Source organism: Quercus robur, chromosome 10 (assembly GCF_932294415.1).
Source record: "Quercus robur chromosome 10, dhQueRobu3.1, whole genome shotgun sequence".
Classification (NCBI taxonomy): Eukaryota; Viridiplantae; Streptophyta; class Magnoliopsida; order Fagales; family Fagaceae; genus Quercus; species Quercus robur.
The window spans coordinates 11,154,670-11,221,087 of NC_065543.1; the positions used below are offsets into that span (position 1 = coordinate 11,154,670).

Consider the following 66,418-nt stretch of genomic DNA (forward strand, 5'->3'; position numbering starts at 1 on the left):
ACGTCTAGCTTTAGACACAGCAATGAGAACCTTCCATAAAAAAGCTGTCACCACCACAACTCGTGAAGGTTGGTGTTTTGATAATGATTCAGAATCACTATCACCACCTTTGGCAATTTGTTTTAGGCTTGATATTGCTGCCCCATTGAACACAAACCTTCTTGTGATGATTGGAACTCCAAATTTCATAGGTTGCATTGCAGGTACATTCTCTCTTGGTGGGAAATAAGAAGCCAAGTCAAATCTTGGCTGAACAACTCCATTAATCCCTTCTGCTCGGCATGCTTTAGCCCATGCATTGAGGAACGAAGTTGCTGCAATTCCATCAGCTATATTATGCGAAATGAGAAGTACCATGGCTAGCCCACCACACTCAAACATGTTAACTTGAACAAGTGCCACAGGAGTAGATGTTGATTGAATAGGACGGGGAAGAAGATGATTCAACTCCTCGAGTTTTTCTCCTTGGATAAGTTGAGCAAGTTGACCACTTACTTGGGCTTCCAAGAATTCCACCCCTTCATCATTACAATCAATCATTTGCTTGTCTCTGATGTATCTCCCAGCTACTGGGTAATACAGGGTTAGGATTTCTGAAAGCGATTTCTCCAAACGCTTGCTCCTGTGATCACCATTTTCATCCCCATTGGCAAGGTAGTACAGAATAAAGGCCGCATGTATTGGAGGCTGGAGTTGATCTATTGATGATACTTTCAAACTTCTAAGGTGAGGTGGAGTTGGAGTTGCTGGTTTTACAAACTTTCTGGACAGAATTTGAACCTTCATCTTCAACTCAAATTTGGGACCTCTCCTGCTTAATTTGCTCCGGGTTGGCTTGAATGTACTCTTTGCAGACGATTGAGGCTATATATAATCAAATAAAAGTGGTTAGTCACATAAATAAATAACTAAATAGAAAGTGATTGCTGATATATCCTAATCCTAATACATAATGATATTTTGTTGCTTAAAATATGTGCTTTCAATTAAATGACAAGTGATGCTGAGAATATTACAAGTATTATTGTATAAAGTCTACAAACTGAAATATCATCAATTTTTTCTTAAAAAATGAAATTTCTAAATTTACAAAAAATTTATTACAAAAATGTTTATAAACTGACATGACAATAAATGTAATTAATTGTACATTAGGAGTTCAATTGTATAATAAATATGTAAATTAATTTTTGTAATTGATGACACGTAAAAACCACAATGCCCTTTTATTCTTCTTCTTGGTAACGACAGCACAACTAGACAGAGGTGAGAGTCGGAGAGATATATACATCAAGGTCCATAATTATTGAATCCGACATTTTCATATTTATAGCTACATGCAGGTTGGCCCAAGGCCTAGGCCTACAACACCAACTACAAAAATGTCTTACCCCTTCATGAAAAGCCACAACTTCAATACAAAAAGATAAAAAATATTATGATAATAATTGAAATTGTTTTTAAAATGGTTGTGCATTATATTTGTAATCTCTAACAAGGCCTACAAAACATTAGAACGATTGAAATCATAAATTTTTTGGAAAAACAAAATTTTTGGTTTTAAATGTGCTAGATCATCAATAAAGTACTAATTTCTCCTAATAGTTTGAGATTTTAATTTTGTAAACTCCTAAATAGTAGATTGTCAACATTAGCCATTTATCTTCCACATAATCACACACCAAAAAATCTCTATCTTTCTCTTAACATGAAAAAGAAAATTATATTACAACTTTACTAACCATGCACTATTGTCTTATATCCAAGATATAAAGCAAACCTCATTTTTAACCAAATAGTAAATTTTCTTCTTTTTTTTTTTTTTTGTCAAATTATGCTTGAACTATGACTTTTTTTTTTTTTTTTTTTTTTTGAGAGAGCTTGAACTATGACATTTGATTCTTTATTTAAAAATAACTTTTGTAAAATTATTATTGATTCATCAAATTAACCTTGCTTAAGGTAGTATTAAATAAATTTATTTAACTAATATTTAAATATACAAGGTCTCACTTAAATAATCACCGTAGGTCTTAAACAATATCGAGTTAGTATTGCTCTATACGAGGCTTCAATTAAGCTTAGTATATAACCAACATTAGAGAATCAAACTATTTTATAAATTAAAATAACTTTACTTTGAGATGAGCTTATTATTGACACAATTTTTATTAACACTAGTCATAACATTTTAGTTGAACTGTTGTGAAAAATGTAACGTCCTAAACTTAATTATATTGTTGGAAGTTGTTTGACATTGACTCATTGAGGGACACAGGACTGATACAACATTTGCAAGCAGTGTGAACCGCTCTTGGCGAGGAGATGTGTAGTTTTTATAATCACATACTTTTCTCTCAAAATCTGTTAGCGAAATCTTTAGAGTTCACATTAAATTAAAGCCAACCACCCAACTTTAATGAGCAGAAAATGTTGTTAATGTAAGAACAAATTTGAACTAAAAATGTTTATCTGCAATGAACAAAAATGCTCTTTTTAGCATTTTCATCTATCTTACTTTCCATCTGTCGATGGTGTTATTTTATGGATTATGCATTTAGAAAAATGTTGATAAAATCGATTAGTGGAACTATAGTGAACCAATTATGTTTAATAAAATATTTATTAGCTTGTAGAAAATAATCATAATTCAATATAGTTATGTACAGATTAGCAGGTAGCTGAATACATAATTTGTAAAGTTATGATTTTTACATAACATTTAAAACAGTTGTATTTCATGACAAAAAGTGTTATAATTTCATTAATTTATTTTTTTGTATTTTGTGGGATTTAATTGTAATATGTTTAGTATTAAGTTGGTGAAGATTGCTCAAGAAGTTAATCTCGCTACTTGGCTCGTGACTGGCTCGAGCCAGAGGAAGTTCAACAATCAGCATGTTTCGCAAGTCACTCGTGACTTGGCTAACACGCGAGATACACTGACCAACAGGATTTTAAGTGTGACTTTCCTACCCATTCGTCCACACTATATATACCCTTATTACCCACAAAATTATAAGGAGGCTATCAGATAAAAAACTCTAGAGAGAGATTTCTACAATACTCACCTTTTAGAGAAAGCTACTCATCCTTAAGTGAGAATTCCTTAGTAGTCTCTTCTCCTTCCCTCTCCCAATGTTATACCTTCAAAGGAGATTTTTACCCAAACATAATCCACACCTATTTAAAGTGTAGAGAGTATTTTGGAGCTTGAGAAGCATTAGATCTTTGCCAAAATAAGACGGTGAGGCTTAGCTGTGCAATCAAGCGGTATTGTGAGATCTGAGAACCTAGTGAAGACATGACTCAGTGAAGTCCGTTGGTAACTAAAGCTTGGAGAGCTCAAGTACTTTGGGTAAATTAGGTTTGGAGAGTCTTTTTGGTTATTCTTGTACTCCGACTTATTCACTAGTGGATCATTTCGGCTTGGAGGACCGTGGAGAGATTTTTACACCGAGTTTTTCAATTTTCCTCTTTGATAACATGTTGTTGTGATATCTTGGGTTTAAGTCTTTTTTCCCTACTGCCCTTTACATATTTGTTTTGCACTTATATGTTCATCCATGCAATTGTTGAATGCTTCAATTAATTAATTTGCTAATCACATATATTTCACATTAAATGTGTTTAGATTAAATTTAATCAAGCCATAATTAAAATAGGGGTCTCAATTAGCTCTAGTCATTAGATTATCAAGCTTTCATAATTGAAACTTAACCTTAACTTCTAAACTAAATAGTAATGTTTTAACCTACAAAACTTTAGTGCCTAATTCTGAGGTAGATGGATCACAAAAATGGTGTTAGCGTCATATTTTCTATGTATTGGCATATCCTTTGACAAACCAAATTTTACTTGTAATTAGGTAGATCTAAGTTGGGTTTAATGTATCAAAAAGTATGTAAAGTTTACATCATAAGTGCTATCATTAAAGACATGTGAAAGTTCAAATAGTGTAAAATATTATTGCTTGTTTAGACCCCCAATTTTAAACTTATGGCTAAATTGTTTTTACTCTACTTATCTAAGTGGAATAAGAGTAATCAATACGCAATTAACTAGGACTACTTCCTAGTGCACAAGCATATATAATCAACAAGTAATTACATAGCACAAGGAGTAAGGGAAGAGAGATGCAATCACAAGAGAACACGATGATGTGTTATCAAAGAATGTTAGGACATATGTGATTCAATGTTAGGAACATATGTCAACATTTTATGTAATTGGCTAATTTTTTGACAAAACGCACTTTACTTGTAATTGGGTAGATCTAGGAATGGCAACGGGTCGGGTTCGGGCCGGGTTTCTTAATGCCCGAACCCGACTCGCCGGTCTGTCCCAAAAACCCGAACCCGCCCCGTTTAATAAACGGGTTTTTTTCCTGTGCCCCAGACCCGCCCCGTCGGGCCCCGTCCAAGATCAGAAATCCCCAAAAAAAAACCCCAAATCACGTTCATCAATCTACATCAGTCTGATCAGAAACCCAAAAAAAAAAACCCCCAAGACGCCGAGAACATGTTCATTAACCTAGATTAGAAACCCAAAAACAAAAACCCCAGATCATATTCTTCAATCGAAACAGAGTAGCAACTAAAAACCCAAAAACAATCACAAAGATTTCAGATTTTTTATTTTTACTTTCAAAATCACAAACACAAACACAAATCCTAACACAGAAATCACAAACCCAAACTTGATTCTCAAAAAAAAAAAAAAAAAAAAAGGAACCCAAACTCCCTAATGATCCCAAAGGTCCCAAACCGTAATGAACCCAAACAGAACGAACTGAGACCGGTGGTGAACGGTGACATTGACAGAGCTTGGGACGGCGGCGAGAGTTGGACTGATGGTGAGAGGTTGGGTAGTTGGCCGAAGGTGAGATTAAGAGTGAATGAGATTGAGATTTGTGAGTGAGTGAGTGAGATTGTGATTTGTGAGTGAGAGAGTGAGATTGTGTGAGTGAGAGTATTACAGATGAGAGGCGAGCTGCAAGTGAGCTGAAATGAAATGAAGAAGAAAATGTTAGGGTTTATAACAATATATATATAGGAGGGTATTTTAGTATTTATATATATAACCGGGTCGGGTCGGGTCCGGGCCGGATTTTCATAAAAACCCGGACCCGACCCGAACCTGGATCGGGTTTTTTTTAAAGACCTAAATCCGACCCTATTCCTTATCGGACTGGGTAAAATCCGGCCCATTAGGGTCGGGCCGGGCCGAGTACCCACGGATCGGGCAGAAATTGCCATCCCTAGGTAGATCTAGGATGTGTTTAATACTTCAAGAAACAAGGTTTCAAGTTTAAGTGTTAAAGCTATGCAAGTCTGTCCAAGAATCAAGTGAAAAAGTGTTGGATTTTAAAGCTTGACAGTTAGCTTGACAGCTAGCATCTATCGAGTTTTAAAAGCTGCTGAAGCCCATGGCTTGATAGCTAGCTCGATAGATGGCTATCTATCAAGGTTTATGAAACTCATTTTTCAGAGCTGCTCTTCATCTAATCCGTGAATATGTGTTTAGATCTTTTTTTCTCATAACCCTAAACATATATAAGAATTATTTTAAGGGCCGTCAAAAGTTGCACAGTTGCATAAGTGTGAAACAAAGTTCTTGTTCATGTAAATTGTGACCGGAGATAGAATTTGCCCTAGTTCATCTTTCTCTTGAAGAAACTGCTGTGTTTGTACACCATAGAGTTTTGTGACCAAGGAGCTTCTTGATCTTCATTGTGTGATGAACAGAAGAACTTTGCAACTAACATTCTTCTCAAGTTAGTGATTAAGTCGCGTACTGGGATCCGCGCAATTGGTTAGTCATGTACTGAGAGCCATGTATTGAAAAGGAGAAATTGTCACTACAAAACAAGTCCAATTGAGTATTGGGGTAAGGGTTCAACTGTAGGTTGGTATAAGGCACTGAGATTCCTTTACTTGTAACCGATTGTTTTGATAATAGTGGATTCTTAGGAGTAGTGACCTTAAAATCACCAGGTGGGGTTTTTGCCGTGTAGGTTTTCCCCATTCATAAACAAATCACCATGTCAATTTATTTTCCACTGCACTTAGTTTAATTGGTGATTTGTTTGTGCTACCACGTACATTACATGTTAATTTGATTAATTGGTAAATTTTGCTAATTAATCAATTAATATATCACAAGGGGTCAATACATTCTTGGCCTATCAAAGAAGAAAGCCGAAGAACTCGACGTAAAAATCTCTCCGCGACCCTCCAAACCAAAATGATTCACTAGTAAATAAGTTGGAGCAAAAGGATACCAAATAAACCCTTCAAGCCTAATCTATCAAAATACTTAAGTCCTCCAAACTCTAGCTACCAACAGACTTTTAGGAGTCTTGCCTTCACTAGTTTCCCGAATCTCGCCATACCGCCCGATTGCACCGCCAAGCCTCACTTGCTTATTTTGGCAACTACCCAATGCTTCCCAACTTCCAAAACACTCCCTACACTTAGAATGGCTATGGGTTGTGTTTGGGTACAAATCTCCTTTCAAGGTATGACAATGGATAAGGGGAGGAGAAGAGGCTTCAAGGATTACTTACTTAAGGATGAGTAACTCTCTCTAAAATAGTGGGTGTTGTAGGAACCTCTCTAAGGTTTTCTATCTGAATAGCCTCCTTACAATTATGTGGGTAAGGAGGATATATATAGTATGATTGAAAGGTATAAAAGTTACACTTAAAATCCCAGATGTCAGTGTATTTCGCGAGTCATCTCGCGAGTTGTCCAAGTCATAGATGAGTCACAGAACACATTTAATGTTCAGCTTCCACATGTGCTTTTCACATGGCCTTTCGCAAGTGCTGAGTCTTGAGCCAGTTGCGAGCCAAGTCGTGAGATCAACTGTCTTGAGCAATCTTCACTGATTTAATACTAAACCCATTACAATTTAATCCCACAAAATACAAGGAAATAAATTAATGCAATTATAACATTTTTTGTCATGTAATAAAGCCAATATAAATTTTATGTGAAAAACTATAACTTAACAATATTGAAGATTGATCCAAGAAACAAGTGAAGAAAAACTGTTTCAGTAATTCTTGACACTAGCATCTATTGAGATTTAATGAACAAGCTCGACACAAGCTCGATCTATCTAAATCTACAATTTCAAAATTCTCAGATTTGAATTTCGGCCCATGATAACTTGGATTGCTAGGGTTTTGTTCTCTAATACCCTAGACCATATTAAAGGCTTATTTTAAATTCATTAAAGACACAGAAACATAATTAAAGAACTCATACACTTTGTGAGAAACTACCACGTTTTATGTGCCTTAGGGTTTTGTCACCAACTGCTTCTAAATCTTCAATGTACTATGAAGTGAAGAATTTTGCAACCAACAACATTCAATCAGTTAGTTAGAGTTAGTCACGTACTGGGATCCGTGCAAAGGAAGATGTATCTACAAAATGAAGTCCAATTGAGGACTGGAGTAAAGTTCCAACTGAAGTTGGTATTTTGGGATAGTTTAGGGTAGTGATAAAATTCTTTATACTTGTAACCGATTTTTGTTGATTAGTAGATTCTTGGAAGCGGTGATTTGAAAATCACCTGGGGGGGTTTTTGCCTTGCGAGAAGTTTTCCTCATTTCTCAATAAATCACCGTGTCATTTAATTTCCACTGCATATTAGTTTATTTGGAGATTTATTGATGCCTCCACAATTTGCATGTAATTTGACCTAATTAATCAACTTGAATAATTGAATTAATTAACCAAGGTCAATCTATAACCCAACAAATGGGAAAAGAAAATAAGTGTGAGAGGGATTGTTGGCATTGTGAGAGATAGAAAGAGTGACTTACCTAATTATAGATGTGAGTGACGATTAAGGATCTTTGTGTATGTGAAACTCAAAAGTTGTAGATATTTAAGTTACAGTTACAACCCATCTGGACTTGTGTCAATTGGATTTTTGAGGAGAGAGATACGCTCAAAATACTGATTAGTGCTCAAATCTAATTTTTCCTTTTTCAGATTCTAACTCTTTGAATTCTTTCCTTATTTGAAGCTTCCAAACATGGTAGACAACCCAAGCACTCTAGCTGCACCTCCTTAGACATTTAAACATGGTCCTTTAGTTCCTCTTTAATTTTAGTTTGGCCTCCATTATCTCACAAACTCCTATAAACTCATCTTTGTCACATGATTTCCTAAAAGTAGAAAATTACATGCAATGAATGATATATTATTCAAAAAATTATGTAAAGATAAATAATAGGAACTAATACAAATCATGGCTTAATTATACAAATTAATTATAGTAAGAAGGAGATAATGCCCACATAAATATATAACAAGTATACATTTTAAGGAGATATCATGTATAAGAATAAATTTGAACAAAAATTGTTTATTCATAATGAACAAAAATGCTCTTTTGGGCATTCTCACCTATCTTACTTTCCACCTCTCAATGGTTTTATTCAATGGATTATGCATTTAGAAAAATATTTATAAAACCGATTAGTGGAACAATAGTAAATCACTTATGTTTAAAATAATATTTATTTTCTTGTAAAAAATAATCATAATTCAATATAGTTATGTACAGATTAGTAGGTAGCTAAATACATAATTTGTAAAGTTATGGTTTTTATGTAACATTTATAATGCCTGTATTCCTTGACAAAAAGTGTTGTAATTTTATTAATTTATTTCTTTATATTTTATGAGATTTAATTGTAATAGGTTTAGTATTAAGTTGGTGAAGATTACTCAAAAAGTTGATCTCGCTACTTAGCTCGTGTCTGACTCAAGACTGCAGCACCGGTGAAAAGCCATATGAGGAACACATGAAGAAGTTCAACAGTTAGAGTGTTTTGCGAATCACTCACAACTTGGCGAACCCTTGAGCTAACCCGCAAGATACACGGAACAATTGGATTTTAAGTGTGACTTTCCTACCCTTCACTTACACTATATATGCCCTCATTAGCCACAAAATTGTAAGGAGACTATTAGATAGAAAACCCTAAAGAGAGGTTTCTACAATACCCATCTTTTAGAGAGAACTATTTATCCTTAAGTGAGAATTCCTTAGTAGTCTCTTCTCCTCCCCTTTGCCATTGTTAAACCTTCAGAGGAGATTTATACCCAAAAACATCTCACACTATTCAAAGTATAGAAAGTGTTTTGCAACTTGAAAAGCATTAGGTCTTTGCCAAAATAAGACGGTGATGTTTGGCAGTGTAATCAGGTGGTATTGTGAGATCCGAGAAGATAGTGAAGACATGACTAGGTGAAATCCGTTGATAGCTAAAGCTTGGAGAGCTCAAGTACTTTGCGTAGATTAGACTTGAAGGGTCTTTTTGGTTAGTGGATCATTTCGGTTTGGAGGGCTGTAGAGAGGTTTTTATGCTGAGTTCTTCAGTTTTCCTCTTTTATAACACATAGTCATGTTATCTTGAGTTTGAGTCTTCTTTTTCCTACTACCCTTTACATATTTTCTTTGCACTTATATGTTCATCCATGCAATTGTTGAATGCATCAATTAATTAATTTGCTAATCACGTATATTCTACTTTAAGTGTGTTTAGAATAAAATTAATCAAGCCGGAATTAAAATCTAGGTGTCTCAATTAGCTCTGGTCAGTAGATTATTGAGTTTTCATAATCAAAACTTAACCTTAACTTCTAAACTAAAATAGTAATGTTTCAACCTACAGAACTTTGTTGCCTAATTCTGAGAGAAATGGATTGCAAAAATGGTGTTAGGGTCATATTTTCTATATATTGGTTTATCTTTTGACAAAACACATTTTACTTGTAATTGAGTAGATCTAAGTTGGGTTTAATGTGTACGTTTTTAGACCCCAGCAAACACAACAGATTAACCTTGTTAATTAGCCAAGTTGATTACTTAGTCTAATTTCAGATCTAGGTTAACACAAACAAACACAAACACATCATATTATTGTAAAATGCGGAAAATAAAGAACACAACAATATGATAACCTAGGAAACCAAACCAGTAAAAACCTGGGGAGGATTTAACCTAGTGATCCTCAAGGTAAAACTGAATCCACTATGAAAGAATTGAAGTTTACACAATAGCGACTTAGACCACTAACATCCTATTGCTACCTCAAGTAGGAAACTTACTACCTCGACCACGTGACAACTCCGAGTCCACAAACTACTTCTTTCTTGGATTCCCAGCAAGTACAAGCACTCCCGCTTGCGTATCTTTAAGCTCTTTATTGCAGCAACTGAATTATCATCAAGTTCTTGAATCGAATTCTCCTTCTTGATAATCCTAAGTATGTGTGAAGGCAAATACCTCTAGATCTCACAAAAGATTCACACATAGGGCAAAAGGAGCTACCTAAAACGTGGCAAGGGTTTTCCCTTTTATACTTAGGGTAGAACATAAAACCCTACACGTCATATGGGCTTAGGGCTGAGTTGGAAAATTCTGCAGAAAAATGTTCTGCCCGAATTTCGATTGGTCAAGTCTAATTCTCGATCGATCGAGCCAGGCAGAATCATACTATAACTTTTGCAGTAACTCAATTTCAACTTTACATAAAACACATACACTTTGAGCAAGTCTAAACAAGACTAAAAACCTATTTTGATCATGGTTTGCCGACAATACAAATTAGAATTCTAATACATTATTTCCTCCGTACTTAGAACCTAACATAATGTATCAAGAAGTATGTAAAGTTTACATCGTAAGTAGTATCATTAAAGACATGAAGATTGATCTAAGAAACAAGTGAAAAAAAGTTGTTTAAGTATTTCTCGACACTAGCATCTATTGAGATTTAATAAACAAGCTTGATCTATCGAAATCTACAATTTCATAATTCTCAGATCTGGATTTTGGCCCGTGATGACCTGGATTGCTAGGGTTTCGTTCTCTAATACTCTAGACCATATAAAAGGATTATTTTAAAGTCATCAAAGACATAGAGATTGAATTAAAGAACTCATACATGTGAGAAGTTACTGTGTTTTGTGTGCCTTAAGGTTTTGTAACTAAGTGCTTCTAGATCTTAATGTGCTTTAAGGGGAAGAACTTTGTAGCCAACAACAATCAATCAATTGCTTGGAGTTAGTCACATACTGGGATCCATGCAAATGAAGAAGTATTCTACAAGATCAAGTCCAAATGAGGATTGGAGTAAAGGTTCAACTGTAAGTTGATAGTTTGGGATAGTCTAGGGTAGTAGTAAAATTTCTTATACTTGTAACCGCTTTTTCTTGGTTAATGGATTCTTGGAAGTGGTAATCTGAAAACCACCTAGGGGGTTTTTGCCTTGCGAGAGGTTTTCCTCATTTCTCAACAAATTACCATGTCATTTAATTTCCACTGCATATTAGTTTATTTGGTGATTTGTTGATTCCTTCACAATTTGCATGTAATTTGACTTAATTAATCAACTTGAGTAATTAAATTAATTAACCAGGGTCCATGTATAACCCAACAAATGGGAAAAGAAAATAAGGGTGAGAGGGATTGTTGGCATTGTGAGAGATAGAAAAAGTGACTTACCTAATTACAAGTGTGGGTGGCGATTGAGGATCTTTGTGTTTGTGAAACTCTCATAGACTGGCTTTGTAAAAATGCAAAAAAGAAAAATTGCTTTCTCATGTTTATTGGTGACGACCGCAATGCCCTTTTATTCTTCTTCTTGGTAATGACAACACAACTAGACAGAGGTAAGAGTCTAAGAGATGCATAAATCAAGGTCCATAATTATTGAATCTGATACTTGATGCAATTCACCCACTTTCTCTCACAATTTTTTTTTTTTTTTTTTACATTTTTAACTTTTTAACTTTCCCTTAATATATTTTATTTAATGGTTAAGGTTGAAAGTTGGCCCAAGGCCCTAGCTACAATACCCACAATTCCCTAGGTATTGCACTTGATCTCAATCCTATAGCTATATGCAAGTTGGCCCAAGGCCTAGGCCTATAGCACCAACTACAAATATGTCTTACCCCTTCATAAAAAGGCCACAACTTCAATATAAAAAGATACAAAATATTATGGTAATAATTGAAATCGTTTTTAAAATGGTTGTGTTTTATATTTCTAATATCTAACAAGGCCTCCAAAACATTAACAATTGAAATAATAATTTTTTTGGAAAAAAAATGGTTTTAAATGTTCTAGATCATCAATTAATTATTAATTTCTCCTAAAAGTTTGAGATTTAAATTTTGTTAACTCCTAAATAGTAGATTGTCAACATTAGCCATCTATCTCCAACATAATCACACACCAAGAAATCTCTATCTTTCTCTTAACATGAAAATATAAAATTGAAAATTATATTACAACTTTACCAACCATGCACTATTGTCTTATATCCAAGATATAAAGTAGACCTCATTTTTAACAAAATAGTAATTTTTTTTGGGGGGTAAATTATGTTTGAACTATGATATTTGATTCTCTATTTGAAAATAACTTTTGTTAAAATTATTATTAATTCATCAAGTTAACCTTGCTTTGTTTAGTATTAAATAAATTTATTTAACTAATATTTAAATACACAAGGACTCACCTAAATTATCACCTTAGGTCTCGAACAATATCGACTTAGTATTGCTCTTTATGAGGCTACAAATTTAGTGTATAACCGAAATTAGAGAATCAAAATATTTTCTAAATTAAAATAACATTACTTTGAGATGAGCTTATTACTGACAGGATTTTATTAACACCAGTCATGACATTTTAGGTACGTTTGATTGACTATAATAGACACTGCAATATAATAGTTATTTTTATGGTTTAGCTATTCAGTAGTTTGGTTATGTTTTTATTAAAGGAAATAGTTGAAATCTCAATTAGTACGAAAACACTAATGCTTGTTTAGATCTCCAATTTTAAATTAAGGCTTACTTACTTTTACTCTAACTTAACTAAGTGTGGAACAAGAGTAAAGTGCACATTATAAACCAGTAACACTACTCTAAGCCATAACCAACCACAATGAGCAATAAATGTAAATCTTAAAGAGTAGGGAAGAGAGATGCAAACACAAGATAACACCGAGACGTGTTATCGAAGAGGAAACCGAAATACTCAGCAAAAACCCTCTTCGCGACCCTCCAAGTCGAAATCGATCCACTGGTGAATAAGTTGGAGTACGTGAATATCGAAAAGACCCTTCAAGCCTAATCTACCCAATATACTTGAGCCCTCCAGGCTCCTACTACTAATGAATTTCACAAAGTCTTGACTTCACTAGCTTTCCGGATCCCGTAATTCCGTCCGATTGCATCCGCCACTTAATGACTTCTTCCAATACTTTCCAAAAGTACCAAAACTTATCTCAACACTCAAAATGTGTGAGGTAAGTGTTTAGGCTAAGAACCTCTCAAGGATGTATAGATGGAGAGGTAGGAGTAGAGGAAAACCAAGAGAATTTGTGTAGATGATTGTGGGTATGACAATCTCTAACTCTCGAGTGTCTTTTTAGGGTTTTCTCTCTAAAAATGACCCCTTAATTTCGTGGGTAAAGAGGATATATATAGTGTGTATAAAGAATTTAGAAAAGAACTTTTCATTTTTGCCAAACAGAGCGTTTCACAAGTACCTCGCGAGATGGCCTTTCTCATGAAGTACTCGTGAAATGACAGGCTGGCATGACTCTTTAACTTCTAGTCATGTGCTTCACACGTGGCCTTTTTGCGGATTCCTTTAATCACAAGCTTCTCGTCTCTTACAACTCACCAATCTCTCACACTCATCCCTTACAATTAAACCCACAAAAATACAGAGAAATGATTGACTGCATTACAACCAAATTAGGCACGAAATTAACGCCAACAAAAGGCTAGTTGGAAATCACAACTTTATAATAGTCATTCCTTACAAATAGCTATTCTTTAAAATGAGGAATAGTTTTTCATCTCTAAAAGAGTTGTAATAGATATTCCTTAGTAGGTGTATTAACAATTATGAAAACAAAAAATCATAAAAAAATAACTTCTCACTCTTTCAAATTTTAAAAAAATATATATTATTTTTTAGGATATATAATTATGAGTAAGATATTTCCTAAAATATATCTTAATTTTGATTTAAGATGTTTTCATTCCATTAATGTCTTCAATGTTCTATTATTGTGTTGTTATCAAACAAATCTATATATTACTAAAAGCTGAAGCATGGCATTTATTACTGCTGAGCTCCTATTGCGCCACCTCATCGCCACGTCATTCGCCACATAATTATTATTTATTATTTATTCATTTTTTTACCAAAATATATATATATATATATATAGATTTTTTTTTTAAATAAATAGTAATTCGTATTAGAACACACATGAAAATAGTAATATTAGTATTTTAAACCAGGTTTATAATACATTACATAACTAAAGTACAACTACAAAATGACCTAACTTTTATAGTTGTAGACTAGGGTTATAAACAACATATAAATAGATTATTGATTTTACATATTCATATTTGTCGGTTTATATATATATATATATATATATATTTCTTTTTTAAATATTTACACATTTTTCAACCTTTTTTCTTCCCTTATCTTTTCATCTCTCCACTACCCTCTATTTTAATATTGCTATTCATCTTTCCCTTCATCTTCCTTTATTTGTCTCCTCTTATCTCTTCCCTCTTACTATAAATTTGTCACTCTTTTCCAATCATTGCATAGTTTTCTCTCACAAAAAAGTTCTCTCTCTCTCTCTCTCTCTCTCAATGTTTTGGTGGATTTTTATTTTTTATTGCATCTCCACTTTAGGTTGATAAATATTTGTGTTTTTAAGAACTCTAATTTAGGTTGATACGATTTAGTTTTGTATTTTAAGTTATTATTATTATTATTATTTTGCTTATTATTATTATTATTATTTTGCTCTTTGATTGGTAAATTTTATCCAATTACATTATAAAAAATTAAAGATAATAGATAAAAATAAAATAGTATTTCATTACATAGCATAATTTGGATAATTTAGTGTTTATTATTATATCTTTTAATTTTTCTTATTTTTTTCTTCTCTTCTATTTTACTCAATATTGAAATTCAACCACTAAATTATTTATATTTTCTCTCTCTTTTTGTTTTAAAAAATAAAAAATATAATATTTTACTTACATTTAAATAAAAGAAAATTGTGCTCATCAAATTGTACTAATTTTTTTTAACATTTACAATTTCTCCAACCTTTCTCTTTCTATTTACCTTTTCATCTCCCCAAACATTCTACCTTGATATCACTCTTCCTCTTTCCTTTTATCTTCCTTTATTTTGTTTCTTTTTATTACCATCCTCTTAGTATAAATTAGTCATTCACTCTTTCATTCTTTACATAATTTTCTCTCACAAAAAAGTGGTTATTTCCCATTCTTTCTCCCTTAATTTTTTGGTGGATTTTTATTTTTATTTTTCTTGCATCTCTATGTTAGCTTGATAAAGTTTTGTATTCTTTAGAACTCTATTTTGGTTGATGGGATTTAATTTTTTGTTTTAAGTTTTTTTTGTTTTTTTGTTTTTTTATGACTTTGATTGTTAAATATTATCATATTGCATTATAAATAATTAAAAAAAGAATATAAGAATGTACTTGTGGTTGCACGATTTTCCTGGCCCAACTTCTGTTGATCAGGCCTTGGCCCAAAGCACAACCCACAATAAATACTTGTAGAGAATGGGTTAAAGAACTTGGCCTCAGTGAAACTAGCAGGTCTAATGCATGTAGTGTACTGTTTGCAGAAAGGAAATAAGAACGCAAAGAAGGATTCCTCAAGTCTGATTTTATTTCTTTTGTTCCTCTTACAATTCTCCCGTCCCTTCTTTGAGGGACTTCACTACATTATATATTTTTCTTCTTTTCATCCCAGCCTTACACCTGTTAGTCATCCAAGCATCCACTCGAGCACCTGTCCCATCAGACGCCCTCATCAGACCCTTTGTGAGTTGCAGAGGCCAAGGCGGTACTGTTCAGGAGTCTTTTCCTCATTAATGCGGCCAAGAGGGTGGTTGGGGCGCAATTAATGTGGTGGTAGCCTTCCGTGAGATATTTTGAATTTAATTCGTTTTATATGTTGGGGAAGGTGAGCTGAAATGGCTGAGCAGAGTTTCTCGTCTGGGCTTCGTGATGTCCGAGGACGAATTACTTCTCGGACGGGTTTCCTTGGAGCTGCTGGGATTGGGTAATGCTGCATACGAGGCTCTTCCTCGGATAGTACGCTCCTCGGACGGGCCTGAGTTTGGAATAGCCCATCATTTTTGGGCCGGCCCCCACAGTACTATTATTATATTACATAGAATTATTTGGATAAGTTAGTGTTTATTGTTACGTATTTTATTTTTATTTTTTTTTCACATATCATTTTATTTAACATTTAAAGTCAGCCACATCCTCCATATATATCATATAATATTTTTCCTAAATTAAATAAATAAAATTGTGCACATTAAGTGGAGTAATGCTAGGAAAACACTCATTCTCACACTCAATGCGTCAAAAGAAAAATGAAATACAAAAACAAATCAAGTTAGAAATACTAAATTAATAAATAAAAAAACTAATAATGCATATTTAATGTCATAGAATCATCATCAAATATGGAGAGAGAGAGAGAGATGGTATAGGAAAAGGCCAGTACAAAGTAATAAAGAGTAGATAAAGAAAAAAAAAACCAAACTTCAATTAGTAATCGTTGATTGGAAAACAAAGAGGTTGTAAGGAGAAGTAAAAAATAAAATAGAGATTACCATGTGGAGAACATTAAAAACTTTACAGTGTAGTAACATAAATCGTTATATTCACTTAAAAAATTAAATCAACAATCAACAATTAAATACAATCATAGTACTAAATTTAAATTTAAAACTAATCAAACTCTAACCATAGAAACCATATTAATCATAACTAAAAAAGAGATGTTCTCTAATAGTAGTAGAAATTACATAAGAAATAAATTTAGAAATTTTAAAAATCCATTTTTTGACATTTCATTTAACATTATTTATAATATATAATATATATATATATATATATATATATATTATATATATTATAAATAATATATATAATCTTTATTACATAAACAATTCTAATAAACAATTCTACCTCTCATTTATCATCTTTGTTATGCAAATCATCAATTAGTAAATATATGATAATAGTAAGAAGCATTATAAATGAGATCACTAAAAAAATATATATAAAATTAATTAACCACTATCATTATGGAGTAGTAATATATAATTTTACACATAAAAAAAAAAGTAGAATATATAGAGTTTTCTTAAAAGTATGTGTAAAGATTCACTGTGTATATGTGTGTATAAAGGTTAAAAAAAAGGTATATTTAAGATTTTTATTAACTTAAAAACTAATGAAAAACCAATAGTTAATAACTAAAATTATAATATTAATAAAATATTTAATGAGACCATTCTTAAAAAATTATCACGCGCAACACGTAGATATGTGACTAGTGAATAGTAAAAAGTCTTACATTACAACATTTTGTATTCCTTGTAATCTCTTATGAAATTATTGTTACAATCTACCAAGCATGCCCTTTAATTCAATTGTTATTAAAAATTTAACATCCTAAACTTAATTATATTGTCGGCAGTTGTTTGACATTGAGGGACACAGGACTGATTCAACATTTGCAAGCAATATCAACCGCTCTTGGCGAGGAGTCGTGTAGTTTTTATAATCACATACTTTTCTCTCAAAATTTGTTTGACATTGAGGGATACAGGACTGATACAACATTTGCAAGCAATATCAACCGCTCTTGGCGAGGAGTTGTGTAGTTTTTATAATCACATACTTCTCTCTCAAAATTTGTTGGCGCAATCTTTAGAGTTCACATTAAATTAAAGCCAACCACCCAACTTTAATGAGTAGAAAATTTTGTGAACGTGTAAGAACAAATTTGAACTGAAATGTTTATTCATAATGAACTAAAATGCTCTTTTTGGCATTTTCATCTATCTTACTTTCAATCTCTTGTTGGTTTTATTTTATGGAAAATTTCTGTAAAACATACACTAATATACCCACTGTTGAACACCCACACAAAATAAACAAGTCACAATTTTCGATGGCACTAGTTCATTTTTTGTGTATGAGTGTACAAGAGTGTAACAGAGAGTATGTAATAGATAAAACATTTTTTTGTCTAAATTTCAAATTGTATCCTCTAGGTTTAAAATAATAATCAGCCTTATAAAAAATAAAAAATAAAAGAGAGAGAGAGAGAGAGAGAGTAATTATCATCATCTTCTATACATAAGATTTAATTTTGTTAATTTCATCTTTAAACATTGCTGACTGTTAACGTCGCTTGTATTTCAATGTACACCATTTGCACCTTAGTGCCATGACGTGATATAAAGTTGGTCATGATTGAATTTCCGTCACAATACGAATCCTCAATCCTCATTACACCGACTTTTTTGGGTTCTGTGACTATTGCAAAAACTCTGAATCTTGATTTTGTGTTTTCTTATTTTTATTGTTTTCTTTATTACCATTGTTTGAATTTTGGGAGCTTCATTGCATTGTTAAGGTTTTGATCTCAATGATAAGCACCAAGGTGGACAAGTTCTTCGGCAATGGAAATTTCTCAGTTTAACTTTGGCAGAAGATGGATCTCATAATCCATCCTAATTTATTACCTGCCACCTCCAACCACTAAAAATAATAAACTCATTTGTGAAATTTGCAAGAGTAAAAGGAATAGCTATAGGAAGAGAAAGGCTTTTTTAAAGAAAGTTGTTCTTGAAACTTTGTGTGTACAAGTGTGTCTAATACAAAGGTGGACACTATAATCTAATTTTGCGGGGTTGTTTAGGTTAAAAACTGCTTTACACCGAGTTTGGTGGGTTGCACAATTCAACCTTTAAAAATAACACATTCATAGTATCTCTTAACTTTGTATATTGGTCCTAAACTCATTTTAATTTTTGATTATTGTATTGATTATTTGAATTAAAATTTTTATTCCCTCCATTCAAACTCACGAATAAAACAAGAGAATAATATTTTTAAATTTTTTTTTTATTCTTTTCTATTTCATTCCTTTTTTCTCACCTAAACCAACTGTAAAAGTAGTTTTCAAAAGGTATATATCTCCCCTCCTAAACCAGTTGTAAAATTAGTTTCCAAAAGGTATATATGTAGATCACTGTTGCCCAAAGAAAGAAACCTGCTGGTTTCTATATCATGATAAACATAACTAAGGTCAACTTTAAAGAGTTATATTCCTACTGAGAATCCAACATGCATTAAATCATACCATAAGAAAAATGAGCAATGTTGGGAAAAAATATATATTTAACATTTGGGGAGAAGGCCTATTATGATTCTAACAATATCATTTTCATTTGAGTCCAACACTGATACTATTTTTGTAGTGCACTAATCATAATTTGACATATAAATAGTTATGATTCTTCAAGACTTGTTGAAGAAAAAATTATATATAAACTCAAATTTTAACCTAATTAAGGACCCAATATATTGAAATGCTTACTCCATTCTCCAACATAACATACATACTCACAAAGAGCCTCATAGATTTATTGCTTAACACCCCCATGGTGTTTTCAAAAGAGATATCCAAGATTCAAATCTTCAATCTTCCAAGTATCAAATTAATTTTTTTATTTTTTTAAAAAACATAGATACACTCATGACATGAGAAATTCAACTGATACATAACCTAAAAATTTATTCTTACTAAACCCAACATATTAAAAGGAAGCACTAAACAATTAGATTTGGGAGGTAAAGGCTTTAATCTCAGGATAATTCTGAAACATAAGCATAGCTTCTTCATGCAAGCTCACCCATGCCTCAATTCCATCACCGTCTTTGGTGTCAAACATACCAATCATTTCCATAGGAATAGCTACAATGCTCATCCAAGCAGGGTTTCCCCAGCCAAAATCCGCTTCATAGAAAGGGAACCTACACCAGCTACTGAACATATAGATATCAGTCTCACCTCTTTCACGTTCTTCACCGACCTCTCTTAAGGATTTAGTCATCATAGAAACCAAATCGTCCCCGGTTTGTGCTTTCATGCAGTCATCAAGCGTATTCCTTATTGAATCATCAAGTGCATCCACCAAGTCATGCAACTCAAACTTGCTCTCGTTGTTTCCACCAAATCGAGCATTGGCCACCATGTAGAAGTTCCCAAAAGAGTTATCCGGTATTGGCAGAGCCGTCTTTCCACGCAGATTCAGTGAATGACTTAAAATAGAGGCTCTCAAGTGCCCACGTCTAGCTTTAGCCACAGCAATGAGAGCCTTCCATATAAGCGTTGTAACCGCCACTACCCGTGAAGGTTGGCGTTTTGTTGATGTTTCAGAATCACAAGCACCACCTTTGGCAATGGCTTTCAGGCTTGATATTGCTTCCTTATTGAACACAAACCTTTTGGTGATGATTGGATTTGCACCAGGTCCAGGCATCTTAGGTGGCTTCATAGGCATAATATTCTCTCTTGGTGGAAAGAAAGAAGCCAAGTCAAATCTTGGGTGAATCACTTCATTGATCCCTTCTGCTTTGCATGCTTTAGCCCATGCATTGAAAAACGTAGTGGCTGTAATTCCATCAATTATAAAATGAGCACATTCTAGCGCAATGGCTAGCCCACCACACTCAAACATGTTGACTTGAACAAATGCCAAAGGAGTAGTTTCTGATGGCATTACATTGGGAACAAGAGAATTCAACAGCTCGGGTTTGAGTTCTCCTTGGAGAACTTGAGCAAGTTTTCCACTTACTTGGGCTTCCAAGTATTCCGCCCCCTCATCATTACAATCAACTAGTTGCTTATCTCTGATGTATCTCCCAGCTAGAGGGTAATAGAGGGTTAAGATTTCTGAAAGTGATTTCTCTAAACGCTTACTCCTCTCATCAATTTCATTTTTGTCACCATTGGCAACGTAGTACAGAATAAATGGCACATATGCTGGTGGAGCAAGTTGATCTAAGGATGATGTTTTGTAACTTCTAAGGTGAGGTGGAGTTGGAGTTGTTGGTTTTATCAACTTTCTGGATAGAATTTGAACCTCCATGCTTACCTCAACTTTGAGAGTTCTTTCAGCAGATAGTTAGGCTTAATTTAATCTTAGAATTCCATGAATAAATTTTTTGCAGATAAAAAGGAATGAAGGAAAGTCGTTGTCCTTTAGAGCGTTGGCCTCTTTATTGCTTTGTTTTTTAGGTAAATCCGACCAATAATCGTTGTACTTTAGAGCGGTGGCCTCTTCTTTTATTATTATTGTTATTATTATTATGGTGTAGATTTAAAACATTATAACAATAATATAATTCTATAGCTATAGATTTAAAATAAAACAACAATATGTTCATCAAAAAAAATAAAACAACAATATAGTTTTGTCTACAAAGACATTGGGCATAATTTTTTGTTGGACAATACCTCCATATGATTTGCTTTGTTGTTTAGATCGTGATTATATGAAAACTAATCTCAAGCTCAAATCTATCACAACTTTTAAAAATATTTCTTTTTCTTTCAATTTTCTTTTCATTTACTCCCCACACCACACCACACCACACCACTTGTCAACCATCTTTTTCTTTCTTCCCATTTACTCCCCCACTACCTGTCAAGTGTCAACCATGCACCACCTCTTTTAATCAAAAGGACCTTTTATTCCTTGGCTAATATCTATTGAATTTCCTCCACATCTTTATTGAGTGATTGAGTCACCAACCATTCTACCCTCACTCATTTTTTCTATGGTTTGTTTCCATTAATTTTCTTTCTTTCTCTTCATCGTATGTATTAATTCATCATATGTATTAATGTACAGTATCATTCTTTTCTTCTCTTCTTTCATTTTTTTATTGTTTAAACGTTGGCTTCTCTTCCTACAAATTCATACTAGAAGGATCTCGAATTTCGGCCAAAATTAACTGCTACTCACCGAAATGACCGAAACTCACCAGAATAGCCGGAAATTTGTTTTGGGTTGGAATAAAGAGGGTTGTCGTTCCAATTTATGAGTCAATATGAGATTTTTCGTCCGTTCTGGACAGAATATAAATAAATTCATAACAATAGTTTCGAGTGACAGTTGAAATATTGATAATTTTACTTCAAAAGACTTGCAAATAGATGTGTCATCAATTGCAAAAAAATAATTCAAACATTCCTTCATTTATTAGTTATTTGAAGTTCATCAATCACATTTTTTATTGTATAATTTTGTAAAGATCTTCTAGTAAATTTTGTAATATATTTATCATTTTCCTTTTCTAAATGTCATTAATAGTGCCTTGTACTACCGAGATAACAGTAAAGAATCTCCATTGATGGTAGAAATAACTCACCATGAACCTAGACACGATAAACGGGCGGGTTGGGTCGAGTAAAAAATGAGTCATTTTAAGCAATTAGGAACAGGTCAGGTCAATTGGGTTCGGGTTGGTTAGGGTCAACCCGTATTTTTTCACATGAATTTTTTTTTTTTTAAGTAAAAAAATGTATTTGTCATTTGGAAAGTAATGCAGTAAATTACTTGATGTAAAATGCATTACTTTAAATTCATCACTCATATCATAAAGGAGCTCAGCTAAACAAATTAATACTTGTTCAATAATTCTAAAATTATTCTGAAAGTTCAAAAACGTGTACAAAAACACTTTTGAACGTTTAGACCCCCAAAAACCAACTTAACCAACACAAGCAATATGTCAAACAACTAGTGTGCGGAAACTTAACATATGCTATAATATGAAATTGGTTAAACAACTATCTAAGCCATAACAAAATAAAACCACAGCAGATAATGTAAAGGCAGAGATAGAGAGGAAGGAAGATGCAAACACAAAGATAACACCCGATGTGTTATCGAAGAGGAAACCGAAGACCTCGGCGAAAAACCTCTCCGCCGCCCTCCAAGCGGTAATCAATCCACTAGAAAATACAGTTGGGATACAAGGACAGCAATAGACCCTCCAAGCCTAATCTACCCAGTGCACCTAAGCCCTCCAAGCTTCTTGCTCCAACGAGGTTGCGCCGAACCTTTTTCTTTTCTAGCTTCCCGGATTCCGCTACTAGACCATAGCATCAACCAATGAAGATTGGCTCCTTCCTAACTGCTTCCCAGAACTCCAAACGACTGTCTCACAGAGATGATAATGGTGAGAACCAGGTTTGGTATAATGCCTCTCAAGGTTTTGACAATGGAGAGGAAGAGAGTGAGGAATATGAAGAGACTCTAAGGTATAGATTGTGTGTGAAACAATCTTGTTTTTCTTTAGGGTTTCTCTCTCAAAATTCTCTCTGGAAGCTCTCTTTCAATCGTGGGTTAAAGGGGTATTTATACTAGAGTGGAGAGGAATGTGAAACGTCAGGTTTTGGCAAAACAGGGGTGGCTCGCGGCTTGACCTCGCGGCTTGACCAAGTCGCGAGATCCAGTCGCGAGTTAACCGTATGGCCAGTTGTCCTGTTTTGTCCTGTAGTGCTCCAGCTAGCATGACTGTTCATCTTCCAGCATGCTTGGCACGTGTGCAGCTTCTGGCGGCTTGCAGCCGCGAGTCCACCCGCGAGTCCCAGCCGCGACACTCTGTTTTCTTGCACACTCTTGAGCAAACTTCACTCTATCTCACTCACTACCCTTACAACAAACCCACCTAAATACAGGGTTACTAAATGCTGAATTACAAGCAAATTTGGCACGGAATAAAGCCAATTAAATGGTTGAATAAATTCAACCTTACAATCTCCCCCTTTGGCTATTCCGTGACAAAACCCTAAAACAGACTCTAGACTTAACATGTGAGTTGGGAACAGTTGAACAAAACTCACTCACACCTAACTCTAGAAGCTGTGAAGCACTTGAATCATATGAACATAATACTCCTGAAACACAACAATACACCATGATCATTGTAAGCAGAAAATTATAAATGCATATGAAACAGGTAATATGAGATCAAGCAAAGATGGAGTTAATAAACAAACCATGGCTTGATCAACCAAGTGAACACCACAAGGTAGCTGAAAGTTCAAAAACGTGTACAAAAACACTTTTGAACGTTTAGACCCCCAAAAACCAATTTAATCAACACACGCAATATGTTAAACAATAGTGTGCGGAAACTTAACATATGCTATAACATGGTATTGATTAAACAACTATCTAAGCCACAACAAAATAAACCACAGCAGATAATGTAAAGGCAGAGATAGAGAGGAAGGAAGATGCAAACACAGCGATAACACCAGATATGTTATCGAAGAGGAAACCGAAGACCTCGGCGAAAAACCTCTCCGCCGCCCTCCAAGCGGTAATCAATCCACTAGAAAATACAGTTGGGATACAAGGACAGCAATAGACCCTCCAAGCCTAATCTACCCAATGCACCTAAGCCCTCCAAGCTTCTTGCTCCAACGAGGTTGCGCCGAACCTTTTTCTTTTCTAGCTTTCCGGATTCCGTTACTACACCGTAGCATCAACCAATGAACATTGGCTCCTTCCTAACTGCTTCCCAGAATTCCAAACGTCTGTCTCACAGAGATGATAATGGTGAGAACCAGGTTTGGTATAAAGGCCTCTCAAGGATTTGACAATGGAGAGGAAGAGAGTGAGGGATTTTGATGAGACTCTAAGGTAGAGATTGTGGGTAAAACAATCTGGTTTTTCTTTAGGGTTTCTCTCTCAAAATTCTCTCTGGAAGCTCTCTTTAAATCGTGGGTTAAAAGGGTATTTATACTGAAGAGGAGTGGAATGCGAAACGTCAGGTTTTTCCAAAACAGGGGTGGCTCGCGGCTTGACCTCGCGGCTTGACTAAGTCGCGAGTTCCAGTCGCGAGTTAACCGTATGGCCAGTTGTCCTGTTTTGTCCTGTAGTGCTCCAGCTAGCATGACTGTTCATCTTCCAGCATGCTTGGCACGTGTGCATCTTCTGGCGGGTTGAAGCCGCGAGTCCAGCCGCGAGTCCCAGCCGCGACTCTCTGTTTTCTTGCACACTCTTGAGCAATCTTCACACTATCTCACTCACTACCCTTACAACAATCCCACCTAAATACAGGGTTACTAAATGCTGAATTACAAGCAAATTTGGCACGGAATAAAGCCAATTAGATGGTTGAATAAATTCAACCTTACAATCTCCCCCTTTGGCTATTCCGTGACAAAACCCTAAAACAGACTCTAGACTTAACATGTGAGTTGGGAACAGTTGATCAAAACTCACTCACACCTAATTCTAGAAGCTGTGAAGCACTTGAATCATATGAACATAAACTCCTGAAACACAACAATACACCATGATCATTGTAAGCAGAAAATTATTAAAGCATATGAAACAGGCAAAAAGAGATCAAGCATAAGATGGAGTTAATGAACAAACCATGGCTTGATCAACCAAGTGAACACCACAAAGTAGTGATCACAGTGTTCATTCACACTTGGAATGAACACAAGGACATACAAGTTAACAAGCACAAGGCAAGACACTTGTATGTACAACACTCAACCAATGCATAGCACACAAGGCATATGCATCTAGGAACAATCCTACAAGGGCACAAGAGTGACAGTACATAAACCACAATGCAGAACATTTAGATTTAAAATACTGATTTCACATAGCATAAAGGCTGCACTTAAGCATGGTACATACCACAAGGCCTACAAATACGCATAAAAACATAACCCTAAAAGCTTACAAAAGCACATGGGTACAAACAAATTATATTGAATAAAAACTTAAACAATATAAACTAAAAGTGCATAAAGTTTCTCCCCTTCAAAGTGATGAGAAGCTGTGATGCACTTGGAACATATATACTTGTAACCTGAAACACTTGCACAAAACACATTAGACCCTCAAGGTAAAGCAAGTAATAAAAGGACAAGTATAATGTAACAAGCAAATTGCGATCAAGTAAACATGATGTAAAACATATGAGCAACTTGATCAAACACCAAAACAGTCATATAGAAATGACTACAATGAACACATAGCAAAGCAATTGATCATCCGAACATGCATTCAATGAAGCACAATAGCATAAGGAAGTATGCATGTCCAAAGCACAAACATGATGCAATGAGAACAACAAAGCATAACTCAAAGCACCATAAAGCCAACAAGAATACAAACATAACAAAGTTTTCTAGTTAACATAATGTCTTCTCCCCCTTGGTATATGCATCTCTCCTATGGAATATCTCTCTCCCTACAAATGTGCATGTGAGAAATAGAATTTCTCCCCCTAAGGATGTGCACAAGAGTCATATAGAAATGACAAAATACTCCGAAACATTCTCTAGAGTATACTCTCCCCCTTTTTGTCAGGAATAGACAAAGGGTCAAGAAGAAACGAGGGCAAGAGATGAAGGTATGAACAATGCTAATGATGCATGAGGGGTGCAAGATGAATGAGAAAATGAAGCTCAAACCTAAGACAAAGTAACATGCTACAAAGCATAAGGTAAACATGACATGCTAGGATGAAGAAATAAGGGAAAGTCCAATGCATGACAAGGGTAGCAAAGGTGTGTGCAAGAGGTGGCTAAGTGCATGCATGACCAATGCATGAAAAATGCACATGTGGGGCAAAGTGTGTTAAAATACACAACCAATGAACCAAACATGTTCCTAATGAGGAAACATAAGAAGCCCCAAAGTTTGGTACTCATCGGAGTCCAAACAAGCGAGAAAATGTCTAAGAGGCATTTTATCAAACACCTAACATGCACACTATGAACAAAAATGTGAAACAATGCATGAACATCATGAAATCCACCCTTAATACATGTTCTTTCTGCCACAAGGGGCCAACATCCAATGCATATCAACAAAAGAAACCAATCCCATGAAGAAAAAAGACAAAAAATAAGATTTCCCAACCCCTATGATGAAAATCCCAACCAAGAGCACAAAACTCTCCAAAACATAATCTAAGGATCAAAATCAATGAAAAGAGTTTATAATTACCTTAGAGATGTTAATGGATTGAAAAACCATTCAAATTGGTTGGGTTTTGATGTAAAAAAATTGAAAGAGGGGTTTTAGAGAGGATGGGATAGGTTTAAAACAAGTTTCCCACGAAAAAGCTCTTTAAAAAGCTGATTCTGGGCGACTCGCGACTGGCGAGTCGCGAGCCAAGTCGCGAGCGAGCCGCGAAACCTCTCTGTCTGAGCTCGCGGCTTAGACTCGCGGCTTGCAAGCCGCCAAACCGACCAGCCAAAACTGGCAGCTTGCTGGCAGCTCACGCAAGTAGCCAAAATGAGTGGCCAAAAAATCTGACACTTGTTTTTCAAACCAGAACATGTTTAAACATTGAAAAACAAAGTAAGCACTAAACATAAACACAAAAAGTGATAAAAATCACTTCCAAAAACATATAAAATGATCAAAAATATTTTTGGATTGAACCATATATGATTGAGCACACACACATCACATTTAGACAAGTACAATCTAACAAATGAATAAGACATTCATTGAACATTAGGCATGTGTGTTGTGTGTTGTGTGTGTGTATCAAATGTGGAATAGTCCTTAGTCTAGAATGAAGTTTCAATGATCAATTCAAACAAGTCATACACAACTAGTACTAAGTCAAGTGGTCTATCTCAATTATAGAAATGAACATATATGACCTCCCACAAGAAAATGATTACATACAATGAAGCTTTTCATTTGGCTTCTTTACAATTCTTAACATTTGATCATTTTGAATCAATACAACTCATTTTGAGCAATACATCTCATTTTTGAGATTGATGCCTGAAATTTTTGATATTTCAATTTGATGAACAAGCCTTTGGCTTTTTGGGCATCATACATTTTCATATAAGTCGCTTTCCCTTTTTCCTAGTCGAATACTAGTATGTGCGACGGCTTTTGCAGCTCATTATCTCTTTTCATTTTGAGATTTACATTTATTGAGCTCTTTAAACAATAAAAATAAAAGAGTGGGAAGAGATATAAGCACAAGTTTACGCATGTATCAAAACCAACATGACTATTGATAAATCATTCATGACAAGCTTGAAGATCGATTTACAACAATCACACCAAGATGTCAAGATTTTTCCCACAAAGATATAAGTGCAAAAATAACAAGCTAAGCTCGTAAATGCACAAAGTCATTTGTACAAAGGTACAAGGCCAAACTCACATGTGAAATGTGCTCAAACAAATATGATCAATCTTTTTGAATTTTTCACTTTTTATGTGGTTTTGGATTTTTTACTCACACAAAATAGAAACATAAAAGTAAGATAAAAAACGAAACAATGCATACAAATAAATGCAAGATGCACAAAATGCATGAAGATATGACATTTAATGCATGAAGGGTCCTACAAAGATCGAAAGAATTAGATCAAGGACCAAAAGAGCAAAAACTCAACCATAGGAACCCTTTCTCATCCAAACGGAACGATTGTTTGGAATGAGTGTCTCAAGAGAAGTGAGACGAGGGTTGGAAGAATGAGAACCGGAGATGCACATAGACAAGGAGTTAAGAGCACTAAACACTTTCTTTAACAACATGCTATTATCACTAAAATCCGGTTTATCCTTTTTAGCACAACTTCCAAAAAGCTCAAGTTTTTCTTTTCTTTTGATTCTTTTAAAAGCATGAAACTTAGAGCATTGAGGTCTTACATGACCAAAGGCACCACAATGGTGACACACAATGTGTTTAGGTCTACTAGGCTTTTTGGGAAGAGATCTAGCAACAAAGGTTTGTTCTCTTTTTAACTTGGGGCATTGGGGTCTTATGTGACCAATCACACCACAATGATGGCAAGTTGGAACAAACTTAGATCCATCCAAAGCCTTAGGTTGAGACCTAAACAGAGGCTTTGACTTAACAGTCTTTCTCTCCACCTTTTGATTTCTTTTATGTGGAGGAATGTACACCGATTTGTCCTTTACGGTAGAACACACATTAGGCACAAAATCGGGTACCACAACATGATTGCAACACATATTTTCATCCTTTTTAACAGTAGGTTCAGCAATCAAACACTTGGCATGCATCTTAAGAGATTCATTTTCACATTTAAGATCATCAACAAGTTTGTTAGACAAAACAAGTTTAGCATCCAAGTCCATATTCAAACGTTCAAACTCTTTCAGCTTTTCAAGAGAAATTTCAGCAAGTTTTTTATATTTCACAACCAATTTGTTGGATTCATTGAGCTTAGCAATCAAATCATCCTTTTCACAAAATAACTTGCTCAAATTCTTTTGAAACTTCTTAGCATTTTTCTTCAAGAGTTTGTCAACAACACCTATAGATTCAAATAACATGTCATCACACTTATGAGGATTAACACTCATAGAGGCATTTTCACAAACATGTGGCATGTTACATTCATCACCAACCAAATCATGCAAAGAGTCATACAAAGCACAATCCATGGCAAATAGACACAAGGGGTCAAGGATCACACTTAGGTATTTAAACCACAACAAGTGTACCCGCTCTGATACCAATTGAAAGTTCAAAAACGTGTACAAAAACACTTTTGAACGTTTAGACCCCCAAAAACCAATTTAATCAACACACGCAATATGTTAAACAACTAGTGTGCGGAAACTTAACATATGCTATAACATGGTATTGATTAAACAACTATCTAAGCCACAACAAAATAAACCACAGCAGATAATGTAAAGGCAGAGATAGAGAGGAAGGAAGATGCAAACACAGCGATAACACCAGATATGTTATCGAAGAGGAAACCGAAGACCTCGGCGAAAAACCTCTCCGCCGCCCTCCAAGCGGTAATCAATCCACTAGAAAATACAGTTGGGATACAAGGACAGCAATAGACCCTCCAAGCCTAATCTACCCAATGCACCTAAGCCCTCCAAGCTTCTTGCTCCAACGAGGTTGCGCCGAACCTTTTTCTTTTCTAGCTTTCCGGATTCCGCTACTACACCGTAGCATCAACCAATGAACATTGGCTCCTTCCTAACTGCTTCCCAGAATTCCAAACGTCTGTCTCACAGAGATGATAATGGTGAGAACCAGGTTTGGTATAAAGGCCTCTCAAGGATTTGACAATGGAGAGGAAGAGAGTGAGGGATTTTGATGAGACTCTAAGGTAGAGATTGTGGGTAAAACAATCTGGTTTTTCTTTAGGGTTTCTCTCTCAAAATTCTCTCTGGAAGCTCTCTTTAAATCGTGGGTTAAAAGGGTATTTATACTGAAGAGGAGTGGAATGCGAAACGTCAGGTTTTTCCAAAACAGGGGTGGCTCGCGGCTTGACCTCGCGGCTTGACTAAGTCGCGAGTTCCAGTCGCGAGTTAACCGTATGGCCAGTTGTCCTGTTTTGTCCTGTAGTGCTCCAGCTAGCATGACTGTTCATCTTCCAGCATGCTTGGCACGTGTGCATCTTCTGGCGGGTTGAAGCCGCGAGTCCAGCCGCGAGTCCCAGCCGCGACTCTCTGTTTTCTTGCACACTCTTGAGCAATCTTCACACTATCTCACTCACTACCCTTACAACAATCCCACCTAAATACAGGGTTACTAAATGCTGAATTACAAGCAAATTTGGCACGGAATAAAGCCAATTAGATGGTTGAATAAATTCAACCTTACAGTAGCGATCACAGTGCTCATTCACACTTGGAATGAACACAAGGACATACAAGTTAACAAGCACAAGGCAAGACACTTGTATGCTCAACACTCAACCAATGCATAGCACACAAGGCATATGCATCTAGGAACAATCCTACAAGGGCACAAGAGTGACAGTACATAAACCAAAATGCAGAACATTTAGATTAAAGTACTGATTTCAACATAGCATAAAGGCTGCACTTAAGCAAGGTACATACCATAAAGCCTACAAACTATGCATAAAACATTAACCCTAAAAGCTTACAAAAGCATATGGGTACAAACCCACAGAATATCCTGAAAAACATCATCAACATATATTAAAGTTTAAACCAAGAGTATATGAAATGAGTTAGAAACAGCTATACACCAAAACACAGTGTATCAAAACCATAGAAAAAACACTAAAAGTACCCAACAAACATAAACCTAAAACCATAAGTTTAAAAGATAAGACTAAAACCAAAAGTATGACAAAAGTATGTGTGTACTCCCCCTATCACTATGCACACTTCCATTTGAACTTTTCTCCCCCTTACTGAATGCTCTCCCCCTTTTTGTCACGAATAGCTAAAGACTCTCGTCCAACTTCCGTTGAATCTCATCTAGCTGATTCTCCATAGTCTCAAGGCGCATCTGGACATGGTTGTTTGTGGAGTAGAGAAGTGCCACAAGCTCATCAACGCGTTTCTGAATATGCTCAAGTACACTGCCAACTCTGTCAGTATGAGGAGCAGTTTGTGCTTGCGGAATACCAGCCGGTGAAGCTTCAGGAACAGCACGTGATGCAGATGTGGTATGTGCAGGTGTCTCTGAGTCAGGGGCAGATGGAGTAACCGGAGAGATGTGAGCACTTCTTGGTGATTTAGAGGAGTGACTTCTACTCGCTTGAAGAGTGAGCAAGGAAATGGGACGTTGACGAGTCAACATTTTACCATCTGCAGGAGGAATAATGCCTGCACTAAGAATGAGTTTCATGACGAGACTGCAAAATGGAATGATTCCTCGAGCTGTAGATCGACACGCGGTCTTCCTCAAGTTGTAGTAGATGTGAGCACATATATCAATGGGGGCTCCTGTAATGAGGTCACACAGAAATATAGCTCTCCCAAGATTGATGAATGTAGTGTTGGACAGTGGGTAGAGATTGGTGAACATGATCAACTTCAGTGTGGTCAGCTCAGGTGCAAACTTTGCGGTGCTGATGGAAGTTCCTGCACTGGATACCTCATGATCGTGTCCTAGGATTTGTAAAATTTCTCCAACCTCTGGATTTCGTTCATCATAGGGAGTTAAATTCACATTCTGAGGTCTGGTGATGCCGAGAAGATCTGCGATGGAGTCTGGGGTAACACAAAACTCTGTTCCTCTGACCCAGAAGATGAGGTTAGGTCCAAGATCAGTTGCATTGGAGAAGCATTCTTTGACCAGCTCATCCATTGGATCATCAAAGTTTCCGAACAAGTTTGCCCAGTCTCGTTTCTCAAAGATTCGAGGGATGAAAGTAGTCCCTAAGGTGTTGAACTCTACTACCCGTTCCACTATAGTGGTTGACTTGTCAAACACATTTGAGTAGGCGTGTGAGTTAAGGGGAACTCTGAATCTATCCTCATTGGGATCTTGAGATGCCTGAGATGATAGACGAGTCCTTTTAGCAACTGGTGTTGCTGGTTCGTCAGTAACAATGTCTTTACCCCTGGAAGATCGACGAGACATCTGCAAGAGAACAGGCTAACAGAAAAGAACCAAGCAACAATACCCCACAAAAAGATTGTCAACAAGATTTAGTGTAAACAATATTTCAATATATAAACACAAACTGAAGATAGTGCAGACCCAACCAAAACTTCCAACAATACACAGAAGCACAAACTAATACGTGCATCAGACTTGGGAAAAGTGCACCAAGACAAAGATAGACGGCACAACTGACAAAACTGTCATTGAGACAGGTTAACATGACCATGATATGCAATAAGATACCGCATTTGAACATTTAGAGCAGATAACATAAATCCCTCCATCAGAGGCATGAACATGGGGAAAATATTTCAATAATGAAGAAACCAAACATCCACACTGGAGCACGTGGATGAGAGACATACATTATGTTATCATAACCACTCAGTGACCAAAACCAAACACCAAAATCAATATTCAGGCAAGTGTAATGAGTAAGTCAAATAGACACCAAACCCATTTCAGAAAAGATTCTCAGATTCAATAATAGGCAAAAATCAGAACAATGAAATACACATTGTGACTGCTCAGCATGAAAACAGGTGAGAACAATATCAAACAAGACACTCCATACCCATTACACATAGAGATAAGTATAACGAATACAATACCAGTCCAAACAGTAACAGAAATATGTAGGAAAAAGAAACTGAGATTGAGAAAGCAAAACCCATACCTTTTCTTGATGATTTGGATAAGAAACGAAGCACCAAAGGGGTTTGAAAAATGGATTCACGAAGTGTTTGGAAGAAAAAAATTTAAAGAGAAGATGAACAGTTACAAAAGTTCGAGGGAAAACTGAAAGAGGTTTAAAAACTGCTCCTGTTTCTGCAAAACACGCGATTTTCGCGACTTAATTAAGTCGCCACACAGTCGCCAGCTCAAGCTGCCAAAGCACTCAAGAACAAAATTTTGAAAAATTTTTCTAAGTGTTTTTTGCGACTGGAAGGTCTACCCGCGAGTGAGTTGCGAGCTGAGCCGCGAAAATCTCTGAGTGATCCTCGCGACTGGACCTTCCACTCGCGAACAAGTCGCCAAAAATGACCAGCGAAGATGCGACTGAGGCTCGCGACTTGACATACCCGCGACTGAGCCGCCAAAACAGGGCAAAACTGTATTTTTGAAATTTTCAGATTTTTCAAACAAAATACTTTCCAAAAACACCTAAAACACTCAAAAATCTTTTTGTGCTTGAATTAACAAAGATTGAGCATGTGAAAACAAATTTTATCAAGTACAATCACACAAATGAATATGGCATTTATTGAACATAAACTTGTGTGTTGTGTGAGGGTATCAACAATGAGATAGTCCTTTGTCTAATGTGAAGCTTCAATGATCAATTCAACCAAGGCATACACAATTAGCACTAGATCATGTGACCCATCTCAATTATAGAAGTATGTATATATGACCTCCCACACAATTTGATAATCATAACTTGGAGCTTTTCATTTGACTCCACTTTCAATCATAACATTTGATCTTTTGATCGTTTGAAGCAATCATCTCTCATTGTGAGAGGGATATATAACATTTCTCTTTGAAGAACAGGCCTTTGGCCTTTTTGGATGAACATTCACTTTTAATATAAGGTCGCTTACCCTTTTTCCTAGTCAAATACTAGAATGTGCGACAGGCTTTTGCAGCTCAATATCTCTTTTCATTTGGAGATTTACATTTGGTGAGCTCTTTTTAGCAAAACAAAAATAAAAAGTGGGAAGATATATAGACACAAGTCTATGCATGTCTCAAGATTAACATAACCATTCACTAATAATTCATGACAAGTTTGAAGATCTATTTATAACAATCACATAGATTTCACGATTTTTCCCACAGAGATATGAGTGCATGAAAACAAGCAATGCTCGAAAATGCACAAAGCCATTAGCACAAAGGTACAAGGCAAAATAAGTTTTGAGACAAAACCCAACGAAGTCAATCAAGCTTTTTGATTTTCTAATTTTTATGTGATTTTTGGATTTTTGACACAAGAAACAAAAAGGATGATAAAACAAAATCAAGAAATATTCACAAGTAGATAAGCAAACAACCAAAATCAAAAAAATAACAAGCATACCAGACAAACATAGTCACAAAGCATAGAAAGTATTAATGCATGGACATGTTGTAATGCTTATGCATGAGTACCCCTTTTCACCCACACGTCACTTGCGTTTGGGGTGATTTCCTTAAAGGATTGGGTACGGGAGTTAGGGCTTTCAAACTTTCGTGAGAAGCTTTCCAAGCAGTTGGTGAATGCACCAATCATCTTCATCACGTTCATCATTCCGGGATCTCCATTTTGCTCTCTAGATTGATCACCTGCCCAAGTTCTCCTATCAATTCTGGATCCTCCTGACCTTTGAGGAGTTGCACTGTTCTTTGCTCTCAGTTTTTGGCAATTTGGTCGAGTGTGCCCTTGAAGTCCGCAATAATGGCACACATACATTCCTCTAGGACCTCTTTGTGGTCGTGGACGTGACTTGGCACGAGATTCAGACCTGCCCACAGACTGATTATGATGATTCAGCATCCGTTGGTCCACCACATTCTTCTTCTCCTCCACCTCGAGCTTCACACCAGTAAGGTCAGCTACAACTGGATTTTTGGCCTTTACAAACTTCACTTCTTTAGTGACATTTCCAGATGAACTACTTCCTCCGGTATATCCCAGTCCGGATTTGTCTGAAAAGCTCTTTTGAGAAGATATAACATCATCTAGCTTCTTGGTGGTGACCCTCTCTATTTTAGCATTTGCTTGCACAACCTCATTCTCAAGGAATCTCACTTTAGTGTAAGCTTCGGACAACTCACCATTCAGTGTTTCAATCTCGCATTTGGCCTCCCTATACCGGATTAGGAGACTTTTGTAGTCCTCCTCAGCCTTCTTCATTTTTCTCACAGCAGCCTTGGCTACCCTTGTGTATTCACCCGACTTCTCCAAGAGTGAGTTATAATTCTCTTGAAGATTTGCTGTGCTTTCTTCTTCTTCAGCTTCCGATTCTTCAACAATTCCTAGTGATTCATCATCACTATGTTCTCCAAGGTCTCGTACAAGCAAATTCAACTTATCCGACGACTCAACATGAGCAATAGTCATAAAAGCTGAATAGTTCCCCTCTCCATCACAGCTCTCTTCAGATTCTGAGTCAGACGAGTCTGAGTCACTCAAGGTCGTGGCATACACTTTGCCTTTCGATTTCAAATAATTCGGACATTCCTTCTTAAAGTGTCCATGCCCGTTGCATTCAAAACAAGTGACACCTTGTGTGGATTGAGATTCTTTTCCATCTTTCTTTTTGAAATCCCTCTTCTCCCTTCCAGAATTTTGGAATTTTCTCTTATCATCAAATTTGCCATTATTTTTGAATTTCAAAAACTTTCTGAAATTTTTAACAAGATAGGCTACATCTTTGTCAACCACATCTTCTCCCGATGAGTCTTGATCTTCCACCTTCTCATTAATGGTTTTTAGAGCAAGGGATTTACTCTTCCGTTGATTGAGCAGCGACATCTCATAAGTCTGCAGAGAACCAACCAGCTCCTGTACTTTGATGTCGTCAAGATCCTTGCTCTCTTCAATGGCTGTCACCTTAGCACGAAAACTTTCCGGCAATGATCGAAGGATCTTCCTTACAATCTTTGAGTCTTCCGTTTTCTCCCCCAAGTTAAACTTACTGACAACCACCTCATTTAGTTTCCCATAGAAAGAGTCAAAAGACTCATCCTCACTCATTTTGAGCTCCTCAAACCGATTGGTCAGCATTTGTAACTTGGTGTCTTTCACTTTCTTCGTGCCTTCATAAGTTGTTTCCAGAATTTCTCATGCTTCTTTGGCAATGGTAATATGAGAAATCCTGTGAAATTCATCTGGAGACACACCACAGAAAATAGCATTGAGTGCTTTACTGTTAGCATTAGATGCAGCAAGTGCTGCCTTATCCCATGTGGATTTGGCTGCCTCAGGTTTGGTCCAACCAATCTCAACAGCATCCCAAACGGATTCATCAATAGAACACAGAAAAGCTCTCATACGAACCTTCCAAAAAGCATAATTACTACCATCAAAATATGGAGGTGCATTAAGGGATTGAGACCTATCCATCTCAAAAGGGAGTCAAGGATCACACAATGGTAATGAAACCAACAGCAGTGTACCCGCTCTGATACCAATTGAACGTTAAAAAAACGTGTACAAAAACACTTTTGAACGTTTAGACCCCCAAAAACCAACTTAACCAACACAAGCAATATGTCAAACAACTAGTGTGCGGAAACTTAACATATGCTATAATATGAAATTGGTTAAACAACTATCTAAGCCATAACAAAATAAAACCACAGCAGATAATGTAAAGGCAGAGATAGAGAGGAAGGAAGATGCAAACACAAAGATAACACCCGATGTGTTATCGAAGAGGAAACCGAAGACCTCGGCGAAAAACCTCTCCGCCGCCCTCCAAGCGGTAATCAATCCACTAGAAAATACAGTTGGGATACAAGGACAGCAATAGACCCTCCAAGCCTAATCTACCCAGTGCACCTAAGCCCTCCAAGCTTCTTGCTCCAACGAGGTTGCGCCGAACCTTTTTCTTTTCTAGCTTCCCGGATTCCGCTACTAGACCATAGCATCAACCAATGAAGATTGGCTCCTTCCTAACTGCTTCCCAGAACTCCAAACGACTGTCTCACAGAGATGATAATGGTGAGAACCAGGTTTGGTATAATGCCTCTCAAGGTTTTGACAATGAAGAGGAAGAGAGTGAGGAATATGAAGAGTCTCTAAGGTATAGATTGTGTGTGAAACAATCTTGTTTTTCTTTAGGGTTTCTCTCTGGAAGCTCTCTTTCAATCGTGGGTTAAAGGGGTATTTATACTAGAGTGGAGAGGAATGTGAAACGTCAGGTTTTGGCAAAACAGGGGTGGCTCGCGGCTTGACCTCGCGGCTTGACCAAGTCGCGAGATCCAGTCGCGAGTTAACCGTATGGCCAGTTGTCCTATTTTGTCCTGTAGTGCTCCAGCTAGCATGACTGTTCATCTTCCAGCATGCTTGGCACGTGTGCAGCTTCTGGCGGCTTGCAGCCGCGAGTCCACCCGCGAGTCCCAGCCGCGACACTCTGTTTTCTTGCACACTCTTGAGCAAACTTCACTCTATCTCACTCACTACCCTTACAACAAACCCACCTAAATACAGGGTTACTAAATGCTGAATTACAAGCAAATTTGGCACGGAATAAAGCCAATTAAATGGTTGAATAAATTCAACCTTACATATTCAAATTTCAACATTACTAACCAAAAGAAAATAGCACAAAAGATAATTAAAACAAGCACACAAGTTTCATTTCTAAGCAATATCAACATTCCCAAAATGTAAAAACAATATTACTAATGCCTTATTGGATAAGTAATTTGACAAAGAATAAAAACATGTAAGAAATTTACAATCTTTGAAAACTAATTTTATAATCTAATATCAATTGTGATTGGCATTCTATTTCATTTTGAGAATATACATTAAAGTTTGATTATTTAATAATTTATACATGGTCTATTTTTTTAATATTGTTAGGGTCATATTTTTCATGTGTTGGCATATCCTTTGACGAAACTCACTTTACTTGTAATTTTGTAGTTCTAAGATGTTTCTAGAATATCATGAAATATGTTGAGTAATCAAGACAAGTAGTATTATTGAAAACATGAAGACTACACCAAGAAACAAGTGAAGAAAAGCCGAAAAAGTGAACCTCGACACTAGTCTCAACACTAGATGCTAACATCTATTGAGAATAAAAGATCAACTTTGACACTAGCTTGACACTTCTCGATCTATCAAGATATGCAAATCCAGAATTCTCATATCAGATTTTCGGCCCATGATGACTTGAATTACTAAGGTTCCATTCACTAAACTCTTAGCGAGTATAAAAGCTTTATTTTAAAGTCGTCAAAGATAAAGAGACTTAATTAGAGAACTCATACACTTTTGGAGAAGCTATTGTGTTCTTATGTGCCTTAAAGTTTTGTGACCAAGAGCTTTCAGATTTTCAACATGTGCTGAAGTGAAGAACTTTGCATCAGGTGTTGGAAAGTTAGTCACGTACTGGGATCTGTGCAAAGGAATAAGTCTAAAAAATCAAGTCCTATTGGGGATTGAAATGAAAGTTCAATTGTATGTTGGTACTTCGGAATAGTCTAGGGTAGTGGTAAAATTCCTTGTACTCATAATTGCTTGATTCTTGATTAGTGATTCTTGGGAGTGATGACTTGAAAATCACCTGATAAGGTTTTTTCCTTGTAAGAGGTTTTCCCCATTAGTTAATAGATCACCATATCAAATTTATTTTCTATTGCATTTTAGTTTATTTGGTGATTTGTGTGTGCCTCTAAGATTTGCATGTAATTTGACCTAATTAATCAATTTAGGTAATTGAATTAATTAACCGGGGTCAATCTATAACCTAACAAGTGGTATTAAAGTAGGCACACTCTGATTAGGTATAATCTCTATTGTGTGATCCATTGTCCCTCGTTGTCACGGATCGTGGAAAATCATTGATTAGTCCTCCATTATTTGATAGAACTAACTATGCACATTGGAAAATACGCATGAGAGCTTTTTTGCAGTCACTTGATGAAAAAGTTTGGTTAGCATTTGAAGTAGGATGGACCAAACCCACAAAATCCCCTACTACATGAGATGATGAAAAGATTAAAGCTACAAACTTCAACAGCAGAGTCTTAAATGCTTTGTTCAATGCTATGACGAATGAAGAATTCAAGAAGATTTCTTCCATTGAAATTGTTAAGGAAGCATTATCCTTCAAACCACCTATGAAGGTAACAAAGCAATCAAGGACTCCAAGCTTCAAAGATTGACTACCAGTTTTGAGGAGATAAGGATGGAAGAGAATGAGCCATTTGATGAGTTTTATGCAAAACTCAAAAATATTGTAAATTCAACCTTCAATCTAGGAGAGAAAATCCATGGACCTAAGGTTGTAAGGAAGATTCTCCGATATCCTTTAGAAAGATTCCATGCCAAGATCACTATTATTGAATAAGCAAAGGACATTGATAAAATTCCTTTAATTGAGCTTGTAGGAAACCTTTAGACTTATGAGTTGTCAAAATTCAAAAAGGTGGTAAAAGTAAGAATATGGCTTTGAAGGTTAAGGATGATGAAGATAAAGAATCATCTAAAGATGAACAGACCAAGTTCAAAGCATTTATCACTAGGCAATTCAAGAAATTCATCAAAAATGCAAATGTAAAGATGAATGAAAAAGACCGCAAAAAACTAGGATTCTCTTCAAGGAAATCACTAGACAAGCCAAAGAAAGAAACTAAGGAAGGTGGACAAAACAACAATACTCCATCTGGTCCTAAATGTCTTGGTTGTCAAGGATATGGTCACATGAAGTAAGAATGTCCAACCTATCTCATGTCTATAGAGAAAAGTAAAGCCCTAGTTGCTACCTTGAGTGATACTGAACCAGAGAGTGATTCAAATGATAATGATTCAAAAAGTCTAAACAAGTTATAGCTAAATCTAATATTCATCATGTCACACCATTTCCAAATGTGACAATTCTATTTATATAATTTACTATCAATAATATCAAAAAAAGTCTATAAATACTTTTTTTTTTTTCATTTCAATGCAAAGTTTAAATTAAAAATAGAATTCAAATTTGGAATTAAGGTCCAATGGAGGATGGCTAGTTATTGAAACTTCTGTTTTGTGTCAAATAAGAATGAAAGCTATTTTCCTTATTCATTTTCCTGTCAAATGAGAAATTCTTAACACATTGAAATGTTTATTCCATTCTCTAATGTAAAATACATGCACTCATCACACGAGAAATTCAATTCACACATAACATGAAACTTTTTCTTAGTGGACCCAACATATAGAAAGGAAGCATGAAATGGAGTGACATGGCTAGATTTGGGAGGTAAAGGCTTTAATCTCAGGATAATTCTGAAACAGAAGCATAGTTTTTTCACTCAAGCTCACCCATGCTTCAACTCCATCGCCATCTTTGGTGTCAAAAAGACCAACTATTTCAAAGGGAATTGCTACGATGCTCATCCAAGTAGGATTTCCCCATCCAAAATCTACTTCATAAAAAGGGAACCTACACCAGCTACTGAACATATAGATATCAGTCTCACCTCTTTCTCATTCTTCACCGACCTCTCTCAAGGATTTAGTTATCATGGAAACTAAATCGTCCCCATTCTGTGGTTTCTTGCAGTCATGAAGCGCATTTCTTATTGAATCATGTAATGCATCCACCAATTCATGTAATTTAATCTTGAAAGTTCAAATATATGTATAAACACCCTTGAACGTTTAGACCCCCAAATTACAACTTAACCAATTCAAGCATTATGTCAAACAACTAGTGTGCGGAAAATTAACATAAGCTATAATATGGAATAGGAAAAACTATCTAAGCCAAATTAAAATCACAACCCACAGCAGATAAAAGGCAAAGATAAAAGGGAAGGAAGATGCAAACACAAAGACAACACGCGATGTGTTATCGAAGGGGAAACTGAAGCCCTCAGCGTAAAACCTCTCCGCCGCCCTCCAAGCGGTAAACAATCCACTAGAAAATGTAGTTGGGATACATGGACAGTAATAGACCCTCCAAGCCTAATCTACCCAGTGCACCTAAGCCCTCCAAGCTTCTTGCTCCAATGAGGTTGCGCCGAACCTTTTTCTTTTCTAGCTTCCCGAATTTCGCTACTAGACCATAGCATCAACCAATGTAGATTGGTTCCTTCCTAACTGCTTCCCAGAAATCCAAACAGCCCTCTCACAGTGATGAATATGGTGAGAACAAGGTTTGGTAAAATGCCTCTCAAGGATTTGACAATGGAGAGGAAGAGAGTTGAGGAATTTGAAGAGACTCTAATGTATAGATTGTGGGTGAATCAATCTTGTTTTTCTTTAGGGTTTCTCTCTCAAAATTCTCTCCGAAAGCTCTCATACATTTGTGGGTATAAGGGGTATTTATACTGGAGTGAGAGAGGAATGTGAAACGTCAAATTTTACAAAATAGGGGTGGCTCGCGGCTTGGCCTCGCAACTTGACTAAGTCGTGAGACCCAGTCGCGAGATAACCGTATGCCCAGTTGTCCTGTTTTGTCCTGCAGTGCTCTAGCTAGCATGACTGTTCACCTTCTGGCACGCTTAGCACGTGTGCTGCGTTTGGCGGCTTGAAGCCGCAAGCTACCCGCGAGAGCAAGCCGCGAGTCTCTGTTTTCTTGCACACTCTTGAGCAATCAACACTCTATCTCACTCACTACCCTTACATCAAACCCACCTAAATACAGGGTTACTAAATGCTGAAATACAAGCAAATTTGGCACGGAATAAAGCCAATAAAATGGTTGATTAAATTCAACCTTACAATCTCCCCCTTTGGCTATTCCGTGACAAAACCCTAAAACAGACTCTAGACTTAACATGTGAGTTGGGAACAGTTGAACAAAACTCACTCACACCTAACTCTAGAAGCTGTGTAGCACTTGAAACATAAGATTATGAAACTCTTGAAACACAACAATACACCATGATCATTGTATGCAGAAAAGCATGAAATGCATATGAAACAAGCTAAAGGTGATCAAGCAAAGATGAAGTGAAGAATCAAATCATGGCTTGATCAACCAAGTGAACACCACAAGGTAGTGATCACAGTGCTCATTCACACTTGGAATGAACACATGAACAAACAAGTTAACAAGAACAAAGCAAGATGCTTGTATGCTTAACACTCAACCAATGCATAATACACTAAGTATATGCATCTAAGAACAATCCTACAAGGGCACAAGAGTGACAGTACTTAAAACAAAATGTAAGACATTTAGATTAAAGTACTGATTTCAACATAGCATAAAAGGCTGCAATAAGCAAGGTACAAACCATAAAGTCTACAAATTATGCATAAAAACATTAACCCTAAAAGCTTACATAAGCACAAGGGTACAAACCACAATATATTCTGAATAACATCAACAATGTAAATAAAAGATTAAACCAAGATTATAAGTTATGAGTTAGAAACAAGAATATACCAAAAACCACAGTGTATCACACCCATATAAACATTAAATACCTAGAACATAAGCATATATAAACAATGTCTTTGATTTTGACAACTCCCCCTCAACACATTACTCCCCCTTAAGAGCTGCTTTTCTGCTTCTCATCAACAATCTCATCAACAACAGAAAGAACATCTCCCCCTTTTTGACCGAAATGGCCAAAGGGTCACTGTCCATGCTGGGTGGTGAAGTTGTCAAGTTTTGCAGACAAAATATCAATCTGGTCCTGCATGGCTCTCATCCTCTCAGAGTGCTCAGTCTGGACTCCTCTGATCCCTTCAAGTCGTTCCAGAATGATTTGAAAAGCATCTGGAGGTGTATCTGAAGAAGTTGATGCTCTAGTCCTTTTGCCACTCCTCCTAGGTGTTGAGGTTGATGCATGCCCTGCTGCCTCTGCCTCAGTCTCCATTGGGACACCCTCTCCTTCATCACCTTCATCTTCTTCACCTGGAAGCCGAACACTTATCCTTTTGCAGGTAAGCTTGTTAATTGCAGAGGGTGTGGACATGAGACTGATGTCTTGAGGGATTGGAACACCCTTCTTTCTAAAGATCCTCATCAGCAAAATAGGAAAGATCAGTTTTGGCCTAGAAATTGTTCTAGTCTCATCCACAATAGTATCATATATGTGGGAACTGATGTCAATGAATGTCTTTTCTTTGAGATCCATCAGAAAGATTGCTCTTGCACAGTTGATTGTAGTCAACTTCTTTATGGGATATAGGTTAAACATCATGATTATTGTTAGACACCTCATGTCCACTGGAAAAGCTGTGGTATTCAGATATTTCCCTTCTCTCTGTCCACCTATCCTTTGTTGAACAGTTTCAATAGACACAATGCTGTCTTTGTAATTGACAAACTCCTGATCTTCTAATCCTTCAAGCCCTAGCACATCATCAATGTCATGTGCATCCAAAGTGAATTCTTTACCTCTAACCCAGCAGCTTAAATCATCCTCCCTTATCACAGCATTTGAATAAAACTCCTTAATCAGGGGTTCACACACTACAGGGAGATCACTCAGAAGCTTTTCCCATCCTCTCCCTTCAAAACAGCTGGGGATAAAGGTGTTTCTTAAATCCTCCAAATCTACAAATCTTTCTTGAATAATTCCTGCTTTCAAGAAGAAATCCTTGTATCTCTCAAAGTGAGAAACAGACCTGAACAAATTAGGGTCCATTTTCATTCTCTTATCTGCCTTCTTTGCAGGTGTTTTCTTCTTTGGGAATGAAGGTGCCATCTGTGAGCAATCAGAAAAGGCCACAACAACATAGAACAATACATGTGTAGAACTAATCAGTACCATGTAATTAGCAAAGAAATTGCAGCCACACAGATGAACTTGAACACTTAAACATTATGCTACTTAGATCAACCACATGGATGAACAAGCCTAAAAGAGGAAACACAAGAACAACAGGGAGAACGCAGGGGAGAATTAAAGCAACAGAGATAGAAAATATCCTAAAGACAATGTGATGAGAATGACATGACTCATAATCAGTATAGTAAAACTCACAGATGCTCCCAATAAATGCACACAATAGAACTGGCACATTCAGCACAGTGAACCACACATTCAAAATAGGAACATTATGAAACAACATAACAACATAAGATCAGACAAGATGAGTTACCAATAAACAAACCCTAGTTAAGCACATGAAGATGAACAAAACCAACAACAAAATTAAGCTCAAACTAGATCAATAGTTTTCACAAGCTAAGCATGGACAAAGAGTAACTGACGAAACACAAACCCATCGCAAAATCATAAACAAATGCGAACAATCCAGAGGGAAAAACACAAGAACAAGTAAAATAGAGTTCAAGACAGAAAACCCATACCTGTTACTTGAAGATTTTTGAGCTAAAAAGAGGCAACAATGGAGTTTGAAAAATGGGTGCACGGAGTGTTTGGGAAGGAGACAGTTGAGAAAGAAGATGAACAGTCACAAAAGTTCGAGGGAAAACTGAAAAAGATTTAAAAACTGCCCCTATTTTTGCCAAACACGCGTTTTTCGCGACTGAAGATAGTCGCCACAAAGTCGCCAGTTCAAGCCGCCAAAACACTCAAAGATAAAAATTTGAAAAATTTTTCTAAGTGTTTTTCGTGACTGGAAGGTCTACCCGCGAGGGAGTCGCGAGCTGAGCCGCGAAAATCTCTGAGTAACCCTCGCGACTGGAACGACTGGACCTTCCACTCGCGAACAAGTTGCCAAAAATGACCCGCGAAGACGCGACTAAGGCTCGCGAAGACGCGACTAAGGCTCGCGACTTGACTTACCCACGACTGAGTCGCCAAAACAGGGCAAAAATGGATTTTTGAAATTTTCAAATTTTTTAAACAAAATACTTTCCAAAAACACCTAAAACACTCAAAAATCTTTTTGTGCTTAAATTAACAAAGATTGAGCATGTGAAAATACATTTCATCAAGTACAATCACACAAATGAATATGGCATTTATTGAACATAAACTTGTGTGTTGTGTGTGGATATCGACAATGAGATAGTCCTTAGTCTAATGTGAAGCTTCAATGATCAATTCAACCAAGACAATCACAATTAGCACTAGATAATGTGATCCATCTCAATTATAGAAATATGTATATATGACCTCCCACAAAACTTGATAACATATCTTGGAGCTTTACATTTGACTCCACTTTCAATCATAACATTTGATCTTTTTGATCTTTTGAGACAATCACCTCTCATTGTGAGAGTGATATTTGATATTTCACTTTAATGAACTAGCCTTTGGCTTTTTGAATAAACAATCACTTTAATTCTAGGTCGCTTACCCTTTTTCCTAGTCGAATACTAGAGTGTGCGACAGGCTTTTGCAGCTCAATATCTCTTTTCATTTGGAGATTTACATTTGGTGAGCTCTTTTTAGCAAAAACAAAAATAAAGAGTGGGAAGATATATAGACACAAGTCTATGCATGTCTCAAGATCATCATAACCATTCACTAATTATTCATGACAAGTTTGAAGATCTATTTACAACAATCACATAGATTTCAAGATTTCTCCCACAGTGATATGAGTGCAATGAACCAAGCTATGCTCGAAAATGCACAAAGCCATTAGCACAAAAGTACAAGGCAAAACAAGTTTTAAGACAAAAACTCAACAATGTCAATCAAACTTTTTGATTTTCTAATTTTTATGTGATTTTTGGATTTTTGACACAAGAAGAAAAAGATTGATCAAAAACAAAAAAACAAAATCAAAAGTATGCACAAATAGACAAGCAAACAACCATCAGCAAAAACAACAAGCAAACAAACAAACATCGTCGCAAAGCATAGGAAGTATTAATGCATGGACATGTTGTAATGCTTATGCATGAGTACCCTTTTTCACCCACACGTCACTTGCGTTTGGGGTGATTTCCTTATAGGATTGGGTACGTGAGTTAGGGCTTTCAAACCTTCGTGAGAAGCTTTCCAAGCAGTTGGTGAATGCACCAATCATCTTCATCACGTTCATCATTCCGGGATCACCATTTTGATCTCTAGATTGTTCACCTGCCCAATTTCTTCTATCATTTCTAGGTCCTCGTGACCTTTGAGGAGTTGCACTATTCTTTACTCTCAGCTTTTGGCAATTTGGTCGAGTATGCCCTTGAAGTCCGCAATGATGACACACATAAGTTGATCTAGGACCTCTTTGTGGTCGTGGACGAGACTTGGCACGAGATTCAGACCTGCCCACAGATTGATTACGGGAATTCAACAACCGTTCGTTCCCCACATTTCTCTTCTCCTCAATCTTGGGCTTCTCAGCAGTAGGACCAACATCAGCTGATTCTTTGGCCTTTATAAACTTCACTTCTTTAGTGACATTTCCAGATGAGCTACTTCCTCCGGTATATCCCAATCCGGATTTGTCTGAAAAGCACTTTTGCGATGAAATAACATCATCTAGTTTCTTGGTGGTGACCCTCTCAATTTTGGCATTTGCTTGCACAACCTCTTGCTCAAGAAATCTCACTTTTGTGTAAGCTTCTGACAGCTCACCATTCAGTGTTTCTATCTCACATTTGGCCTCCCTATATCGGATTAGGAGACTTTTATAATCCTCCTCTGCCTTCTTCATTTTTCTTACAGTTGCCTTGGCCACCCTTGTGTACTCACCCGACTTCTCCAGGAGTGAGTTATAATTCTCTTGAAGGTTGGCTGTGCTTTCATCTTCTTTAGCATCTGATTCTTCAACAATTCCCATTGATTCTTCATCACTATGTTCTCCAAGGTCTCGTACAAGCAGATTCAACTCGTCTGAAGACTCAACATGAGCAATAGTCATAAAAGCTGAGTAGTTCCCCTCTCCATCACAGCTTTCTTCAGATTCTGAGTCGAATGAATCCGAGTCACTCAATGTCGTGGCATACACTTTGCCTTTCGATTTCAAATAATTCGGACATTCCTTCTTAAAGTTTCCATGCCCGTTACATTCGAAACAAGTGACACCTTGTGTAGGTTGGGATTCTTTTCCATCTTTCCTTTTGAATTCCTTTTTCTCCCTTCTTGAACTTTGGAATTTTCCTTTATCACCAAATTTGCCATTATTTTTGAATTTCAAGAATTTTCTGAAATTTTTCATAAGGTAAGCAACATCTTTGTCAACCACATCTTCTCCCGATGAGTCATGATCCTCCACCTTCTCACTAATGGTCTTAAGAGCAAGAGATTTACTCTTCCGTTGATTGGGCAGCGACATCTCATAGGTCTGAAGAGAACCAACCAGCTCCTGAACTTTGATGTCATCAAGGTCCTTGCTCTCTTCAATCGCTGTCACTTTAGCACGAAAATTTTCCGGCAATGATCGAAGGATCTTCCTTACAATTTTAGAGTCCTCTATTTTCTCTCCCAAATTGAACTTGCTTAGAATCACCTCATTCAGCTTGCTATAGAAAGAGTCAAAGGACTCATCCTCACTCATTTTTAACTCCTCAAACCGAGTGGTTAGCATCTGCAGCTTGGTGTCTTTTACCTTCTTCGTGCCTTCGTAAGTGGTCTCCAATATCTCCCATGCTTCTTTAGCTACGGTAATGTGAGGGCTCCTGTGAAATTCATCTGGGGACACACCACAGAAAATAGCATTGAGTGCTTTACTGTTAGCATTAGATGCAGCAAGTGCTGCCTTATCCCATATGGATTTGGCTACCTCAGGCCTGGTCCAACCTATCTCAACAGCATCCCAAACAGATTCATCAATAGAACACAGAAAAACTCTCATGCGAACCTTCCAAAAAGCATAATTACTACCATCAAAATATGGAGGTGCATTTAGGGATTAAGACCGATCCATCTCAAAAGGGAGTCAAGGATCACACAATGGTAATGAAACCACTAGAAGTGTACTCGCTCTGATACCAATTGAAAGTTCAAATATGTGTATAAACACCCTTGAACGTTTAGACCCCCAAATTACAACTTAACCGATTCAAGCATTATGTCAAACAACTAGTGTGTGGAAAATTAACATAAGCTATAATATGGAATAGGAAAAACTATCTAAGCCAAATTAAAATCACAACCCACAGCAGATAAAAAGGCAAAGATAAAAGGGAAGGAAGTTGCAAACACAAAGATAACACGCGATGTGTTATCGAAGAGGAAACCGAAGCCTTCGGTGTAAAACCTTTCCGCCGCCCTCCAAGCGGTAAACAATCCACTAGAAAATGTAGTTGGGATACATGGACAGCAATAGACCCTCCAAGCCTAATCTACCCAGTGCACCTAAGCCCTCCAAGCTTCTTGCTCCAACGAGGTTGTGTCGAACCTTTTTCTTTTCTAGCTTCCCGGATTCCGCTACTAGACCATAGCATCAACCAATGTAGATTGGTTCCTTCCTAACTGCTTCCCAAAAATCCAAACAGCCCTCTCACAGTGATGAATATGGTGAGAACAAGGTTTAGTAAAATGCCTCTCAAGGATTTGACAATGGAGAGGAAGAGAGTTGAGGAATTTGAAGAGACTCTAATGTATAGATTGTGAGTGAATCAATCCTGTTTTTCTTTAGGGTTTCTCTCTCAAAATTCTCTCCGGAAGCTCTCATACATTTGTGGGTATAAGGGGTATTTATACTGGAGTGAGAGAGGAATGTGAAACGTCAGGTTTTACAAAACAGGGGTGGCTCGCGGCTTGGCCTCGCGACTTGACTAAGTCGCGAGACCCAGTCGTGAGATAACCGTATGCCCAGTTGTCCTGTTTTGTCCTGCAGTGCTCCAGCTAGCATGACTATTCACCTTCTGGCACGCTTGGCATGTGTGCTGCGTTTGGCGGCTTGAAGCCGCGAGCTACCCGCGAGAGCAAGCCGCGAGTCTCTGTTTTCTTGCACACTCTTGAGCAATCAACACTCTATCTCACTCACTACCCTTACATCAAACCCACCTAAATACAGGGTTACTAAATGCTGAAATACAAGAAAATTTGGCACAGAATAAAGCCAATAAAATGGTTGATTAAATTCAACCTTACAAATCTTGCTCTCATTGTCTCCATCGAGCATTGGCCACCATGTAGATTGTAGAGATTCCCAAAAGAGTTATCGGGTATTGGCAGAGCCGTCTTTCCTCGCAGGTTCAATGAATGACATAAAATAGAGGCTCTAAAGTTCCCATGTCCAGCTTTAGCCGCAGCAAGGATAGCCTTCCATATTAATGCTATCACTACCATTACCCGTGAAGGTTGGCGTTTTGTTAATGATTCAGAATCACAAGCACCACCTTTGGCAATGGCTTTTAGGCTTGATATTGCTGCACCATTGAACACAAACCTTTGGGATATGATTAGATCTCCTTGTTTCATAGGGGGCACCCCAAGCATAACATTCTCTCTTGGTGGGAAGAAGGAACCAAGGTCAAATCTTGGGTGAACCACTTCACTGGTCCCTTCTGCTTTGCATGCTGTAGCCCATGCATTAAAAAATGCAACCGCTGAAATTCCATCGGCTATGAAATGCGCAAAGATCAGCCCAATGGCTAGCCCACTGCAGTCAAACATGTTGACTTGAACAAGTACCAAAAGGAGTAATTGCCGATTGCATTGCATTGGGAACAAGAGGATGTTGACACCCCATTTTGCAACCTACATTTAATCTTACCTAGAGGGTAAAAGGATAATTTTGCCTTGAAAATATGCATCTTGATTTTGTTCATTAGATCATTAATCTCATTTCACCAAAATGATCTTGATGTTGTAACGATCAAATCGACAGGTCATAAGCCCTAATCGGACTACCAGATTGAAAGTTATTATCAAATCAAGTTTTAATGGCTGAGATACACCATCACAAATTAAGTTCGACTATATGTGATTATGAACAATTGATTTCAATTGGTTATAAATATAATCAATTTGAGATCGATAATGTGTCATAATTTGATTGATTAAGACTACATTTTATGGTAGGGTTGCATACACCTAATTAACTAGATAGTTAAACATTAATTATTTAATAAGTAATTTGCACAATTATCTTTTAATTAGAGTAAATTTGAAACCAATTAAGTTTGAAATGGGAGTGATTGGAATCATTTAATGTTAATTGAGAGCTAATTTGAGACTTATTAATGTTAATTGTACTGAAACCATTTTCTAATAAATGACCTCTGCTCACCATTTCATCGATATCTCTCAGAATATTTTGAATCTGTGAATGAGGTTAATTTTCCAAGAAACTAGACATCTGGGGCTTCAATTTGAGCACAAGAATGAGATAATTCCGATCAAATTTGAGTCAGATATGATTTTTAGAAGTTGGCTCTACAAGTTGTTACAAAAGCTACGGGAAAACCGAATTTTGGCTTGCTTCTCACTCCCACCAATCTTTCCATTTAATGTACCAGATTTCCCCAAAGGCTAAAATGAGGTCTAGGTTCATAATTCTTTGTCAACCCTCATTAAATGGTCTTCCATTCATATTTCCTCAACCACTACTATATAAAACCTCCCTCTCCTCCATTCCAAGAGACACAAAAAGAAAACCCCTCTCTCTTCTCTTCTCTTCTCTTGAGTTCTAGTGAAGTTGAGAAATCTTGTCATATCTTGGTCTTCCTGCGACTCAAGGTATTGAGTAAGACTCACTCTCCCTCTCCTAGCTCTTCTTTTCCTCCACCCTTAGGACCTCAATCAAGAGTCTCCTCCTCCATCATATGGATCTTGTATGAAGGTATAATCTCTTTTCCTAACTGTTTGTTTATGTTGCCATAATGAGAATTTAAGATTAAAGTATGATAATTCCTTTGAATATTCTTAATTGTTCTTATGTGTTCTTCACATGTTCTTGGTTGTTCATCACATGTTCATGCATATCACTAGATTTAATCTTAAATCCACATCAAAAATATGAAAAACATGTTTGTTTAATAATTCTTTCAAATCCTTGAATCTAGGTTATCACCATCTACACACATTCACTAGAATTTATTTTTCAATCCAAATGTAATGCTTAATAAATTGAATTAGGGTTTATCACATGCACACACATTAAATTCAACATGTAAATTGATTAACATATTGGATGATATGATATGAATGTTGACTACCATAGTCTAGAAGACCGATTTCACCAGGCAAGGTGGGTGCCTAACACCTTCCCACCTTGTAACATAGCCTCCGAACTTAGATCAAGGGTTAGTAGATCAAATACTTATCCATGTAATTTTCGATTTTTAGATTGTAACTAGGAAACAAAGCCATGTATTTTATCTTAGATTGTATCAAGGACCAAAGCCATGTAATTTTCCTATGATCAATATAAATTCAATTACAAATTAATAAAATAAGGAATTTTTTAATTTTGGTTTTCTTATTTATTCTTATAATTAAATAATTGGCGACTCCATTGTAAAACTCTTAATCTAAAGGGGAAAATATAACTAGTCGAACCTCCATTCTGAGAGGCAATAACACAACTTCACCCATTCACATAGGTTTGGCCCAACATCATAAAAACGGGTCGGGGGTGCAGTCTCTCACAGAGGATTCAACAGCTCAGGTTTGAGTTCTCCTTGGAGAATTTGAGCAAGCTTGCCACTTACTTGTGCTTCCAAGTATTCCACCCCCTCATCATTACAATCAACTAGTTGCTTATCTTTCATGTATCTTCCAGCTTGTTAAATATATATAAGTAACACGATGTATTATATCATGTTTTATATGCTAGAATGGATGCGAAAGGAGAAGTATAGAATAGGAACACTGAGAACACGAGGGTTATGTTGTTCAGTCTTGTCGGCCTATGTCCATGAAGGAATCCCTTAAAAGCTTCATCTTTATTATGTAAGAGTGTAGAACAATAACCTTTGTTATAATGAACCCTAACATGAGTATATATAGACGACTAAACCCTAAACTATTAGTACAAGTAGGAATGAGTTTGGGCCTATTACATTGGGCTGATATGTCTAATATATTTCTAACACCCTCCCTCAAACTCAAGGCGAAAGCTTGATGAAGGTTTGAGGTTAGATAAGCATGAGAAGATCCTTTGAAGATCCTTTGAAGATGCCTTGAAGAATACCTTTGAAAAAACCATGATGAAGAATGTGCCAATTGACCAATTTTGGAGCTTCAAATGAAGAAATAGAGTCCAAAATCAGAATCTACGTGAAAATCTAAACAAGATAGGCCCTTTCAGAAATTTTAACTTTTGGTCAAAGATCATTGCAAAAGTCAAAGTCAACAAAGGTCAAAGTTAAAGGGTCAGGACGGTCAAGGGTCAACTGTCAGTCAACGGTCAAAACAGTTTGGGTCGGTTTTGGGCTTTCTAGGTCGAGTCACAGATCAAGCTGTAAAGCTACTAACGTCATCCTGATGAAGTGACGCTAACGTGAACTAGGGCTTGCATGGCTCTTACTGACGTCAGAAGAATGCTGACATATTTCTTCACCACATACATGGCACTTGACAGCGACAACACATGACAGGATCTCCAGGTGGCGTGTGTGACAAAGGACGACCGCAAAATTTCACGGTTTTGCAGATCAGAGGACAACAAGGCCGGCAGAATGGCGCATGTGACCATAATCCTATCTAGGAGTCGAGAATTTTGGCGGCACATGGAAGGTAGAGCTGGAGCCTTTGTCTACACTTAGTGGCACGTGCGGCTGCCGATGGAGACTGAGCTCCTAGGTTTTGGTTGCGGGAGGTTGTGGAGCATGTCTGTTCATTAGGCAAAGCCTCAATTTGCACAAATCTGAAAGGGAAGGCACGGATTGCTTGGGCTATGATCTAAGACACAGCGGCAAGACAGCAATGGTGATCCGTGGAAGCTGTGTGACGCCGTGGGGTTCAGATCTGAAAACAAGCCAGGGTATTGTGGATCTGTGCTATACATGTATGAAATTGTGAAAAAATGTTTGTTTGATGCCAAGAACGAAGTTTGGCTCTGATACCATGTTATATATATATAAGTAACGCGATGTGTTATATCATGTTGTATATGCTAGAATGGATGCGGAAGGGGAAGCATGGAATAGGAACACTGAGAACACGAGGGTTATGTGGTTCAGCCTTATCGACTTACGTCCACGGAGAAATCCCTTAAGGACTACATCTTTATTATGTAAGAGTGTAGTACAATAACCTTTGTTTGATGCAAAGAACGAATTTTGGCTCTAATAACATGTTAAATATATATAAGTAACACGATGTATTATATCATGTTTTATATGCTAGAATGGATGCGGAAGGAGAAACATAAAATAGGAACACTGAGAACACGAGGGTTATGTTGTTCAGTCTTGTCGGCTTATGTCTATGGAGGAATCCCTTAAAGGCTACATCTTTATTATGTAATAGTGTAGAACAATAACCTTTGTTATAATGAACCCTAACATGAGTATATATAGGCGACTAAATCCTAAACTACTAGTACAAGTAGGAGTGAGATTGGGCCTATTACATTGGGCTAATATATCTAATATATTTCTAACATAGCTAAAGGGTAATAGAGGGTTAAGATTTCTGAAAGTGATTTCTCTAAATGCTTTTTCCTTTCATCGATTTCATTTTTGTCACCATTGGCATGGTAGTACAGAATAAATGGCACATATGCTGGAGGAGCAAGTTGGTCTATGGATGAGGTTTTGTAACTCTTAAGGTGGGGTGGAGTTGGAGTTGGAGTTGCTGGTTTTATCAACTTCCTTGTTACAATTTGGACCTTCATATTCAATTCAACTCTGAATGTCTTGGCTTGAACACACTTTTTAGATGACAGACTGAACCTATATAAACATCTTATATTTGTTGATGATTAGTAAGGTTAGAAAACTAGTGGTGGGGTGCTCCATCGTCTCATGTCGTGAGGTATGAGTTGTTTGCTTAATTTCTCATGGGGTTATGGATGCTATTTGATCAATTGGTTTCCCAGCTAACCAATGGAGACTCTCCACTGATTGTATCAATGACTCTCCACAAATGAACAATGCGTAAGACAATCAGAATTTTTTTTTTCTTTTTTTTTTTTTTTGAAATGATGTGAGTCAATCACAGAAAGAATTGATAATAATAATAAAGATATTTTTCTTTAGTCTTCACTTGAATCAAAATTCCAATACGAATTCAAAGGTGGATTAATAATTCAATCCAATCCAGCTTCTATTTCCGTAAATCCAGCTCTCAGGTCGATGAGCTAGCAAACGAGTAGATGTTATTAATATAATTTTGTAACTAATTTATAATTAGTGTATATTCATGGATACAATTAAAAACAATCGCAATTAACATACACACATATACAATACATATGTTTTTACCTAGCTAGTAATTGACCGTGTATATTTATAGTATTACCAGTGGCGGAGCCACTTGATGACCAAGGGAGGCTTGCCCCCCCCCCCCCCCCCCCCAAATTTTTGGAAAAAATAATTTTTTTTTGCAAAATATCTTAAATAATTTGATAATTTTCAAACAACCTTATTATTTTTGCCCCCATACCTAATAATATACATACATATTTAAGAAAGTCTAAAAATAAAATAATTTTCATTTAAATAAAATACAATCTATAAATACATGTGTAAACAAATTACAATAATTAAACATTCATTATCTTTAAAATGAACATATAGGTATTTTAACAATTATCTCAACAAATAAAAGGGAAAAAATTGAGTTATGAAGTATTGTATATTAATATTTTATACATTTCATACACCAAAAAAAAAAATATATATATATATATATATATATTATATATGGCCCCCCCAAAGATAAATTCCTAATTCTGCCACTGAGTATTACATAAATGACTTATAAATTTGAATTATTTTTAGTTACACGAAAATATGGCTCATAAAAGTAAAATCTTTCAACCTTTATTTTCTTCTATAATTTTATAAATAGATTTAGATATATGATTAAGTTTTTTATAGTTTATTTATATTAGAGTACTCCTTGTTTTTTACGTCGAACTAACTCATTTGACCCAAAAATTAAAAAATTTAGATGGGATACGTAGCGCAAAATTAGGCTCTAATTAAAATCCAATTTAAAATTTTTTTAGATTTTTTTCTCAACTTTGACTTTAAATAAATATATATGATTAGTATGTTTTGTTCATTATGTCGATCAAAGATAATCAAATGCAAATAATTTAAAGTGTGAGGAAAGTATCATAGTCAGGATTTATAGTTTGAAAAGAGTGAGATAAGATTAAAAGTAAAAGTGTTATTATGTGTATTTTCATTATCTTTTGGATGAATGCCTAATAGGGGTCTATTCGGAATCTGCTTATTTTATTAAAACTGAAACTGTTTGTTGAAAGTACTATAAATAAAGGTAAAAATTAGTTGAAATAGTACAATGAGATCTATAAATAGTACCAAAAAGTGTAATAAGACTCATAATAATAGTAAAAATAAACTAAATAGTAAAATAAGCTAACTTTTAATTATACTTTTTTTTTCCCAAATGTTTACAAATATTTAGAGCATCCGTAGCAGATGTTGCAAAAATTATGTCATTTTACCACATCAAAGACCTATTTTATTATTTTACCACATCATTTTACAACATCCCATTTATCAGATGTTTTATCATTCAATTCTATATATTAAAATAATATTTACTAAACATTAAAATAATATATTATCACATTCTCATTATCATCCACAACATCAAAGTCCAATAAAATAATAATTTTTGATTTACCACATCTGTCCGTACCATTGCAAATTTGCAATGGTACAAACACAAATGGTATAATTTTACAACATTTGCAATATCTGATGGGGAGCTGATTTTCCTGTTTGGTGTGGGATATATGCCAAATATTTAGCATTTGGCACATATCCCACATCTACTGTGGGTGCTCTTACAAGATATATATACCGAAACCTCGATATCTCAAAACCGCTCCACCGCCCCATGCTCCCCAAAGCACTTAACTCCTCTTCTTCTTCTTTTCCCTAAAATAGGTGTCTTGTCCTTACTCATTATTTCAGTCTATCCTATTTTCTACAACTTTTAAGGTGTTAAGAAAAACAATGTAATTTCACGACATTCAGCTCCTAGTATTAATGAAATATTCACCTAAAATTTATTAAAATGTGTCCTCATAAAAATTAGGAGAAATTAAGTTCCTCACTCTACGTGAAGAGTCTTGTCTTCTCTCACTTACAAGGGGTGTGGGCCCTATCATGGATCCCCATAACTTAGTTTGCATTTTTGTCAAACATAGAAAAAGGACGATTAGTTACTTTGATCTCACGTTAGCCGATACACATGCATTGTAGTGAAACTTAAAGTTTTTGTAGAACTTGTGACTCCTTGCCTGCATGAGTCAGGTTGAAAAAAAATATATTTATAAAGGTAAAATACTAAAATCCCACCCAACCCACGTGGCTCGGGTTAGTTTTTCATTATTATTTTTCTTCCAAATTAATTTGAGCATTACACATGACCAGTATTACAAACACTGTGAGTTGCGATTTTAAAGATCCAAATTAAAGTTTCAAAATCACTACAACAACAATGTAAGACTGAAAAAATGTTAAGAAATCTGTAAAAACATCATGCATGTTATAAGATATAACCACATGTTTTATTGACAACCAAGATGTAACAAACTAACCATTAATAGAAGTTGTTTGACATCCAAGACATTGCTGCGTTTGGAACGGACAAGATTGATTCTCACATGCATGTAGTTCTTGTGTAGTTTTCATAACCATATGTTCTGCTGACATCCAAGATAATACAACATTTGCATGCGATAGCGACCGAGTAGCTTACATGGAGTTCTTGGCCAAGGGTTGTGTACTTTCTATGTAATCACATGTACTTTTTCTCTCAATATTGGTTAACATAACCTTTAGAGGTCGCATAAATTAAGCCAACAGCCCAACTTTTATGAGGAGTAGAAAAGGTTGTTAACGTGTAAGGAAAATTTGTGCTAAAAAATGTGTATTCATAATGAACTTTTAATTCTCGTCTGCATTTTCATCTATCTTCCTTTCCATCCCTCGATGGTTTATTTTATAAATTGAATTTTTTTGGTCTAAATTTTTTCAAATTGTATCTTCTAAGTTAAAAGATAATTTATTTTATTTTATTTTTGAGATTTAATTTTGCTGATTTCATCTTTAAACTTTGTGGGCGGTTAACAAGTTTTATGTTTCCTTTTTTTGGATAATTTGACAATTATAATAAAGAGGGATATTTAAGTCCTAAATGTCTTTATTGAAAATATCAAAAAGTATTAACCAATTGAATTTTACAAGGTAATTGACCATTTTACATAAAGTGACTTGTGTTTCATGGTGCACGATTTGCATTGGTGCCATGCATGATATAAAGTTGGACATTATTGAATTTTCTTTGCAATACCTGTCCTCATTACACCATGTTGGGTTCCTCAGCATGTATTGCAAAACCAAGCACCGCACACTGCAAACCTTGACTTTGTGTGTGCTTTTTTATCGGTTCTTTATTACCATTTGTTTGAATTTAGTGACTGTCATTATACTACACACTACAAGTGATATCAAAGCTTGGTTCAAGGTTTTGATGATAAGCATCAAGGTCGATCAAAGTGGACAAGTTCTACGGCAATGGCAATTTCTCTCTTTAACAAAGGTAGAATAAGGATCTCATAATCCAATAAGGTGTCCATGAGGCACTACATGGAAAAAAGAAGAAGCCTAAGATGATGTGTGGTGATGACTAGAAAGTGATGGATGACAAGAGAGTCAATGCATTTTTGTGAGATAATCTTAACCCCTCTATTTTATAAAAAAAACCAAATCAATACAAGGATAAAATCTTATCCTTCTACGCAAAGGTAATCGGAGGGTTTTCTTTTTTAAAATTAGTAGAGACTGAAGGGGAAAGAGTGATGCCGTTTAAACCATAGACATGGATCATCAAAAATAATGTTATTATTACTGAATTATCACTTAAATTGTATAAACAGAGGTATTTAACCTTTTATCCCTTTTTTTCTTTTATTTCTTATCACCCCTATGAAACAAATCCTAAAAGTAGTTTCCAAAAAGGATATATGTAGATCACTTTTTCCCGAAGAGCGAAACCTAGTTTCTCTATCATAACAAACAAAACTAAGGTTAACACTATAGAGTAATATTCCTTTTAAAAATCCAACATGCATTAAATCATACCATACGAAAAATTAGTAACTTTTGGAACAAAATATATTTAATCACTTTTTGTGGACACGGCCTATTGTGATTCAAGCAATGTCATTTTTACTCAAGTCCACCACTAATTCCATTTTTATTGTTCACTAATCAATAATCATAACATGACATATCAACAGTTATGAAAAATTGTATTCCAGGACTTTTTGAAGAAAAAATAATTATAAATAAACTCAAATTTTATACTAATTAAGGACCCATCATATTAAAATGCTTATTCCATTCTCCATTGTAAACATACATACTTGCTAAGAGCCTCGTAGCTTAGCTAGTTGACATTTCCAAGTGTTTCCATATAAGACATCTCGAGTTCAAATCTCACTCTCCCAATCATTGAATTAATTTTTTTTTCCAAAGTAACATACATACAATTATTACAAGAGAAATTCAATTCATACATAATCTGAAATTAATTCTTATTAAGAGTAGAATTTATTACATACACTTTATTACACACATATGAAAAAGAAATTGAAACTATGAGTACGGGTCATGATTTTCAAATTAAAAATCATGACTTCAAGTCAGTACAGTTTTAGTAACTTTTTCCTGTGTGTGTAATAGCATATGTTTAATAACTTTTATCATCTTACTAAGAATTGTGTTTATTATACATACTCTATTACACACATAGTTACACACATGAAAAAACAACTGAAATTGTGAGTTGAAATCATGATTTTAAGTTAAAAATCGTGACTTCAAGTCACAATGACACAACTAGATTTGGGAGGTAAAGGCTTTAATCTCTGGATAATTCTGAAACAGAAGCATAGCTTGTTCATGCAAGCTCACCCATGCCTCAATTCCATCACCATCTTTGGTGTCAAACATACCAATTATTTCCATAGGAATAGATACAATGCTCATCCAAGCAGGCTTTCCCCAACCAAAATCCGCTTCATAGAAAGGGAACCTGCACCAGCTACTGAACATATAGATATCAGTCTCACCTCTTTCACGTTCTTTCCCGACCTCGCTTAAGGATTTAGTCAAAACAGAAACTAAATCATCCCCATTTTGTGGTTTCATGCAGTCATCAAGTCCATTTTTTATCGAATCTTCAAGAGCATTCACCAAGTCAGGCAACTCAAACTTGCTCTCATTGTCTCCACCAAATCGAGCATTGGCCACCATGTAGAAGTTCCCAAAAGAGTTATCCGGTATTGACAGAGCCGTCTTTCCACGCAGGTTCAATGAATGACATATAGTAGAGGCTCTCAAGTGCCCATGTCTAGCTTTATTCACAGCAATGAGAGCCTTCCATATAAGTGCTGTCACCACTATCACCCGTGAAGGTTGGCGTTTTGATAATGATTCAGAATCACCAGCACCACCTTTGGCAATGGCTTTCAGGCTTGATATTGCTGCCTTATTGAACAAAAACCTTTTGGTGATGATTGGATTTGCACCAGGTCCAGGTTTCTTAGGTGGCACCATAGGCATGATATTCTCTCTTGGTGGAAAGAAAGAAGCCAAGTCAAAACTAGGGTGAATCACTTCATTGACCCCTTCTGCTTTGCATGCTTTAGCCCATGCATTGAAAAACGTAGTGGCTGTAATTCCATCAATTATAAAATGAGCACATTCCAGCGCAACGGCTAGCCCACCACACTCAAACATGTTGACTTGAACAAATGCCAAAGGAGTAGTTTCCGATGGCATTACATTGGGAACAAGAGAATTCAACAGTTCGGGTTTGAGTTCTCCTTGGAGAACTTGAGCAAGCTTTTCACTTACTTGGGCTTCCAAGTATTCCACCCCCTCATCATTACAATCAACTAGTTGCTTATCTTTGATGTATCTCCCAGCTAAAGGGTAATAGAGGGTCAAGATTTCTGAAAGTGATTTCTCCAAACGCTTGCTCCTTTCATCAACTTCATTTTTGTCACCATTGGCATCGTAGTACAGAATAAATGGCACATATGCTGGAGGGGCAAGTTGGTCTATGGATGAGGTTTTGTAACTCTTAAGGTGAGGTGGAGTTGGAGCTGCTGGTTTTATCAACTTTCTTGATGCAATTTTGACCTTCGTTCTCAACTCAACCATGTTGAACGTCTTTCAAGAGATAGGTTGGCTTTATTTAGTCTGGACTTGGTTTGAATATGCACTTTGTATACGATTGCACCTATATATATAAACATCTTCTACTATTGTGAGTATTATTTTGATGATTTTGTATGCTAGGTTAGGAAATTATTGGTGGGGTGGTCCATGGTGAGGCTTGTGGGAGTTGATTTCTTTCTCGTGGGCCTATGAATGATATTCAATTGATTTCCCAGCTAACTAATGGAGACTGTCCACTGATTGTAGCAATGACTCTCCATGCAAAGACGTTGAAGGAAAATATTTTCTTATACTCGTTTATATCTATTATGTTTGATTAATATCCATAATTGTTGTAAGAATATTCACATTTTACAACATGAAAGTAGACTTTAAAAGGGTGTAAAAATACCATTGTCCCCCAAAAAAAATGTGGGTCAATCACAATATTTTAACAATAACAAAGATATTTTCTTTAGTCTTCACTTATATCAAAATTCCAGTATGAACTGCAAGGTGAATTGCTAATTCAATCCAACTCTTAGATGAGCTAGCATACGAGTGAGAAGTTGTTAATATAATTTTGTAAATAGTTTGTTTTGTTAATTATGTCGTTCGGAAATAATCAAATGCAATTAATCCAAAGTGTGAGGCTCGGGATTTTGCCTGAGAAGAGGAAGTCGATAAAAAATTAAGATGAAGTTAAAATTATTGTTGTTGTTATTATTATCCTATAATGTGTTTCTTTGGATGAATATTTTGCTTAATAGGTTTGAGGTATCTTATCTTTTCTTTTCTTTTTTTATTTTCTTTTTCTGAATAATAGATATGGTCCTATTTTTTTTATGTTAAAATAAAAAATAAAAAGAGTTAATAGGTATGGCTATTGCCACCAACCCACTTAAATCCTACTTATAAATGGCGTGAGACCAACTATACAATAGTAGGGCTTGCCACAACTCAAATCTACAACTTCAAACTCTATCTAACTCGGATGGAAGAGAGGGAGGGTGTAGCTAGAGATGGCAATGGGGCGGAGTGGGGCCGAAGGATTGGGTCTTCGTCCCCGCCTCGCATGGTTTTGTCTTGCCTCATCTCCGTCTCACCCTGTGCCCGCCCCTTGGGGCCCCGCGAAACCCCGTCTCACCCCATAAAACTCTACTTTTTATTAATTTGCCCTACAACTAGTACAATTTTTTTTAATGAAACCTATTTCATTAATAAAAATATACTTGAAATTACAACTAAATTTGTCCCATCAAATAAAATCAATCTTTAGAAAAAATTGAATAATATATCCAAGCATTTAACAAGACAATCAAAAAAAAAAAAATCACATAGTGTAACACATAACAAAATAAAGGCAAAGAACCACATCTTAGTAAAATAAAATAAGCTAATATCAATATGTTTGTTTAAATAATAGGGTTTTAGTTATGAAAAATTTACAATTATAATCCTTAGCAACGCGGGGTGAGGTGGGTCTAAAAAGTCTAAACTCATCCCCGTCCCACCCTATGGTGTAAGGCTAAAACCTTGTCCCATCTCTACCCCACCACCTTTGCGATGTAGGAAAAACTTGCACAGGGTAAAGTAAGGAGGGGCGGGTTAAGCAGGGTGGGGCAAAATTGCCATCCCTAGAAGGAGGCAGAGTAGAGCTGGAAAAAAATTATCTGCAATTTCTTACCAGCTCTACTTTACTCACTTATACACTCCCTCTATCTAAATTGGCCAATATAATGATGAACCACAAGAACTTTCTACTATTAAACCACATCTATGGGATGGTGAATAATTAGGTATCCTATCCTAACTCATAACTATTGCGATAACCTATATTCTGCAACTTTTTAGTTGTTAAGAAAATCTACAACGCTTGAGTTGTTAAGAAAAACAAAGTACAGGATAATCTTTACTATTTGTGGCTCCTACTCCTCGTAACGAAATATTCACCAAAAGTTCGTTAAAATGTGCCCACATAAATTAGCTTATGCTTTTGTCGTACAAAGGGAAAGGACGGTAAGTGACTTTGATCTCACGGTAGCCCATACATCGTGTACTAAATACGAATACTGACTTTAGTGGCACTAATAAATGTCGTGGTACTTGTGACTCTATTGGGACTCTGAGACTATATGATACCTAATTGGATTGAGAAAATATATCCTAACACTCATTTACATCCATTATTCCACGTCAATATCTATATTTCATACAAAAATATCTGCATTTTAAATTTTTAATACATGAAAGTGGATGTTCAAAAACAGATGTGAAAAAAAAAAAAAAATATATATATATATATATATAAGGTATAAAAAGCCAATTTAATAATACTCGCTGATTAGAGGTAATGGGTATGTTCAGGATGGTGACTCCTACAAGAGTTTCAAATCTTTTGTCCAACAATATTGAATATTCACGATTCAAAATATGTGAACTTTTCAATATAACTATTTAAGATTTTTGGAGTTGTAATCTTTTGATTGAAAGAGAAAATATGATCTTTAGTAAGAATATATGGTGAAATTACAAAATATATAAGCACTTAATAAATAGGTATGTAATTGTCAAATAAAATATGTTATAAATGCATTCCGATTTATTGTTCATACCTAATGTATATTATTCTAGCAAAAAATTATGCTTAATTTGTTAACAAGGTTATTTTCTGTAGATTTACTTTTCGAATTTGGTATTTGTCAATGGAAGTTAAGAGAGTAATCATGAATGTTTCTTCTTAAATGCATCCGTAGTAAGATTTCCAAAGCTACCTTTATATGACTTGTTTGGAATTTGATTGAGGTTCATTACTATGTTCGGTATTCTCCATAAACTCAATTGATCACAAGACTACAAGTACATAATTCGTATAGTAAGTAAAAAAAAATAATTAAAGCATATATAACAACAAATTGACTCAAGAGATCAATGTAAAATATAAGCATAAAGTCAATTGATTACAAGACTACAAGTAAATATTTCAAATAATAAGTAAATAACAATAATTAATGCAAATTTAACAACAAATTGACTTAAGAGATCAGTGTAAATATAAGCATCGAAACATCTAATTTGATTCCTTAAACATAAATTTAGAAAAATAAATAATTGTCATAATTATATTTTTATGATCAGTGACATATCAATTTATAAAAGTCGTGCAATCTTATCTCACTGTCACTCATTTAATAATAGGCAAGTTGTCGCATGGTTAGGTTTGGTTCACATCAAAGATGTAACAAGAAAATTCGTTTGACATCCAAGATACATTGCTACATTTTGAAGGCACAATTAAGATGGAGCTCTTGGGTATTTTTCATAACCATATTTTCTGTTGACATTTAAAAGATACAACAATTGCAAGCAATAGCGACTAGCGACGTAGTATCTTACATTACATGGAGCTCTTGGGCCTTGGCTAAAGGATGTGTAATTTGTATAATCACAAGCTTTTCTATCAAAACTTGTTAACGTCAAAACTTGTTGGCGTGATCTTTAATTTAGAGGTCGCATTAAATTATGCCAACTTACTTTTAAGTGGAGTAGATAAGGTTGTTAAAGTGTAAGGAAAATTTGTTCTCAAAAAAAAAAAAAGTTTAAGGAAAATTTGAACTACAAAATGTGTTATTCATAATGAACAAAAGTACTTCTTTTTTTTTTTTTAGTATTTTGATCTATTTTACTTTCCATTTCTAGATGGTTTTACTTAATTAATAGAACTTTTTTGTCTAAATTTCTAATAATATCTTCTAAGTTTTCTATAATCATTTTTATTTCTAAGGTTTTAATTTTGTTAATTTCAACTTTAAAATTTGCAAATTTATCAATTAAGAAAGTAATAGAAAATTTGACTTTATATAGAATAGAATAAAAGAGAAGAATACAAGTGGTTGATCCTAACTAATCTATTAAATATCCATAGCCGACACAAAAAATTGGGATTAAAGGTTGTGCTGTTTATGGCAAAACTAGTGGCATCATTAAAAATTTTAAAAGCGTTTCATATTTGAAGCTTTAAGATGAAAAAATGAGGCCTTATGCATGTGATATGCTTTCTAAGCATTAGCATTGGGGAATGCTAATGTCATATCTAAGAGAAATTTGACATTTTAAACCTAAAAACCTCCTGCATCAGAGAATGGTAAACAGCAGTATTGCAAATTTTTTTGCAATACTGCTACAGTACAATTCTAAACATAGAATTGTACTGTTCACAGAATTGTAAAAAAATAATAATATTTTACTCTCTTATTTCCCCCGGAATTTCTCTCTCATCCCTCTCATTTTTTCTGTGCTCTTCTCACTCTTCCTTCTCTTTCTCCATCTGCTCTCTCCTCTCTGAAGCTTCGTTGCCAAAATTTCTCACCCATCTTCGAAATTTCTCACCCATCTCACATGGCCACTCTCTCATCCCTCATCGCACGGCCTCTCATCTCTCATCGCACGGCTTCTCTCTCATTGCACCGGTGCTGGGTTTTGGATTTTTGAGGTTGGAGGTTGGATCAGCGTGGATCGGCGAGCTGGGTTTGAATCGTTGGGCTGGGATTGGTTGATGGTGGGTTTGGATCGGTTGATCAGTGGGTTTGGAATGGTGGATCCGTTGATCGGTGGGTGGATCGTTTGGGTTGATCATCGGTAGCTCCGATGGTGGCTCCAGTGATGATTTTTGGGTATTTTCAACGGCCTGGGTTTCAAATCGACAGCATGGGTTTGTTGATCGGTGGCTTGGGTTTGCTGATCGGTGGCTTGGGTGGTGGGTGTGGTGGCCGTTGTTGGCTCCAACTGGTTTGATGGTTTGTGTGTGTGTGGCTCTGTTGATGGTTTGTGTTTGTGTGTGTATGGCTTTGTTGTGGTTGGGTTGTGGCTGAAGTGGCTGGTTATTCTGGGTTTCCAATGGGTTTCCGATGGGTTTTTCTTTTTTAATGTGGGTTTTTGTTCCGGTGGGATTTTGGTGAGCAGTGGGCAGTGGTGGCTTGGGTTTTTCTGGGTTTTTGTTCCGATGGGTCTGTATGTGTCACACAGGTGTTAAGGGAGAAAGAGTGGAAGGCTTTGTGTGTTGAACCGGTGTTGAGGGAGAAAGAGAGGAAAAAAAAGACTGTTGGAAAGCTTAGGAAAACAAAAGTTTCGGTTAGAAAAAAAATAATAAAGAAAGATTAAAAAATAATATTTTAATAAAAATAGAAGTTTGGAATGTGGAGGTAACCCGAAGTGCAAAAAGATTAGTTCAAATCAGTTGCAAATTGATTTTCAATACTATTAATTTTATATTATTGAATCTTGAGGTTTAAGAATTATTCAAATTAACTCATCCATCTCAATTTTATTAACCATAATTAACCAAAAAAAAAAAAAAAAAATAGTCATGTGATGTGCACATATTATTTTTAAAATAATTTTGTTATAGTAAAGTGATTATGTGCGTACCATACTACTCCAACATATCAAATCCTTCCTTCATCTACAAACTATAAAATTACTTCTGTAGGGTCCCGATTAGAGGCACAAGCCCAATGCGTATGGAATCTCGGTCCAATAAGTCTAATACAATAAATTTGTAGAGAGTGGGTCAAAGAACTAGGCCCTAATGATTTGAACAACGACTAATATGGAATTCGATGTTAATCAAATGCAAACACGATATATTAATATCAATAGATATTCAGTCCGAGGAGATTATAATTATATATAAATCACAGTTGAATATAGAGACAATTTGGATTACTACAGTGTTCTCTCTCCTTTTTTTTTTCGATCCCACCTCCATGAAGAGCCTTCTACCTTATATATCTTCCTTTGGATCATTTTCACCCTCCATTTGTTGGTCATCCGAACCCTCACTTGAGTAGCTGTCCCATCAGACACCCTCTCTAGTTCCTTGTGAGTTATGATAGCCCAAGCATTACTGTTCAGAAGTCTTCTCCACATAAATATGACCAGAAAAGTAGCTGCAGTGCATTTAATGCGATGGTGACAGCTTTCCCTTAGATATTTTTAGGTTTCCTTCCTTCTCGTATGTTCCTGAAACGTGTCTTCATCGTTGGAGCTTCTTGGAGGGTTATATTAACGGATGGAGTACATATTGTGAACTATTTTCATCATATTTGAGGAGGATTTCCTCCTCGAATTGCCTCCCACCTATTTCTCATCTTTGAGACTTTAGCTAGGGACG

At 35.9% G+C, this 66,418-nt stretch overlaps 3 protein-coding genes and 1 pseudogene across 3 annotated transcripts in view; all 4 read right to left on the reverse strand.

Annotated features, from left to right (window-relative positions):
* The window catches only part of LOC126703830 (acetyl-CoA-benzylalcohol acetyltransferase-like), a 2,027-nt gene extending 708 nt beyond the window's left edge, over nt 1–1,319 (reverse strand). Inside the window, exons 1-2 of the mRNA XM_050402900.1 lie at nt 1,290–1,319; nt 1–864 (exon numbers count right to left, since the gene is read on the reverse strand). The exon at nt 1–864 is cut by the window's left edge and continues 708 nt beyond it. Of these exons, the coding sequence (XP_050258857.1) occupies nt 1–864; nt 1,290–1,319 (894 nt within the window). The remainder of the gene's footprint in view (nt 865–1,289) is intronic.
* Nucleotides 1,320–19,635: 18,316 nt separating this feature from the next.
* Nucleotides 19,636–21,120, reverse strand: LOC126702577 (acetyl-CoA-benzylalcohol acetyltransferase-like). Its single transcript, XM_050401322.1, has one exon. It carries the CDS (start codon nt 21,088–21,090, stop codon nt 19,777–19,779), a length of 1,314 nt encoding a protein of 437 aa, XP_050257279.1. The 5' UTR covers nt 21,091–21,120; the 3' UTR covers nt 19,636–19,776.
* A 19,220-nt stretch (nt 21,121–40,340) lies between these two features.
* Nucleotides 40,341–57,405, reverse strand: LOC126703831 (acetyl-CoA-benzylalcohol acetyltransferase-like; annotated as a pseudogene).
* A 1,186-nt stretch (nt 57,406–58,591) lies between these two features.
* On the reverse strand, nt 58,592–60,319 carry LOC126703216 (acetyl-CoA-benzylalcohol acetyltransferase-like). The gene has a single exon (XM_050402172.1). It carries the CDS (start codon nt 60,247–60,249, stop codon nt 58,921–58,923), a length of 1,329 nt encoding a protein of 442 aa, XP_050258129.1. The 5' UTR covers nt 60,250–60,319; the 3' UTR covers nt 58,592–58,920.
* Between the last annotated feature and the right edge of the window lie 6,099 nt (nt 60,320–66,418).

Coding starts and splice junctions, on each gene's coding strand:
- LOC126702577 (XM_050401322.1), bottom strand. CDS start 21,090: ATGGAGGTTCAAATTCTATCCAGAAAGTTGATAAAACCAACAACTCCA.
- LOC126703216 (XM_050402172.1), bottom strand. CDS start 60,249: ATGGTTGAGTTGAGAACGAAGGTCAAAATTGCATCAAGAAAGTTGATA.